At 43.7% G+C, this 70,890-nt stretch overlaps 1 protein-coding gene and 1 long non-coding RNA gene across 4 annotated transcripts; one reads left to right on the top strand and one right to left on the bottom strand.

Annotated features, from left to right (window-relative positions):
• Nucleotides 1–19,032: 19,032 nt before the first annotated feature.
• On the top strand, nt 19,033–29,821 carry LOC130109536 (uncharacterized). Of its 2 annotated transcripts, none has more exons than XR_008810010.1 (3): nt 19,033–19,341; nt 19,448–19,535; nt 29,711–29,821. It is a non-coding gene; the product is annotated as an uncharacterized LOC130109536 (long non-coding RNA). The 2 variants fall into 2 exon arrangements; XR_008810009.1 differs by lacking the exon at nt 29,711–29,821 and adding an exon at nt 20,752–21,362.
• Nucleotides 29,822–30,218: 397 nt separating this feature from the next.
• On the bottom strand, nt 30,219–52,958 carry tprg1 (tumor protein p63 regulated 1). 2 transcript variants are annotated; one of them, XM_056276473.1, is made up of 6 exons: nt 52,816–52,958; nt 52,259–52,484; nt 49,874–49,965; nt 45,664–45,840; nt 32,638–32,791; nt 30,219–31,442 (listed from the first exon to the last, which is right to left on the bottom strand). In XM_056276473.1, the coding sequence occupies exons 2-6, from the start codon at nt 52,457–52,459 to the stop codon at nt 31,248–31,250; spliced, it is 819 nt and encodes a 272-aa protein (XP_056132448.1). In that variant the 5' UTR covers nt 52,460–52,484; nt 52,816–52,958; the 3' UTR covers nt 30,219–31,247. The 2 variants fall into 2 exon arrangements, with proteins under 2 accessions (XP_056132448.1, XP_056132449.1); XM_056276474.1 differs by having other exon boundaries at nt 31,259–31,442; nt 32,606–32,791.
• Between the last annotated feature and the right edge of the window lie 17,932 nt (nt 52,959–70,890).

Genomic DNA, 70,890 nt, shown 5'->3' with positions numbered 1-70,890 from the left:
CACAAATCACTCCTGACACACTTCTCCACCCACTCCAACCTGCCTGTACTTTCTTTTTCACCTCTCTACTGCACTCCCCGTTACTTTGGACAGTTGACCCCAAGTATTTAAACTCAAATGCCTTTGTCACCTCCACTCCTTGCATCCTGACCATTCCACTGTCCTCTCTCTCATTCACGCATAGGTATTCTGTCTTGCTCCTACTGACTTTCATTCCTCTTCTCTCCAGTGCATACCTCCACCTCTCCAGGCTCTCCTCAACCTGTACCCTACTCTCACTACAGATCACAATGTCATCCGCGAACATCATCATCCATGGAGACTGCTGCCTGATCTTGTCCGTCAACCTGTCCATCACCATTGCAAACAAGAAAGGGCTCAGAGCCGATCCTTGATGTAATCCCACCTCCACCTTGAACCCATCTGTCATTCCAACCGCACACCTCACCACTGTCACACTGCCCTCATACGTATCCTGCACCACTCCTACATACTTCTCTGCAACTCCTGACTTCCTCATACAATACCACACCTCCTCTCTCGGCACTCTGTCATAAGCTTTCTCTAAATCTACAAAGACACAATGCAACTCTTTCTGGCCTTCTCTATACTTCTCAATCAACATTCTCAAAGCAAATATTGTATCTGTGGTGCTCTTTCGTGGCATGAACCCATACTGCTGCTCGCTGATCATCACCTCTCCTCTTAACCTAGCTTCTATTACTCTTTCCCAAATCTTCATGCTGTGGCTGATCAACTTTATACCTCTGTAGTTGTTACAGTTCTGCACATCGCCCTTGTTCTTGAAAATCGGTACCAGTATGCTTCTTCTCTACTCCTCAGGCATCCTCTCACTTTCCAGGATTGTGTTAAACAATCTAGTTAAAAACTCCACTGCCATCTCTCCTAAACACCTCCATGCCTCCACAGGTATGTCATCAGGACCAACTGCCTTTCCACTCTTCATCCTCTTCATAGCTGCCCTCACTTCCTCCTTGCTAATCCGCTGAACTTCCTGATTCACTATCCCTACATCATCCAACCTTCTCTCTCTCTCATTTTCTTCATTCATCAGCCCCTCAAAGTATTCCTTCCACCTTCTTAGCACACTCTCCTTGCTTGTCAGCACATTTGCATCTCTATCCTTGATTGCCCTAACTTGCTGCACATACTTTGCAGCTTGGTCCCTCTGTCTAGCCAATCGGTACAAGTCCTTTTCTCCTTCCTTAGTGTCTAATCTGTCATACAACTCACCACACGCCTTTTCCTTTGCCTTTGCCACCTCTCTCTTTGCTTTACGCTGCATCTCCTTGTACTCCTGTCTACTTTCTTCATCTCTCTTACTATCCCACTTCTTCTTTGCCAACCTTTTCCTCTGTATAATTTGCTGTACTTCCTCATTCCACCACCAAGTCTCCTTGTCTTCCTTCCTCTGTCCTGATGACATACCAAGTACCTTCCTAGCTGTCTCCCTCACTATTTCTGCAGTGGTTGGCCAGCCATCTGGCAACTCTTCACTACCACCCAGTGCCTGTCTTAACTCCTGCCTGAACTCCACACAACAGTCTTCCTTCTTCAACTTCCACCATTTGATCTTCGGCTGTGTCTTCACTTGCTTCCTCTTCTTGGTCTCCAAAGTCATCCTACAGACCACCATCCGATGCTGCCTAGCTACGTTCTCCCCTGTCACCACCTTGCAGTCTCCAATCCCTTTTAGATGGCGCCTTCTACATAAGATATAGTCCACCTGTGAGCACTTTCCTCCACTCTTGTATGTCACCCTGTGTTCCTCCCTCTTCTTGAAATATGTATTCACCACAGCCATTTCCATCCTTTTCGCAAAATCCACCACCATCTGTCCTTCCACATTTCTCTTCTTGACTCCATACCTTCCCATCACCTCCTCATCACCTCTGTTCCCTTCACCAACATGTCCATTGAAGTTGGCTCCAATCACCACTCTCTCCTCCTTGGGTACCCTCTCCACCATGTCGTCCAACTCACTCCAGAATTCTTCTTTTTCATCCATCTCACACCCAACTTGCGGGGCATATGCACTGATAACATTCAGCAATAAACCTTCAATTTCCAGCTTCATACTCATCACTCTGTCTGACACTCTCTTCACCTCCAACACGCTCTTGACATAACTCTTCCTTCAGAATTACCCCTACCCCATTACTCCTCCCATTCACACCATGGTAGAAGAGTTTGAAGCCACCTCCGATACTCCTGGCCTTACTCCCCTTCCACCTGGTCTCTTGCACAGACAGTATGCCTACCTTTCTTCTTTCCATCATGTCAGCCAGCTCTCTCCCTTTACCAGTCATAGTGCCAACATTCAAAGTTCCAACTCTCACCTCCACATGCCTACCCTTCCTCCTCTCTAGCTGCCTCTGGACATGCTTTCCCCCTCTCCTTCTCCTTCGCCCAACAGTAGCATAGTTTCCACCGACACCCTGCTGGTTAACAGTACCGGTCGTTGGTAACCCGGGCCTCGACCGATCCGGTATGTAAGTCTTATTTATGATCCGCATATTTGATTTGGCAAAGATTTTACGCCGGATGCCCTTCCTGACGCAACCCTCCCCATTTGTCCGGGCTTGGGACCGGCACTAAGTATGCACTGGCTTGTGCATCCTCAGTGGCTGGGTTCTCAGCCCACTGTAACTGAATTTCTTCAAGCCAGCTTCTCCCCAGCAAGCTAGGTCCAGCTCCATCAAACACTACAATAGGTAAGGTTTTCTTCTGATTGCAGTAAGTAACCCTCACATCAGCTACCCCTGTTACTGAAATGGGCTGTCCTGTGTATATTTTCAGTTTGATTTGCGCATGCTTCAGTTTAGGGCTTTTTGTCTTCCCATGTCTCCTTGAATTTCGTCTCATTCATTATTGTTACACTGCACCCAGTGTCTACCTCAAATTGTACTTGTTTTCCATTTATCTCTATGTCTGCTGTGAACGGTTTCACTTGAACCGTGCGTCTTTCACACAGCACAACGTGAACGCTTCCTCGGAGCTGTCAGTCACTGCGCTTCACTGTCTTTCACTTTGTTCATCTCTCTCCTATCATTTGTTTGTTTGTCATTCTTTCGGCATACGCGCGCGATATGGCCAACTTTCCCACACGCGTGACATTTTTGTTCTTTAAACATGCAATCTGCGGCGCTTTGCGTTGTGCGTTTACAGCGGTAACACTCTGTTTGCTGTTTTTGTTTTTATTTATACTGTAACGTACACGAATAAGTAGACACGTTAAACGGGTCGGATCCTTTACTCGACTGGTTAACGTTGTCGCCCGCGGTGCGAGGAAATCCGAGTTCGCGTCCCGGCTGTGGCGACGGTTCCCCGGCTGCCCCTTTAAGTTCGCTGTATTGGTGTCAGAAGTGGGATGATGAGACCGTGAGGTCATCTGAAGCGCATGCGCCCAGAGGCATGAGGGAGCTGATACACTGAAAAGAGAAAGAGGGGGGTAGTGTAACGTACACGAATAAGTAGACACGTTACGGGTCGGACCCATTAGTCGACTGGTTAACGATATCGCTCGCGGTGCGGGGGATACGGGTTCGCGTCCCGGCTGTGGCGACGGTTCCCGGGCTGCCCTCCTGAAGTCGCTGCAATACGTTTATGTAAAGCGCTTTGAGTGGCTGTTGCAGCTAGGAAAGCGCTATATAAAATGCAACTTGACTGATTTATATCTCCCTCTGACTGCAGGCGGGCGCGGCCCCGCTGCTGTGCCCATACACCTTGTTGCAACTCGTCACGCTTCCCCTGCAAATCCTGCTCGTCTCTCTGCTGCTTCTGCCTCGTGCTATGGACAGCGCGTCAGCGAATGTCGGGTTCTTTTTGGTAAGCAACCGTCTCTGTATTTGCTCGTCATTTATTCCACAGACTATCCTATCTCTTAACCGTTCCTCCAAATTGTCTCCATAGTTGCAATCTCCTGCTAGCCGTCTCAGTTCTACTACATATTCCGACACTGATTTGTTGAGCTTTCGTGTGCGGCAATCGAACTTGTATCGCCGCACGATTTCGCTCGGTTTGGGGTTGTAATGAGTCTTCAGCAACTCGACCAGTTCCTTACATGTTTTACTGCTTGGCTTAGCAGGACTGAATAGACTTTTCATTAGGTTGTACGTCTGGGCGCCTACAGTGCTTAACAGAATAGCTGTCTGTCTATCTACTTCAACGTGATTGGCCGCGAAAAACGGCTCCAATATCTCGCAGTAATCCTCCCAGTTTTTAATTTTCGGATCAAACGCTGCCAACGTGCCAATTGTTGCCATTACGTTGCTGTTTTTCTCTTCCCCCTGTTAGCGGAAAGTTCCTACCGTACTGGAATCGGGGACGTAGCAGGCTAGCGTGAGCAGGCTAGCCTGTTAGCCGGTAGCAGGTTACGCTACTCATTGAGCGCGTCTGCATTCGCCTACAATCGTCGTATTTTCTTTGCCTTTCGGATTGATCCTCGTCGCCAATAAATTTTATGTCTTCGGTAAGGATGCACACTCGGGACTGGTAAGTCTAGTTCACTGGTCTTTATCTTGCAGACCTCCATGTGTACACGGATACAACTCTCTGTCAAGGGAACAGCACTCTTCCTCGATGCAAGTATATATTCAAAGAATATATATAGAGCGCCCCCTTACTCCAACACGGGTAAGTGCCAAAGCTAAGATACTACCTCCCTCACGCCTCTGGGCGCGCAGGCTTCTGATGGCCTCACGGTCTCACCGTCCTACTTCTGACACCAATGCAACGAATTCAGGGGCAGCCGGGAAGCGAACCCGTGGCCTGCACCATGGGCGACTGCGCTAACGAGTCAACTAAAGGGTCCGACCCGTTAGCCGAGGGCTAGCGAGTCAAGTCATCCGTGGTCGTTACACTAAGCTAACCGCTAGCCCATACAGACCGGCAGTTTCGACAGTCATCTTGGCTCTTGGACAGTGGAGGGGGGGGGGGGTTGTGATGTTGGATATGTTTTTTTGTAGTTTTTTTATTTTTATTTTTGTAGTTTGCTTATATGTGTTCTTGTAGGTTTTGGATATGTGTTTTTGTCTTTGTGTTCACGTACGCAAGTACATGAAATGAAATGACAAATAAATGTTCCTGATTCCTGATTAAATGCCGTCCATGCTATTTTCTCTGGCCCACTACCAGATCGTCTACCTCCCTGTCATTGATGACCTGTCTGATTTGTGGACCAAAGAAAAGGCCTTCCTTAATCTTGACATCAGTTATTCTTGGAAACATCTGTCTCAAATTGCAAAATCCATCACCTTCTTTGTTCATTGCTTTCACAAAATTTTTCATCAATCCGAGTTTTATATCAAGAGGAGGCAGACATATCTTTTTTGGGTCGACAAGTGGGTTATGCGCTGCACTTTTCTGCCCTGGAATGGATAGAATAGAATAGACTAGAATACACCTTATTTGTCATTTGTACATAATAATAATAATTATCTTTATATAGCACTCTTCTAGACATCCAAAGCTACAGTGAAATTCCCTCTCTGTATTTAACCCTTCCTAGCTATGTAGCTGGGAGCAGTGGGCAGCTGCAACACCCGGGAACCAACTCCAGTGATTTCTTCCTGTTGCCTTGGTCAGGGACACAGACAGGAATATTAACCCTAACACACATGTCTTTTTGATGGTGGGAGGAAACTGGAGTGCCCAGAGAAAACCCACGCAGACATGGAAAAACATACAAACTGCACACAGAAAGGACCTGGGACAGCCTAGGGTTCGAACCTAGGACCCTTCTTGCTGTGAGGCAACAGTGCTAACCACTGGGCCACCGTTCCACCCAGACTGTAATGTGACTCTTAAGAATGGCTAGCCCATTCACAAAGGAAACAACAGTATTTTGTATATCCGAGCTACTACATTCCTAGTAGCAGTGCTCACCACAGATGTTCCAGTCGTAATTGTTGTACTGTATGTTTTTCAACAACAGTTCCATGTTATCGTAGGTTTCTTTCATGTGTACTGCATAGCCAATTGATACTGAAGGGTGGACATTGCCATTGTGTAACAGGACAGCTTTCAAGCTTAACTTTGACAAATCTATAAAAAGACACCATTGTTGTGGGTCATGCACACAACCCAAAGCCATGAACAATCCATCAATGTCAGTGCAGAAACAGAGGTTGTCAATCTGTGTAAAGAACTTTGTCAAATGTTCTTGATGATTCTGAAAGACGGAAATTTTTGTACCTGGTGGCAGCAAACCCCATCCTTGCAATCTTGAACCAAGTAGTCCTGCTTTAGCTTTTGACAAATCCAAGTCCCTAACAAGGTCTTTTAATTTGGCTGTGTTATCAGATGAGAATAACCAGGCATAAAGGGTTCAACATCTGGATCAGTGTTGTTTCCCACATCTGGTTCATGCGTTGTGGCATCTTCATCTGCCTCATAGGCTCCATGTCTTTGGTGGCTTTGGTACTGGCAAACTGTCATCATGTAGCACTGGTCTCATGGCTGAAGGCAGATTGGGGTATTCAATAGATTTCTTATTTTTAGTAGAGAGCCCTGTGATGGCCTGGTGGCCTGTCCAGGGCGTCGACCCGCCTGCCGCCCAGTGACTGCTGGGATAGGCTCCAGTATCCCCGCGACCCTGAAAGGATAAACGGTTCGGATAATGGATGGATGGAAGCCAGATACATTGGTCAGACAGAAGTAACAGTCCATCACGTGATCCTTCTGCTCTCGCCATATCATTGGGACTGCAAATGGCATTGACTTCTGAGTACCTCTGAGTCAAGTTCTCAGGTTGACTGCACATGTTGCACAACAAATGTGAGGAGCCCAGGGTTTCTCTTGGTCACCAATTTTACATCCGAAGTAGGGCTCATAGGCTGTCTTAATAAGGGCAGTCATGGTGCGTCTTTGAGCCTTAAGCGTATACTCGCGCAGATGCAACAGAATTTATCGCAGCTGTTGCAACATTGACGAGACATTTCTGCCGTATTAAATCTTCCTGAAGACAATAAATCCTATTGTTAAGTATACTCACTGTGCTATTGCCTGAAGAACATGTGCATCAACATGCGTCCAAACAGCATCTGTAAATGTGAGCAGCTTTTATAGCCTGTCTGCCAGCATCTAACCTGACTAAGCACTGCCAGGCATGCCTAAGACAAAATTTGCATAGCACTTACACTGAGTGCACACCCAGGCATGCACTGACCAAAACAGCTTGCTTTGTGGGCAATGTGCCAGTAAACTTAAAATATGGGAAATGACAAAAATATGTTATATCTACAAACAGTACTATGTGACAGGAAAAATGTAGGGTGATTTTTGTGATCAGCAGCCCAAAATCCAGAAAATACACCCAAAAGTGTTCAGGAAGTAAAATCTTCGTTGTCCAGTGTTATTTACCCAACAATTTATATTGTTGTTGAATCAGTTGTGTGTAAAGTTCCCCTATCTTGAGAAAGCTGCCACCTTGAAGTAATGGCTATTTCGTGATTTTGAGCGGGAGGGCTTGTTGATTTTGTCATGACACCGGAGATATTTTAATTCACCACGTGATTATTTTGTGACATTTAACCCGGATTATCAATCTGGCGTCGTTAAAATCTGGAGAAATGTGTTTTTAAGCGATTAGTGTTTGGTAATTAATAGATTCAATTTAACGAATCAAACCAATTTAAACCAATGTTGTTTTTTTTTTATCCAAAAATGTAAAGCGTTAACTCCAAACATCCATTATCACTAGACCTACAAGGATCCATCCATTATCCAAGCCGCTTATCCTGCTCTCAGGGTCGCGGGGATGCTGGAGCCTATCCCAGCAGTCATTGGGCGCCAGGCGGGGAGACACCCTGGACAGGCCGCCAGGCCATCTGGCCTTAAAACAATCATTTTGGTTTTAGTGTCACTATTTTAGCTCTGCAAATTCTCAGTGGGATAAAATTTCAAAATGGCACAATTAACTGCAGTTTATTAACACACACCTATTTTCTAGTTCACTTCACACCCACTGCATTTAAATCAGAGTTAATGCTCGGTGGACAAAAAGCTCCACAGAATATACCAGAGGAGTATAAATTGTTTTTCAGGCTTTCAAATCCAATATAGATGGGTAGCAGACAGCAGACCGGGGGGGGGGGGATAAGAGGTGGCCAAGTGTAGAAAACAAATAGGTAGATTGCAGGTACAACAGGTGTGGTTTTATTGCGTTTCATTGAAAAGGGAGGGGAAGGGTGTGCCATGTCCCCTGGCCTCCAGCTCAATTTAGCACCATTCTTTGTTTAAACAAAGAGTGAATTAGCTCAACTAGTCGAAATCTCTTTACCTGTAGGCAAATCCTAATACTTTTTTTATTATTATTATTCAAGCCAACTCTGCACACAAAGCGTACAAAACATTACAGATGCCCAATCTTTCCTTGAAATAGACCGGCAAGGGCAAATCCAGGTGAAAGCTGAGATCCCTAGTGGAGTTTTCGTGTTAAACCTACTGTGCTTAATGTAGAGTGCAGACAGGCTGAGGAAAGATTTTAATGATTTGAAATAGTTGACATGTCTTTATGCATGCTCAATAATCCAGGTAAGGAAGGAACTCACAGAAAATCGAATCGGCTCATCTGGACACAACGTTTATTGAGAGAAAGGTTTCACTTAGATGATCGAGGAAATATTTCTCCTGAGAAATGTTGTGTCCAGATGAGTTGACACATGGGTTGGTTATGCAAGGGAGATTGATTAAGAAAAAAAGCTCATGGAGGATGATGGTATGTGTCATCATGTGAACGGGTTTGAGTCTGTCGAGAACTGCAACAATCTTGGGCTCTTCAGTCTCAACAGAATACCATGTGTAACTAGTACGCCATTCAAAAGAACCTTCAGCTAAGATCAGGTTACTAACTACAATGGCTGAAATTAAAATGGCTCATCAAAGAAAGAGTTCAAAGGAGGCCCACACAATGGTTAATTTGTGAATTTCACATAATTTGTGAAATTGTGAGTAGTGCTGGGGGATATGGAAAATTCTATTATCAGGATAATCATAGGGAATTTTACATGATATCCAAATTTCATCCCAGTGCATATCATTTAAAGACAATAGACGATAAAATTCAATTTCTGCCCAGCCTATTTGTGAGTCTTGTACAACATTAGTTCCATAGGACCCGAAAAGGTCCAGCAAAGCAAATAAGCAGTGTCAGAGCACTCAGAGATATTGCTCATTGGAGAATTGGAAAAGCATTGCCTGGTCAGATGAATCCCAGTTTAGTTAGTCTGTGCTGATAGGACGAACAGGCTATGGAGGCAGCCACATGAGACCATATTTCCATGTAATGCACTGTGTCAGCACCGCGAGCCACTGGTGGTGGTGTATTTGTGTGGGCTGTGTTTTCATAGCACACAATAGGCCTATTAGATAAAGGTTGTGCAACATTTGCTGCAGGATATCTGAAGATCATTGCAGACCAGGTGCATTATTTCATGGTAGAAATGTATTCCCCTGAAAAAAAAATTTTTTTTCATCATGCCCATGCCACAAGGCTAAAATTGTCTAGGAATGAATCCAAAAACATGACACTGGCCTGTCCAGTCATAAGATTTCCAACTGAGCATGTGGGATGAGATGTAACGAGTTATTCGGAGTCAATATCCAAGACCGGTCAACTCAATGCAACTGTGGAAAGCGATGGAGTCAGCATGGGCCATTATTTCAGTGGAATGGTTTCAACACCATATTGACTCCCTGCCCTGACAAACTGGGGCTGTTCTGGGCTTAAAACACTGCAACGCAAAGTTAGGAAAGTGTCCTTGATGTTTTACCCACTCGTGTATATTTATATTATCAGCACAATATTATTATAGACCCTTATGCATCAATTGTAGGTAGCATAAAAAAACTGTGACATACACCTGATGATTAAGTGAACACAGTGACACCTAGAATACATTTGTGCTCGATGACAGAGAAAGATGAGCTGCTTTAAGTCCTCAGTAAGTACTGATTGAGTTTAGTCCCAGGTTACATGGTCCCTGTATTCTTGGGTTAGCAACATCGTCATCTGGAAATAAGTGACCTTAAACATTTATAACTCAGCAAATAAAATTACTGCACCAGAAGGACCTACATTTTTGCTGTGCCGGTAACTATAAGGCATGACCAAGTGGGCAAAGTGTGTGCTGGTAGCTGGTATCAGTCATTGGGAATTTACAATGGTAGATACCCATGCAGAGTTCTCTTCTCCCTCAAAACACAGATTTATGTTGTCTTTGCCCTGCCTGAAATCATATATTTTCTCTGTTTGATTGTCTCTCTCTCCCTAACCATCTCACTATATCTGCAGTAAAGATACACGCACACCCATGCACTGTACACAGACACTCACACACAAACACACATGAGCAGTGTGTGGCCATATACGCACATTACTACTGTATGGTATGGCACAAGGCCGATAAGTGCTCTAAGTACTTTCTGAGGATGTAGTAATTATATTACTTGACTGATTTAAACAAAACACAGTGAAAGAGACTTGTAGCCCATCTTTCACTTTCGTTTCAATATTCAGAGTCTGTTTTCAGGGCTGCTCTATCAGATATGTATTGGAAGGTTTGGTTGAAATTTCTACCATTCCTCCGTTACCTACAGTGCTTAAATACTTCATAATGTGTCTTTATGCACGCTCCCTGACTTCATAATGTGGGTAGTGGGTTCTACTGTTTTCATGTATCAACCATTTTTTTTTCATACAGGCTGTACTGCGTAGCTTGTAGGCGTTAACATTTGATATCCCAGCCAGCCAGTTCTCAGCCAACCCAAACTTTTTTTTACATATCAGTTAATAGTCAGCAAATATGCATAAGGGTAAGTCTGGGTGTAAAATCAACAAAAAAACAAAACAAAATAATAACTGAAATGTAGAGGTTTGAGTGAAGCGGACAATGCTGACTACATGGTATTTTTATGATAATATGTTAATCCAAAATATGAGTGAAACTCCACACTTTCACAGCCCATGTTATCATTTGATAAACTCATGGGAATTGATTCCATCCATATGTCTTGCAAACAAACTTCCCCAATGTTCTGAGTGCCTGCATTCGCCTCTGGAATTTTATTTTACAAAACACCAGTCGCATGAGTTTACCCCGGTCTTGGCTGTTGTAAGTCAGCTTTTGGGTGTCTTGTTACTCAGAGTTATTCAGTTAGCCCAAGGCAAAGGCTGCTCGGCATCCACTTAAAGACAACGCAAGCCCCTCCAGACGAGACTGGGGCAGAGGTCACCACTAAACAGGGATGGCCATTGTCTCTTGGCAGGTTGGGCACACCGACCGATGAAAATGCAATCAAAACAAACAGGCCAGCCGATCGGGGGCCCTCTCCAGTGTCTTTATTAATCACCTGTTCAAAGGCCTAAGCCCTGCTCCCTCTCGTCTGTCAGGCCACGCTCACACAGCGACATGACTCCTCCACAATAGACAGCCCCAACCTCTCATCTCCTGACGCTTTTGGAAGCGAAACGCTCGGAAGTCAATTCCTCCGGGGCAGAGGGAAACAGAAAAAGTTTTTGGGTTGGATCAAAAAGAAAACCAGATTGATGGAGAGACAGTTTAGACTGAACTCCTACCATTGTTATCAACTGTGTTACACGGCAACATTGAATAAACCCAGAAAAAGCTGCCCAAAGCGCAATTTAGTGCCTGGCAAAAAATATGATAATTAATTAGCAATTTGAAACTGGTCTTTTCATAGTTTGATGATGATGATGATGATTTATTTCAAACATGTAAATAAACAGGATATAACATACAGATAAACCATTGCCAATAATCTACAGTGATCAATAAATCCACTCATCAAACTCAGCGAACAAATCTCTGCATGCATCAGATTAATTTGTTCTGTGTTTGAAAAGGATGAGGAGTAGGAGAAAGTATACACTTATTTTTCCTGCCCCTTCTCGCCTACTCAAGTTAATTCTGCTACCACACATTTCAAACCCAAATCCCACTGTACTGTATAGTTCAAATTCAATGCAAGTTGTGGTGCACAATACAAACTCGATTACCGTGAACAAAAAGAGAAAGGAAAAAACCCACCAAAAACACATGAAAGGAAAAAAAGAAGAAAAACACATCCTAATGTCATGTATGTACCAATAATAAACAGATCTCAATGCTACGTTCAACCCAAATATCCACTTGGTGTCATAGAAAGAAAAATGAGAAAAAAAGTAATAAATGTTTAGAGATAAATAAAACTTAGTTAACACAACTCTCCGTCATCCCTATGTCTCTTGATAATCACTCCTTTGTACTTCTTCTTGAACTGCCTAATGGTGGAGGGTTTTAAGTAGGGACCACACAATAAATGGTCTTACGGTAGCTGACAGACACTGGGGCTGGGCGATACTGACAAAATCAACTATCTCAGTATTTTTGACTGAATACCTGGGTGTCAATAATGTGACAAAGTTTTGGGGATAACTACTAGTGATTTTAAAAGATATTTACAAAAAAATAAAAATGGTCTTTTGTGATGTGGATATGATAAACAAGCAGAGAACAGGGATTCATTATGTATTTCGCTCAGCTAAAACAGTCTAATAAGTTAAAAAAATATTACTCTACTATAACACAGCCTTTAAGGCCAGGGAACACAAGTTATATCACAAAAAGAGGATATCCCAGATGATATCTAGTCTCATATCATGATATCGATGTGATATCAACATGTTGCCCAACTCTTCCAGTGGGCCTTCAGTGTGAGCTGTGCAGGCTTTTTGTAAAAATAAACACTTCTCTAGCACACCTGAATACCACGCCTTTACACTTTTACATCACAACAAGTATTTCGGAAACTGACTGTTGTAATCAGTAGCAAGGTCTACTGCCTTCAGACCAACCTAAACAAGCTTATATGAGGCTGTGTCAGGATCTGAAGAAATATTACGAAAGGCTGATTGGCATCATGATAGATCACAGATCAATGTGCACAGAAAATGTTCCTCTTCAGTCAAAGCAGACAGCCTGATATGACTATCAATACAGTTCAACAGCCATTGACAGTTTAGTCAAAAGCAACAGTAAAGACGCAAGTATGACGTTACAATGATGAGCGGTAAGAGGCTTTTCACACTGTATAAAGAGCAGTATTTCTGCCAAGATTGCAAAACAACACAGCGCACTTGTGGTCACTACACGAATCGGAAATTCAAGGCTTACGGAGCTAGAAACACAGCAGAAACCAGGTAGGCATATTTATGTCAAGTTATCCCATCTGAGGAAAATCTGTCACTCTTAATCAGGAAATCCCAATGATAATAGTGGTAAGAGTTGACAATAGTACTCTAATGTAGTCATTTAAGCCAGAAAGCCAATGTGGGATGGTATCTCTCCAGGATTTTCCAGGTACACTGATTATCAGTATTTTAGAATAGCAGTAGTTTTGATCCATTACTTTTTTTTTTTAATGGCAGTTGTTCAACACATTGAGATTACATCAAGGCCATCATAGCATGTCGGCTGACCAAAAAATTGCACATAATAACACGATTTGGGCTCAGAGAACTAAAACATAAGCTTGCAAAACAAAAAACGAAAGAAAAAAAACCCCAAAAACAATCTTCAGTCAGAAAACTCCTGCAGTGGCTGATTGATATGCATTATCCAGTGTAATTAATATAATCAGGCTTTTTATTCTTCATATCATCATCATCATCTGACCTGCTGTAATCATGTCAAGAGTCTACAAATTCTGGAAAATTGTATTATTTCAGACATTATTGATGGGTTAGCTTATAATACCTTGTGTTTAAGTGATTTCCTATTTGTGAGTCCCGGTGTTTAATCAGGTAGTTTTCCTTGCCAGAGTGTTTCTGACTCTACAAATAATACATGCATGGTACTTGAGATTTCCCAAGATATTCAACAAAACGCTTCATAAGCGAGGTAAGTGATTCAATGAGTTTTTCTCTTAGCGAGTGCGGAGTAGGTTGCTGAGTTAATTGTTTCAGGTCCCAAATAGCCAGCATAATTTCGAGACGTCAGGTATCGCATGTTTGGATAAGAAATACACATTGGAGTGGCTGGATTGGTAATACATCCTGCAGGCCGGCTCAAATGCTGCAGATGCTATAATCCTCTCACCTGTAGAGTATATTCGCGGGATAAAATACACTGCTCGGCCTAATTGAACTACATCCGATCTAAAGGCATACAGGACAAAGCATACAACACTGTTAGGCCAATCGGACCCTATGGCTTTTCCCACTGAAACGGCCAAGGACCAACAGTAGGCTGGGCAAGAAGAGTGTCATGTATCTGTCTGCCACTTCAGCCCTCTCTACACATGCATTGTTGCCATAAGTATGCCACACTTATAAATATCAGGACCGACTGGCAGCTGAGGATCCAGGCAGAGAAAGCTGTTCTCAGGTCATCCTGGACCTCCAGACAGTCTCAGTCTTTAATAAGAATCCAGCACGAACAACAAGCGTGATGACACCTGTCAAATTCAACTTATCACACAAGAGCCTGTTTCACTTTCCCTCTGTTCAAAACTGGAGCGATACAGCGCAATTGTGAGTAAATGCAAAAGATAACGTTCGCTCAGCCCAGATTTACCACACGTGTGCCATGTGTTAAATTCATGCCACATGCCACAGTAATCTTTTGAGATTTTAACAAACACGGAATAAAAAAAAAAAGCCCAACTGGTCCCCGTCACTGATTGTAATGTAATTTGAAACTACGAAGATTTATCAAGCCTTGCAGTAAACTGTATACTCACCGATGTAAGGCAAACTCGGGGCAATACTGCACAGCTGTGAAAGGTGAATTCATGTTGTCAGGCCAAACGAGTTGAACTCTTCAAAACGACTGTATCAGCAGTTCACATAGGCACATGTGTCAATGACTATGAATATACTACATGAACAAAAATAACTGATGGAGAAAAAAAAGTTGTATAAATATAATAAATAAACAAACAGGTCTGGATTAAAGTGCTGGAGGCTGAAGTGCAGAGAGTGGAGAAGGTTTGAGGGATGTTTTGAATTTAGGTATTTTTTCTTAGGCTACCCTACAAATAGGAGGGGCTTGTGCCAGCTTTCTGACCAATCCCCAGCTACAGTTGTGCAAGATATCACTCACCCCGTGTTGCCAGGATATAGATATCAAGCAACACCCATTACCCATTGAATCCCCCATCCCCAACAAACACACAGACAACTAGCCCCTGTCCCGAGACGTTCAATGCTACGCCATTTGTTCCTATACCCTGTTCTGATATTCCCACCCTGATTCCCGTGTGGTTTTCCAGGTTGTGGGCATGTAAGTTGCATCACACTGCCCACGATGACCCCAGATTCTTCAGCACGGTTGAATGTTGTCACAAATAAATTCTGCATGCCTGCAATGGTTGATCCCCTGCAGATTCAGTGAAAGCCCAAAGACTCAATCGGTTAGTACTTGGAAATTTCCCATCAACGCCTCACTGACTACAGAAAAACACCTTAATCGATCAGAGGAAATGAAACCAGAGGTTCAAGAAGTCAGACACGCCATGTCAAGATGGTGGAGAATGACTGTAAAACCAGCCCTATAGCAGCCAGTGGCTTTGTTTTGCCGTTTGGTGTCCTCTGTTACGTTTGAACCCAGATAAAGAGAGCACAGACAAAGAAGGTGCAGACCAGAGACGCTTTCACGGTAGTCTACGTTAACAAGTCTTATTTAAGCACACACGGAAACCGCGCCACATCCGTCCACATACCTCCATTCAATATCTGACTCTCCCTCTCACCCAAATAGTATGACACTGTAAACTTAGAGGTGTTCTGTGGTTTTCAGAAATGAACGGCAGATGAATCAGCATGCTAAAATAAAAGGCAGGGTCACAGAGGGGGGAACGATAATAAATAGATGTGGTGTATCCAGGGAACACGAGCCTCTAAGCTGGACTCTTGTACTTCTAATAAAGACATGCAGCCTCTCTCACCTTCGACTACCCACAATGCATTGTTGAGAGATTACAGTGATGATGTCAGCAGGGTGTCAACCAACCTGGTGAGCTAAGGCTGCAGTCAGGCAAACACACAATCCCACTGGTTTATTAAAAAAAAAAAAACGAGTTAAAATACAGTTCAGCATGCCCTTGAGCAAGGCGCTAGACCTGTTACTGATACAGGGGAGATGCGCAGTCACAATTTGCCCAAGACTGAACGGAGAGGCATGTCCAGGTGTACCAATCTATTAGTAACGACTCCATCCGGCCGTGAGAGCGGGTTCTCAGTCATCTTGCTTTTATAAATATAGCAACGTAGTTAAGAGAAAAATCTTTTCAACTCCATGTTCTCACCATCCCTGACTGCCCACATGTACAATATGCCACTAATAAAATATATGGGTGATTATTTTGTTATGAGATTAACAACAAATCCTCTCTAATAAACCTTAAACACACACCACCATGTCCACCCCGTAACATAGCAAGGACAAACTGACCTCTAGATGTGATTAAATCTGATATTTACAATGACATGTGAGACCCTTACATCATTAATTGCCCTAAAGCTGAGGCATTGAGAACCGGTCACCAAAACCCCATTACTTCATTTGAGATGTATGCATGTGTTTATGGGTTGGCGGCTACGTCATTTACATCTCATCTCTGTTGCTGTCATCAGTGGGACTGCACATATCGCTAATGTGGTCATTATTCTCACAAGGCTCCGATTAAAGAACACAGCGCCTCTGCCACAGTGCTAAGCTCGCTTTAATCTGTAATTGTATCGACAGTTGACCCATACATGGCAAAATGGGGGGTCATGAGTACAGCCTGTGTAACTTTAAACCCCAACATCTCCTTAATTTGTCTTTGTGCATTCATTTTCCTGTGTGCATAATGGGGACTCATTCACACAGCTTGTCTTGAGTTTACTTATGGGATGCCACGGAGCAGTTGGTGGAGCAGCTGATGAAGTGGGCCCTGACATTGCCTGTGTTATAGAGAGATGTATTATCAGTGTCAGTCACATACACCACACACCAGCCAATCACTCTCAGACCTGATGGGCTGCGTGGGCATAGCTCTGTGTGTGTGTGTGTGTGTGTGTGTGTGTGTGTGTGTGTGTGTGTGTGTGTGTGTGTGTGTGTGTGTGTGTGTGTGTGTGTATTCCAGCTGGTGACTAATGTGGGGGAAATCCAGATGAGTCAAAACTACCAGTGTCCGGTGCAGTGTCTTCGAGGTGATAATTCATGGCCTATGCGCTAAACTGCCTGGCAACTTGGTATTGTTCATGACATCCTTGTAGTGATACCTCTTTTTTTTTAAACAGACAATAACATTATTTGAATTTTGGGGGATTATCAGTGATCCGATGAATGAAAAATTTGTTCAGATGCACTGGTAAAATTTAGAATTTAACTATCATATATGTTAATTTTTGATGTCTTATGTGATTAACAAAAGCCATAAAAATTCAAATAAAATTTTGTGAAATAAACCAGCTGCTGTTTTAAAAAAAATGTCCATTTAAAGTAAATTATTTTAGCTCTTGACACATAAAATATTTCTCAAATCATGCCTCCATAGACGCTTTAGAGGTTGATGGCAGTAAGCCAGGTTGGGCTCTCCAATATGACCAGCATAACCTGTCTTTCTTTACACTGTATTCTTATTATAAGTGGGATATGCCGCCTCTGAGACAATTATGGATTCTTTCCCACGCTGTGATTCAACCCTTTTTTCGTGCCTTTTACCACACTGACTTTTACACCTCAGATTGGTTGTGTCACCATGGGAAAATCTATGTTGCCAAAAAAAAAAAAGAAAAAAAAGGCAATGGGCCAGTAAGTGAATTAAACCATCCAGTATGACGAGCTCTTGGTGGTGGTTGATGGTTCTGTAGTGGGAACCTGATTTATTTATTACACTTCTCTTCTCATCGAATTATGAAGGCGGGGCCCAGTTTACTTTGTCGAGTTTATAAGCACTGAAAATTTCATATTGTTACCTTTAAATTTGGCCAAACAAATAAAAATAAAAACAAATAAATAAAATAAAATAAAAACCATAGATGCTAAACCCGTAAAAACGTTGTTTATCTTCGTTCATCGACATCGCTGTTCACGCATAACTTTATGTAGGCCTGCTGTGTATATATACAGATATAGATAGCCAGCAGGACCTGAGGGATTGTAGACTAAACAAAAACACATTAAAACTGTGTGGATTAAAAACCTGCTCTGGTTTAAACGAGTGCAACTGGATTTCTGTGTTTTTCTTCCCAAGGGCACAGAATCCCATCACGGACCCATGCTGAGAGCTTTTGGTAAACACAATCAAAGCTTTCCAGCAACCTGTTCCAGATCTGAGGAGCAGACATCCAGTGGACCGCAAACCATCAATCACAGCTAATCCACGCTGAACTTGTCTTTGCTGTCTTTTGATGTCAGTCAACACTGCTCTTGGCAATCGGTGTCAGCAAAACGTATATGGTTTCAAATTGACAAATGAAGCGACTAACTACAACGGTTGGGGAGAGTATCTTTGTTGCTGAGGTTGACCTTTAGATGTTGCATTATTATTCAAATATGCTTGACAGAAATGATAAAATATCCAACGCTGCTGAATACATTTGTACAGAGCCCTTTCTGGCGTCTCTAGCAAAACGCTTGTAAATTTGCATGTCCAAGGTGGTACTTGAATGAGAAATTGAAAAGGAAACACGGTGACCTAAAAGCAAAGCGTCCTGTTAACTTGAAAAGGCTCCCCGTCGATAAGCACGTATAAGCTCCAACTCCTCAGTAATCATACATAGCCTGATTATTTGTCAAGATGTTAATTGCAGCCCAGAGCTGCGCTACAACCTTGTCGACAAATGAGTAGGGCAAGAAAGAAAAGAAAAAAGGGAGGGGGGTAGAAAATGTGACGTAAATACGTGCGTGGGTGGGTAGCTTGTAATACTGAGATCCTGTGAGAAAAGTGTAACGCATGTTTAACCATTCATGAGAAAGCTGAGAGTGCTTTTGTGTCGCTGCGCTGAAGTCACGAGGAGACTCGATGCGACCTGCCGGATGGGTGATGCGTGCCGCCACATAGGCCCAGTACTCTTCAATACAGAAGGAGCGAAACGCCTGCAGAAGGAGGGCAGGACGTGACCCAGAAGGCAGCGAGTCCAACTTAGGCTAACAGTGGTCTTTAGCGTGCGCAACAAGTCTTGAAAAATTGTTGATGTAACTGCGCGCGGACCCCATCGCCTCGAGTCTCGCTCGCCACGTGCTGAGCCAACATGACGTCCCGTCCCATTGTCCATATTGATGAGGGAGTCCTGCCAAAAACCGACCTGTGGAGATGGATATCTCAGCTGTACGAGTTCTTTATTTTCAATCGTTCGCATGAATCATTCGTTTATACCAGAATCTATCTTCCAAAATGTGTTTTTACCACACCTTTCCTTTTCCTTTAAATGAAGAAATTGTCGCCCGGGAAGGAGCGAGGGTGATGATAAGCTGCACTGAGAGAGCAGGTGCTCCAGGGGTCTGCTTCAGCACTTCGGTAAGGTAATACAATCTTTCATATTCTAACTTTCAGAAATATAGTTCATGATGTAAAAGTTGTGGACTGGTGTTTAGCAACCACAGCCCCGGTATCCAGGCAACAGAGTGACAAGTGTGATTGGTCTGCCCCTCAACCTATTAAAAAGCATGTATGTGTAGCACATAATGATGCCTAGAGGCAGCTCAAAGACACATTATCCTCCATCCATGAGCTAACACCCGTCCACATGTAATCTAAGTGAGGGGTTGAAGTGTCTTTTGTCACTGGATATGATTTAAAAATAAAACATGCTGTTGATATACTGGGATGCTCGAATGAAAGCAGATATTTCAGAGGAATGTCTTGGGGTCTCAGATGAATAAACAGATATACATGAGACCATGATACGTGGCAGCAATCAGAACAATTACACATTAAGCGTGATGACTTAATAAAGGTCATCGTGCTGTACGTGTTGCCAGATGATCGGGGGGGGGGGGGGGGACAATGACAATGAAGTGATTGTGAAAAACGGAGATGTCAATCAGCAAAACAAGGTAAATGTTCAAAGGGAGTCAATTTCCAATTCAGGTATTCAGTTGTCAGTAGTTTATACAGTAGAGGTAAGTCATTAAACAGAAACAGTATTACATAATGCGTGTGTTCACGTATACTTAAAACCCCCATCTGCTAAAATGAGCTCAAGGGGGAACACATGGTATAGGATTAAGATTTGGAGAAAGCATGCTTTTGTTGGTGCTGATTTCACTGTGAATTCCTTACATGAGTCACACTCATAAAAAAATAGTTTTTTTACAAGCATCACGGAGTAAAAAGAAAAACCCCAACATTTTTTAAAAATCTGATTGGTAGGCTTTGAAAAATTTACTTTGCGATGACCGCACATGAAAGTTGATCCAGAAGGGTACGAGCCGGCGGTCCAGGGTTGTCGGCGGTGTCAGGTAAACCAGGTTCCAGGAGAATAACGTCACATGCCCATCACTCTGCTCAGCTGCTGGCCAGAGGGCTGTGAACGTACGTATGAATCTGTTTAGGTGTCGCTGGTTAGGTGTGTGAGCTTGTGTGAAACAGATGTGGCTGCATGGCAAAGGGCAGTTCAGCCCTTCTCTTTTTACACCGCGGTACAGCAACCCACAATGATCCATCTGTCTGGTGCCATCTCCGTGGCCTACATGTTTGGAGAGCCTTTACACAACTTATAGTACTTTCATTGCACAGGTGCTGATCAAGAAGGATGGGCCCGCCACTCTGAAACTTCCATATGGGGAGTATATTAATTGTGAGGGGCCACGTCAACCTCTGACTTCACATCACATCACATCAGATCACTGTAATGAAGTCTGAGTCACATGGCAAACTGTTAGACACATGGCTCAACAGACACACAAAGTTCAGTCAGCTTTTGTTACAGCGTAGGCACACCCCCCTCACCTTGCTCTGTAGTCCAAATATCACTATGAAATGAAAGACTTTGCATGCAAACCTAAAACAAAAATAGATATATCGTGCATGTTACGTCTCTTATCAAGTTTGGATTGTTTTTGCCAGCATTCACATTTATAACCATTCATAACCGATTATCATGTGTTGTGATGCATTTCTGTGAACAATGTAGAGGATGAAGAGAGAATTCTTCATCATGCATTATGCAAACAAATCTGCTCAGAGGATTTTTAATGTTCCAAAAATGGTGGAAACAGTATTTGGCTTTCATTTTCATGTCTCACTTCAGGATGTCTTTATTCTCGGGAACCAACTGTAAGCCACACATGTTTAAGAGCCTTTGCCAATCACTGATCAAGTGTGATAACATGACAATATCAGCCTCATTCCTGACTTGCAAAAATAAATGGATGCAAGAGGAATCGCAGTTTCGGTTGAATTCAGCGTTGACTCATTCATGTGGAATGGACATCCAAAAAAAAACCCCTACAATATTCAACTAAAAACTCGATAACATTATAGTTAAATGAATGCATTCATATAATGTGCAGTGCACTGAAATTCATTTTCCGTTCATGTAGGTGGGTAGGCTGAGAGAGGGGCAGAGCAGAGGGGACACGGGTGAGAAAGTTCTGGTGGGATTTGATCCAAGGATACAGTGTGCATACTGCTGCTGGAGCAGACACACATAATGGACTATCTCCCAACACAACAAAACAAAAAATGCAAAATGAAACACTTGGATGGGTAGACTGATTAAGCAAGGGGACCTAATGGGCTTGGTCGTTAGCTTGTATCTCTAGTGCATTTGAAAACATTATAGCATGTTTTCAGTTGATTGGTCTGATCAGTACCTTTAAATTAACCAACACTTCGTGAAACAAATTTTGAAGCAGAACTTAAACAAACAAACAAGAAACCCCACTAGACTAATTAATATGTGAAAAAGGTCACACATCAATTCTAGTGATGAATACATAACCTGTGTGAATGGTGGAAAAAAAAACAATGCGTAGGGTGTTCCTTACTGGCATTGTTTGGAAAAGGCAAAGCCAAAATCAATGTTGAACAAGCAGGAAAATAACAGGTCTGGAAAAACAAAACTGTTCCTCAGAGTTCTCCAGGCTGGGTGAGAAGGTTGCAGGACAGGTTTGCAGAGCCCCGAGGGGCTGTGGATCCTCCCAGGCTCCTGTTCAGTGTCTCTCCTTCCTCAACTCCTAAAGGGACTCTCAAGGCACAGAAACTATTTCAACTACTTGCAGTCCTGACAGACACTCATATGCAAGTACGGCTAGTAAGTGATCCCAAAGGATCTCACAACCGTGCCACTCCAGCCGCGACTTAGGCTGAGAAAATACTGAGAAAATAATTAATGGTAGCATCGACAACAAATCACTTCACACTTAATGTAAGCTCATATAATGACATATTGATGGAAAACCTGTGTTTATATATATATATATATATATGTGTGTGTGTGTGTGTGTGTGTGTGTGTGTGTGTGTGCGTGTGTGTGTGTGTGTGTGTTCAGCACTTTTTTGGCTTTGCAAAATTTGTATGATACATTTGTCAGCCTGGCTTTGAAACAAAAACACTTGGCATTGTAAAAGAACAAAAAGAAAAAAAAAGGTGAAAGAGTGGAAAACGTGATGAATGTGTCTGTAGTCAGCATTTCCATGTAATCCACAGACACCAAGAGCTCCTTTCTAGTCCCACCCCACCCTCCTAGCTCTAAAGACACCCAGCCAACATATTGCGCACGCACACACACACACACACACACACACACACACACACACACACACACTCACACACACGCACACAAGCTAGTTGCTCCAGCACCCTCAGGTGGACTGCACTGACAGCAGATGATAAGGGGAGGGGGGGAAAAACCCACTTTGAGTAAAACAAGCAAATATGAAAACTGAATGAAGGGGAGGATATTCGGTTCTAGTATTGCCGTTTGATTTATGCATCCAAAATGTTTGCCCGTGTTTAAGTTGGACAAGAGACGTATCTTGTTTAGCCCAGTATCTCCAGGTGTTTCAGCAAAGAGCAGAAGAATTGGTAGCATCATGAGAAGGCGATGAAAAACTTACAGGTGTAAATTGACCCTGTACCTTGCCTCCAAGTACACACACACGCACACGCACACGCACACACGCACACTCATGGATCACACCTCCTCAGTGTCACTATTAGTCACACAGAGTCACACAAGGAAAAATAACTCATCTATCACCATGTGAGGCATTTCAAAACAGTGCACTATCACACTTATCAAAACAGTCTTAAAAGGGTTCGAAGAGATTTCAGCAACGCCAAAAGAAGCACTGAACTGTAACTTAAGTCATATAGGGCTTGTCTTAAATCACACGGAAATGACTCCCAATTGTATCTCTGGAGGCTGCATGTGTCCAAAGCCGCACTCTGTGCCAGGGTCTGAACAGTGTGGCACAACAGGAAATGCCAAAGCCATGTCTGTGGCACCTCCAGCCTCATGTCAAGCTCCACAGTGCTGGAATGTAAACTCAGTCCCTGCACAGCCAGTGCACCTATCAGCACCCTCCGGTCAGCCTCTTGCCTCCCTGCTGTCCAACAGCCAGGCATCTACACGGCCACCAGCGGGCATGCAGATGTCCCAGAGGAAAGGAAAACATTGAGGAGCTTTTACTTTATAAAAGCAAAGATTAATGTGATTTCATAATGTTTGTATTGGAAGTATTGACAAAGAGCCAGGGTTTCCGTTGTAGTCATGCCTTATGCTAGCTTTCTGTCACGGCATCTCCAGATGTGCATCTCCTTGATTAAAACACAAGGTAGCATCTCAATGATACGCGGCTGAAAACCTCTCGAAATCATGCTTCTGAACGCACCAGCCGTGCGGGTCCCGATGACCGAGTCCTAGTTTTATCCGCATATGAGCTCCATGTTGAGAAAACATTGAATGTGCATGTAAAGTATGTCAAAGGGGCGTCGAACTCCCGTCCAGTGAAGGTTGGCAACGACGGACATCTGGTGCAATCGAAGCCCACAGCTGTTGCCAGCCTGACATCTTCTTGCTCTCAAATTTATCTCCTGCGACCAGGACATCTGCTTATGACATACCAGCCATATCAAGGACATACTTGCATGCTGCAAGGAGGTGGCTGGGACACGGTGGCCGATACAGAAGCCCTTCGGGGTGTTCGGCGGGGGGGACGGTGTGGTCAGATGGGTGGGAGAACCAGGGCACTCACTTAGCGTCAAGCCATCACATTCTTCCCCCCACTCCCGGAGGTCATGCTGGGGGACAGTAAAAAGAGGGCTCTCTTTAACTCTGACTCAGACTGACAACTTAACCTCTCTCATAAACTCCACTTGCGGAGGAACCAGGCCCTCGGGGCAGAGGTGGCCCCTGCTCGGGCCAGTGTGATTAAAATTCTTACAGAATAATACTAATGTTTTGACTTATGGGTCATAAGTCATTCTTGCCTTGATAGACTTTGGTTTGGCTTGATTTTCTATTTTGGGTTTGGTTTTTTTTTTTGTATTCATGATACTTTGTGAACACTGCCAGAACACTCCACTGGGTTTTATAAAGTATCCACCACTCCCCAAAGCCAACAAAAACAGCCATATCGGATGGAAATTCACCACTGACAAACCTTTTTTCTTTTCTTTTTTTTCCACGAAAAGTCATCCAAACTACACCTACAGATAGAAAAATACATCGTTATAAACGTAAGGTCTAGCAGCCAGGCTGTGAGAAGATTAATACTAGATAAATATATGACCACCAACGTCATTGCAAAAACAAACAAAACATTGTGAAATAAAAAATATAAAAAACTAAAAAAAAAACAAACAAACCGACCCTGGGTGAACAAGCGGAACAAGAAGGGGTCATGATAGAACGGCGTCTTCTACGCTCGTTTACGTTGGAAAATGTGTTCGTCTGAGGAGGTGTGGCGTTATCGCCCCCTATTGACCAAAGGCCGAATGTTACCTACCTTCACAAACAGGTTCACTTTGACTCAATACGTAATGGTATCTATCACACCTAGGGCAAGAAAGGAAAACAGCAACCCCAAAATGCTCCATGGCATTGCATTAAGATGTTGCACGGATACAGTTAGCAACTCCTAGAAATCATGAAATGAATATGTACACTGTGACGACTATCGTTGAGAGATGATTGGTGTGGTGTACCGTATACCATCCTCAGTCCTGACTATGGGTATCACATTTTAGAGCATCCCAGTGTCCATTTATCCAATATAATATTATTCTATTAGTCGAGCGTGGTGTTAAGAGTGTGTCTGTTTGTGTCGGCAACCATGTCCCTGTGTGTGTGTGTGTGTGTGTGTGTGTGTGTGTGTGTGTGTGTGTGTGTGTGTGTGTGTGTGCGTGTGTGTGTGTTTGGGCCTATGTATGAGCATATCTTTAATATGAGTCCAAGCGTTTGTGTGTGGTGGGGTATGCATTAATACCAGTCTGGGACTCAGTGCAGGTCTCTGTGTTGGCTTTGCTCATTCTATCTCCACTCAGGCCTTTCCAGCGGCCTGTCAACAGTGTTTAGTGCTACGACTGCTGAGCGACTGCCCAGTCCTCTAATGGGGGCAATCTAAAACAAGGGGCAAGATGATTGACATAACAACACAGATTCATGCCGATATGCACGGGGCAAATATCCCATTCCATAGAGGGCGGTCGTCACAGACCAAATGAATGGTGTTTCAGAAATGTAGAAGGCAATACACTATCCCCCCATCATGCCTGGATGACTTGTCAACCATCGGTTGCACAACCGGCAGTTACGATGTGTTTAGTCACTTTTTGCTTTGAATTACCAGCACAGTAAAATGTACACTAACTGTTATGTCTTAATCCAGGCCACGTCAGTTTCCTATGTTGAACAGACCCGCACAGCTGCACTCCAATTAAGACTTAATTTATAAAGCCATAAATCGTTGATTGTGCACGGACCTTGCGGAAGCATGCTCTTTTTTTTTTTGCGGACTGCAGTTGAACCTCATCATTCATTACATCAAAATGTTTACCACAAGAAATGTGTTTGGAGCTGCAAACTGAGTTATGAGCATGTCTGAGATGTTAAGGATCATCAGAAAGTTTTCTTAGCTATTTGGGATCCAGAGTGGATTGTGGGTTTATTGTTGTTGGGCCTCTCACCTGAATAGGTGAGTAAAAGGGACTGGATGGTTATAGGCCTCTGGGGGGCTCCTGTAATAATAAAATGAAGGTTATCTACCATGGGGCATGAAGAGGCTATGGTGCTAATTTTGATACAATTTGCAGCTCAGTCAATGGTTGTTATCGCTAACTTAGGCTACTGAGTAAACCACTGCATGCAAACTGTACTGAGTGGCATGCTGCTCAGGGCCACCACATCTGTGTTGATGGCAGTTCTGTCTTAACATAAAGAGTCAAGTCTCCCCATGCAAGTCCTGTCAAAAATACTGGGCATTTCTTTTAGGCGCGTGTGTGTGTATGCGCGTGTGTGTGTATGCGTGTGTGTGTGTGCACGCACGTGGTTGGGGGGGGGGTCAAAATCAAAAACATACCATGCAAAAAAAGTCCTAAAAAAGTCCTATGTACACTCATAAGCTACACTGTGTTGTGTCAGATCTACTTGTGTGCATAAATAAATAGCTGCACCACAATTGGTTGGTGTTTTACATGACACCCACTCAATGCATCGACACCTAAACAATTTATGCTACATAGAGAACATTTCATTGGGGAGTTATCACTCAGAGCTAAAAAGAAATTATTAAGAAAATATTATTATTATCATATTATCATAATTATCAATAATAATAATAATAATATCATTTTACATTTTGCACCATTACTGTACTTAAAGTCGGTTAGGTTGTTAAGTTACTTTTCCCCATAAGCCCCATCAAATATTTAATACATTTCAGTGTGACGGTAATAAGGCCGGTTTAAAATTGCATAATATTGTCAGACATGCATTTTCCACCACAGATTGAAACTTTTATGATCAAATAACTATACCTTTGACTTTGAAAGTCGACTTTGAAATTTCAACTGCAAAAGAAAAAAAAAGATACAGGTTGCAAATTCAGATAAACAGATCAAACATGTTTTGCATGTTCCTCATAGCTATTGTTGTCCTTAAACATAATCCTGGGTGTGTTCTGGGTTCTTACATTCTACATAGTTGGGAAGGTTAGTGGACTTGACAATGTTCCAAGTGTCCCATACCCCTTCAAGTTCAGCACAGGGCTCCAGACACAACAGTGACAGCTGTGGGAGGAACAGACAGGGGTTGGGGATAAATAAAAACACTATCTCTAACTCTGTTACATGAGAGAAATCCAGACATCAACCCAGTAGCCTGGCCGCATGTGTGTGTACACACGCACATATGTACACGCATGAACGCATGCATGCCAGTGCATAAACACACACGCACGCACAGCCACAATCACAACCCCACACTCGTCCGCACACATTCACTCCTTCACACCTACTGTGTGCACGGCTGCAAGGGAAAACAGATGGAAAAAGAAGGGAGGTGAGAAGAGGGAAAGTGTCAAAGAATATAATAAATGCTTCTGGACTTGGCCCGTTAGCAACCAGCATTCCACTGACAGGTGTAACATGTTTACCAAACAAACAAGCCACAGAGATGTCACAGAAATGAAAATGGTGACTTGGGGTTGTATGACCTGTGAGGAGAAGCTTGGTATCCATGCTGGCATATCGATGAGGGCTTTGAAGGTATTCCAGAGAGATGAGAAGACTGCGTGCCACACCAGGATTGCAAGTGTCTCACAGAATTTGTCTTATGTTACTTGCCCCAAGCATCCCAGGCAGCTCTGGGTGTTAGCCGGGGCCACGCAGGGTCATGAGCATTAATGGGGAGTTTTTAAGCCTCTCATTTTCCCAATCAAATTCCACTTTAGGCCAATGGGACTCTCATCCGACTTTTTAACAAAGAAAAACAGCTGACAAGAAAAGAGAGAAACGGACGTGTTGACACGTTGACTTCTAATGCAGTTTGACCTCTAAGAAAAAACCCTCAGTGTAAAGCCCAAGATGTTTACAGTCACTTTCATGTTTGCAGAATAGCCTAAGAATGCACTGCACCAGAGAGCCTGTACATGATTGCAGCCAACGGCTGAGAGAATCTGTTATGAAATTTGTTCTCCCGGCCCGCCTAACCTTGACAAAAAGTTGCACTTTGGCGAGTGCTCCCTGTGCGCTAACGCACGTCTTTGGCAGGCGAGAGATGTGCAGCAACCTGCGGCGACCAGTTTGATGTTAGACTTGTGGAAAATAATTGGACTGAAGCACAACCCATATTCTCTAGCCCCAGGTACCAGCTTACCTTTCCAGAATGGAACGCGCTCGTTAGAAAGCCTTGAAGGTGATCTTTTGAGTCTACGTCTTGCTCTTTGCCAATTCATTGATACACGCCTGACGCAAAAATATTGTTCAGTTACTTTGATTTGTAACTCAAATAGACCACAGTCATTCAAAACTGGTCTCGTAAACTGTACACTATTAAGGCAAGCTCCTCGGTATTTCATAACCAGTCCTTTTCGGCTCAAACATGGTTCATAATGTCTACTTAAGTGCATTTGCAGAAATTGCGAGCATCGCTGGCTGCCCTCCATTACAATGCATTTAATTCTTATTACTGTAAGAACATTTCTCCTGTACTTTCACGTAACTCTGTGCTGGTTGCTTCGTGAAAACAGGAGTGTCTTCTTTGTTACTGTAATAGGAGAATTGTAAACAGGTATATGGTCCTAAATTATTGTGCCATTATCCTGCTAATAGCTCTGCAACAGTAACGTGCAGTTGTCCACCTGTCCGACCTGCATGTGATAGCAACAACAAACCAAGACAAAGTCTATGTACTTGCTATAAACTTGGCAAATAACAGGGTTTTGAATTATACTGAAATACTTTAAGGGTTTTACAAAAGCAACGTCTGAACACAGAGCGATGGAAAACACTCAAAGACCTCCCTTCAACACACACACTTGACTGCACAGTCACCCACTTTTCCTCATCTCTCCATCATGAGTAAATCCCACGTTAGCTGGAAGTCCAACATCCCAGTTGATGGAAACCCTTTATATCTGTCGTGAAATAAAGTGGAGGGGAAACATGCAAATAAAATGAGATTGGACTCTTGACAAAAATAATCTAAGTTCAAATTTGGTATGACATGCAAACTGCATTGAGTGAACAATAACGAATTGATTGATCTGTTTTATGACATGGAGGTATGTACATGCAACATCGCTGTGCTCCATCAAACCAATCCGTCTGTATATATCTGCTTTGTCCCGATCTTGCCGGTGGCTACTAAAGCAATATCAGGTCAATAATACAATGGTTTTGAGGGATGACTCAAACTCACATGAATATTCAATCAAAACCAAATAGAAAGAATAATCCACTTTTAAATGATACGAGTCGTTTTCCCCTCTTCAACCACTGACTGGTTTTAGTGTACCATATGCAAAGTATCCCCTCTTCTTATGGAAAACTAACATGGATGCAGAGACCTACTGTGGGCAGCACATTTAATTTGAACATATTTCTTTAAATAAGCTCTTCTGTTTTATAGTCTATTAAGCAACACAAATAAAACTACCATTGGAATTGTCTCGAGGGCCTAATAACTGTATTTTGCTCATGTTCATTTATCTGGCAGTCAGTCCTGTTTTTTGGTTTTTTTTTGGTACAGCTTTTACAACTTTAAGAGGAGCGATATGGATGAGGTGCCTTGCTCCAGGGCAGAGCAGTGCTTGATCCAGGATCAGAGATGAGGCCTCATCCTGGGAGGAAACACGTTAACCCCTTCCAACCCTAGGGTTATGATACATGATCCTAAAGGTGCTGAACTTAAACATATACTTTACCTATTGGGACAGCTGCATGTTGTTTTTTTTTGGTTTTTTTTTTGTTCCCTGTGACTCGTGCTACTTGACCTTATTTCCTGACAAGAATAACTAGAAAAGGAATTCGTCACTGAGTCGGTTTTGTTATTTTGTCTTACACCTGTTAATCGGAAAAGGATGTAGTCCACATCGTGAGAGAAAGTTGTGGGCAAAACATAATTGTATGGGTGTAGGGTTTCACTTTTTCGACATGTTGTTAACATTGTAGAGCATAATACCACACATTTCCTGCAACAAGAGAAGGAAACTGCATGTAAGTGGTGGCATTGTTGGAGGTCAAAGGTCAGTGCTAAGGTTCAAACACGAAACGCTTCACCAAATAGCTCAATTAGGAATTAATTTTCCTTTAAAATGGCAGTCAAATGCAAGGCAAAGACAATTTGTTACAACAAACAAATAGAGTGCAATAATGAAATTTAAGAGTCAAAAGAAAAAACAGTAATTGCTATTGCATATGGTCAAACTTTTCTTTCAAAGACTGACATGCCCAGCATGCTGACATTTTATTTGGACCCAGCTTAAAAGAACTAAAAAGAACGGGGTCAAAACTGGCCATCTTTAATGATAGATTAATGAAAAAGTTGTGATTTTCGTTACATGGCTATAAATATAAACTGCATAACACGGATTTAGAATAAAAGAAGAGAATGATACAGGTGATTACATTTGCTGGTCCGTGCCACAAAAACAAGGCAAACGGAGCCAAACAAGGCAGATAGGAACACGACAGACCTAAAAATCTGGAGGGGGGGCGGGGGATCCAGCACCTTGCGCACTGTAATAATACACTATGAATGATAAAACTAAACTGACAAATGTGTCCCCATGCTCTAGTGAATCTCCAAGGGGTTGAGTGGCACCGGGATGAGCTTTTAGCAGAGGAACTGGGGGAGGAACAAAGGGCTCCCATTGCGAAAGAGTTGAATTACCATATCACTGAGGTAACACAGAGCTCCTTGAGAGCAGCAGGGAATCCATCATCCACTCAAGAGCTGTGGTGAAATGGGCATATTTCAGAGTCTACATTCGCCATGCACTGGTAATAAGCAGCAGATGAGATCATGAAGAGACATATCATATTACACATTTTAAAATGTTGAGATGTTATTGTGTTTTAACTGCATTTTTTTCCCCCCACTAATTGAACTGAACACAAAAAGAAAACCCCACGGTCAATCCATGATGAACCCATGATGTACGATTTCAAAGAATCTGACTCATTTGTAAATGGAAAGTAATAAAAAATAAGTGTGGAATAAATAAAACAAATCACAAAATGTGAGAAGATAAAGAATGGATAAATACAATCTTGAAGGAAATACTTTAAAACCCAATGTTCCCTCGAGCCAAGCAGTAGCCCAGCTTGTTCTGGTTCCCAATGAAAGACATGAGGCCCACATAAGCCTCAATGTGGATGGGCTGATTTAGGATCAGGACACCATTGGCCTTCCCAGGAAATGGCTTCACAGCGTGGGCTTTCTCGGCGGCATCTTTGAGCTGCTCACGGAAGTTCTGGATCTGTAGACACAAAGACAAGACACTGTAATTTACAAATCAAACATGTTTGCTTTTTTACCTTTTACATACATAGAATCAGCTGCCAGGCATTGTCAGGATGTGATATGAATGGGATGGTCTAACGTCTTTAAAATTAGAAAACCGTTGGTCCCTTCCGGTTACATGATCTGAGAGGTCCCCTGAACGAGCGGTTAGGGGCTGATCCCTACCTGGAGGGAGGTGAGCTGAGGTAGCAGGAAAGATGGTGAGAATGTGGAAGAAGGAAGGAGGTATAGGTCAAGAGTCAAAGTCTCTGCCAAATCAGCCGTCTTAACAGACAGCTAAGCTGTCTGCACCCTGGGTGTACTTTAAGGGGCCCTGCGAGGCACACTTGTTGTTCTCAAGTGAAAGAGGACTGAGACCCTCATTGTGTTGCATTCTTAGCGGATTTGTTTCCAGTTCTTTGCACACCGGTGATCTGTGAGGCTATGATTTGGCATAACCTTTGGGTGTCAGTTGGGTGTCAACATTTGTGTGCAGTAATCTAAATGAATATTTACATTTCCAGTTCAAGCAGTGATCATCCTACTCCGAATGACATGTAGCAGGTTATCCACTTTTAATAAAGATCAACAGCTATTCTTAGGTGACAAAGCTTCACCCTGGCACTAGTGAAAAGGTAACGCACAGTGCAGGATCCTGCAATTCTTCTCACTTGCCCTCCTTTCTACCCATTAGACTTTGTGTCGTGGTACATGATAATCAAATACATATCAAGCATGTTTAAACGTTCACTGCTAATGAAATCCATGCTGCCGTAGTTATTTCGTTCAAGAAAGATTCGATATTTTATAAGGGGTGAAGAAACGTGCAGAATCAGAAGTTGGATCCTTATAACTTATTGTCCCATTTGTGTAACAGTCAGAGTTCACAGGATAATGGGGATGATTCCAAACTATCTCTCTGGGAATCTTATGACTCATTCATCATACCATGCTGGCAGCTCATGCAAGTCTCTGTGTTTCTTCACTCTATCGTAAACAATACCCGCCGCTCTGCAGAAACGGTATTTTGCAGCATTTGGTAAATGTGACAAACATCAATAAGACTGTGAAGAACATGTATTGCTATGTTGGAAGAAAAGTTTCACAAAATAGGCGCTGACAAACGAAATAGGGACATACTCCAATCCGCGATGGTCCAAACACTGACTCACTTCACACAGGGCAGCAAATTTGTCATTGGTGTTCCTCACGGGGTGGTAGGTGAAGGTGATGAAAGGGTAGTCAGTGGCAAACGGGTTCCACCTCGAGGTAAACGAGGGCTCTCTCAGCCTGTCCCAGAAGATTCGCAACCCCTCACCCTCTCTCCTGAAAATACCAATACAAAAGGACAAAATACATCAGATCTTCAGCCCAAACAACACACTCCACTGTTTGTGTAAGTGAACCATTTAGCTCAGCTGTATCTCAAATTACACATTTTCATCGGCTCAAATGGATAAAGTATTGCTTATGAACAATATCTGGGTATGCTCTTCATTACAGACAATTGTGTGAAACCAAGATTATGGGGTTTGTTAATGTACATTACTGTTACAGATGAGTGTTTTCCTTGCCTGAAGTGTCAGGGTGCTCATGTCTGATACTTGTGCTATTGACAGAAGTGACAGAAGCTATTCAGGGGCCATGATGTCAAATAATTGCTGTGGTCCACTCACAATGAACCTACTCACAAAAAATAAAAATAAATGTAATGCATGAAGGTCAAAGTTGGCCGAATAAAAGGATTGCTGACAGGGCAAATGCCATTAATGAGCATAAAGGAAAATGCAAAGCTACATTCTGATATGAATAACTACACATCGATGGAACATGTCTCATTTTATTCTTTTTTGGAAACCCACTGCTCTTTGTAAGCATTATTTCTGCTCTGTGATTCAAACAGCCTAAATAACAAATATACTCACTTGACCTTAAGATCCGCAGGCCCCTGCAGTAAAACATGCTTATTAATAGTGAGAAAAAAAATGACACTAATTTATCTTGAGAGCTCATGCTTGATGTGAAGGCAATCTCATGTTTAGCAGGCTTACAGGCAGTCTCACAGTACATTCATCATTTCTCTCTTCTACCATTCTCTCTTTTGCAGTTTTAAAGTAAACAGGTTTTAATGAAAAAGGCCCCGGGACATATCTTTTTTTTCAGCCTGATGAAACCTCAGAAGATTCCCATTTCACTGGGAGCAAATAGAGCTCTCAAACACTGCACATTTTCTCTTTGAAATAATGCAACCATTATGCTATGTGTTCTGTGAGGTTCCATACAATACTCTTTTTACGGTCAGTCCATCAATCATGAGCCAGGGATCTTAACTCTCAGGACTACAGCATCTTCATCAACCCTCAAAATGTACAGGGTCTGAAAAAGTTTGGCCTTTGAGCGCCAAATACTGTTCTCATACGTCTGTTTTTATGGTTACCTTACCCTAATGTAATGTATTTACATAAACCTAAATCTAAAATGCATTAGATATGGTGGATGGCAGGAGAGTAATAGAAAATCATTGAAGAATATATTACACTGGGGCATCTTGGTAGCATAGTGTATTCGGTTGCCTACCAACACAGGGATCACCAGTTCAAATCCACGTGTTACCTCTGGCTTGGTCGGGCGTCCCTATAGATACAATTGGCTGTCTGTGTGTGGGAAGCTGGATGTGGGTATGTGTCCAAGTCACTGCACTAGTGCCTCCTCTGGTCAGTTGGGGCGTGTGTTCGGGGGGGAGGGGTAACTGGGGGGAATAGTGTGATCCTCCCATGTGCTGTGTCCCCCTGGCGATACTCCTCACAGTCAGGTGAAAAGAAGCGGCTGGTGACTCCACATGTATCAGAGGAGACATGTGGTTGTCTGCAGCCCTCCCTGGATCGGCAGAGGGGGTGGCTCAGCAACTGGGATGGCTCAGGAAAGTAGCGTAATTGGCTGAACACAACTGGGGAGAAAAGGTAGGAAAAATATAAATGAAATAAAATAAAAAGAAGGTATTACATTGTTCTTGAGCCACCCGTTGAGTCACGTTAAGACTAAACTGTATCCCAAACTAGGAAAATATACTTATTTCTTTTTAAAGAGGGATAGATGCTTTTTGTGATTTTTGCCATTAAGCATATCAGTGACAATATCATTTTACTCTCTGGCTTCATTTTGGAAATTTTGGACACAGGACGACCGCTAAACACAGCTTTACAACAGCGTCTTGTGGGGCAACTGGACACAAGCCTTAAACCTGTCATTTCAACAACAATACGACAAAAATAAAAACCCTACTGCCTCAGCTTGACTACTAGACTAGTGCCTCAGGTTACTACTACTATTACTACTACTACTACTACTACTTTCGGGTGCTCCCGTTAGGGGTTGCTACAGTGGATCATCAGATTCCATCTCTTCCTGTCCTCTGCATCTTCCTCTGTCCCACCAGCCACCTGCATGTCCTCTCTCACCACATCCATAAACCTCCTCTTTGGCCTTCCTCTTTCCCTCTTCCCTGGCAGCTCCATATTCAGCATCCTTCTCCCAATATACCCAGCATCTCTCCTCCACACATGTCCAAGCCATCTCAATCTTGCCTCTCTTGCTTTGTTTCCAAACCGTCCAACCTGAGCTGTCCCTCTAATATACTCGTTCCTAATCCTGTCCTTCTTCATCACTCCCAATGGAAATCTTAGCATCTTCAACTCTGCCCCCTCCAGCTCCACCTCCTGTCTTTTCGTCAGTGCCACTGTCTCCAAACCATATAACATAGCTGGTCTCACTACAATCTTGTAAACCTTCCCTTTAACTCTTGCTGGTACCCTTCTGTCACAAATCACTCCTGACACTCTCCTCCACCCACTCCACCCTGCCTGCACTCAGGTTACTACTATGCATGGTAAATACAGGTTTGGTTATTCCTGCAAGTTGAACCAGGAAGTGGCTCAGAAATGCGACAGACCATTGCTGATAATACTGAACATTTCAAGTGATCACCTTTAACTTGCACTTTCATTTTCACTTCCACATATGTGGTTTGGATAATTGGGTTGAATTGTACTTGCTGAAACATATCTGATGCTCATGTTCAGTTGCCTCGTAAAATGCCATTGTAAAGCTGTGTCCAGCAGTGGTCCCATATCCAACATCTCTACAGTGAGTAAAATGATATCATAAGCGATATGCGCCATCGCTCATATTGTTCACTATGAAAAAGCTTGAGGTGTCTCATATCTTTCAACCAAGTTTTATCCCCTGGAGCATAAAAGTGAAATACTTGCTACATACAATGCAAGTATTTCACTTTTATTCTCTGAAAGGACCATTAGGAGCGGTATTGTCTCCATTAAAAGCAATGTTTTATTCAAGCACGTCATTAAAAAGGCGCGACTTGGATTTCCTGAAAACTTCTTGAAGGTAAGCTGTTTGGAGTTCTAACCTTTTTTGAAGTATCAACTTGTGCGCTGCAAAAAGATCCTTAGGGATGCTCAGAGAAACGATGCGTTTCTCTTTCTGCAAGTTTGGCCCATCATTTTTCTATTAAGAGTCTGGAAAGCTGGAATGATTTGCTGGAAAACATGTAGGCTTTGGCAATTTAGTGCTCTCTTTCAGAAAACTTAAAACGTGGGGATTTGTTAATGACAAGCTCAGTTCAGACATTTTAAGCCTTGTTCTCTTCCCACACCCCTTTTAACCAGCTGATGAGCTTTTCTTTTAATGAAGTTATGTCAAACAACTACCAACTTAACCTCAATTCAAATCAGTAGCTTGACAAACCTGTACTGACAGGTTGGAGAACTGTATTGAACACAATGACATGTTGAGGTGTGCTACCACAGGCAACAATGTTACAGCGGTTCAAACATTGCATCTTCATCAGAAGGTCCCAACAGAAACTGAGGAAACCAGACTGACTTCAACTACCGTTCACGTTTTTTTGGCAAAACGAATAACAGTTTGAGTTGATTTTGATCTAACTTAAACTGTGGGTTTCCAGCTTCTATGGAGAGAAAATTCACTTTTGATATTCAGAGTCATTGAATCCATTTCTAGTAGTATGTTCTTTGTAAATAACACAAGCGCACACACACACACACACACACACATGCACATGCACACACAAATGTTAGCGTCAATATCAATATTCCTCATTCTTCAAAAATCAAATCAGCTGCAACTTTTTCGTGTTTCTCCCCCCCCACCCCCCCAAAAAAAAACTTGTAACAATCTCCCCAATTGTACCTGGCCAATTACCCCACTCTTCTGAGACATTCCAGTTGCTGCTCCACCCCCTCTGCCGATCCAGGGAGGGCTGCACACTACCACGTGCCTCCTCCTATACATGTGGAGTCGCCAGCCGCCTCTTTTCGCCTGACAGTGAGTTTCGCCAGGGGGATGTAATGTGTGGGAGGATCACGTTATTCCCCCCCCGAGCAGGCGCCCCAACCGACCAGAGGAGGCGCAAGTGCAGTGAACAGGACACATACCCACATCCGGCTTCCCAATCTCCACCCACAAGACACAGCCAAATGTGTCTGTAGGGACGCCCGACCAAGCTAGAGGTAACATGGGGATTCGAACCAGCGATCCTCTTGCTGGTAGGCAATGGAATAGACCACCACACCACCCTAACTTTTTCATGTTTAACCTCCTCTCTGTCAGTAAGAGGTTGGTATTTAGTATGTTGAGGTTAAACATCCCCAAAATCCATTCGCCATTTCCCATGTCATCCCAATTAACTACACGCATAGCTACAAACCTTTCGATCGACGTCTGTGTGACTCATCTATAAAAAAAATTATTTAATTTACCTGCACACTTACACGTATGCAAACAAAGAAAACCAACTCGGTAAACACACAATGATGCAGACTATTTCCCAACAGATGATCCCAACTGATGATCCGTCACGGCGATGTCCTCGTTTTACCACATCTAGAAGAGCTCTTGAGCAAGAGCACTTCCTGTCAAGCAGAATCAAACACCCGAGGCTAAACAATCACGGTGTAGTTGTTGATATGTCACAGTCACAGGGAGGGGCCGCGTTATAACGCAATCATCTTGCCCTGTTTACACAAGCACTTTCAATCTGACAATGCTGCCCCTGAACTCTGTGTGCTTCTTTTAAAGCAAATGTTGTGCTGGGAGATAATGGAGGGGGGGGGGGGGGCTCCAGAGCTGGTACAAAGGCAAAACCCAGGTTAAAAGACTGAATATTTTGGCAATGGTAAGTGGGTGGGGGCTAGGTTTGTATACATTTCCCTTTGTGAGGAGCACCGAGCTATTGCTCCGGTATAAATGAGGATATAAAAAAAGCTTTGGCAAATTCCACAGGTAAGCTATCACAAGGAGAGGACCAGCCCAGACAGGCAGAACAGGGCTGGGCTTTCCAGCCAGAGGCCTTGGATGTCTTCACGGTGTTTATATGGCAGAGCTAGGGGTTTGGACTTTCACTTCGCCTTGTGTCTTTGAAACAGTCACCTGAATTAGGAACTGGGAAAAGGAAACTTAAATATTGTCATTCATACATGTGCTCCTCGGGGTGACACCATTTACATCACGGAAATATCCGCACAACCGCCGGATCTGTTCAAAGTAGCGGGGTCAAGTTGAGAAAGTCCAGCTTTTACTGTCACGCTCAATAGTCGGGTGGGTAATACACACATGAAAAGTCTCCCATATGGAGAGACTGTACTAGAGCTGAGTTTTAGGGTAAGCGCCTAAAAATGCCTTCGACGAGCATTAGAGGCTTTGGACTCATAAGTCAACACACAAGATAAATATCAGGCCCAGCTTCAGTTGTTATGGCAAGTGTCCCACATTGTCTCTGAGCCAACAAACAAATCCTCTTATTGCTCAATAGAGCCTGCAAGACTCTCTGCCATCCATCCATGTATCCTTCAAATCAGCCGATCTACACTTCCATTCAATAAGACTGGTGAAAAAGAGTTTAAAAGAGCAAAGAAGCATGTTTACCTTTCACAGCACCATATCCCAATAAACGCCTTGTCTGATAGCCATGTTTTGGCAAAGGAAGATTTGATTTGACTCCAAAAAAATTGTTGGCTCAAAGCATGTTCACTTTGCTACTAATAAAACTGCACATCTCGAAAGCACACCCAAATCCTAAAAAATAATCCTGAAATTAATTTGGAAAAAGAAGACATACTATGCATGGCAATGAATTTCATCAGTTTAAAAAATAAACGTTTCACTGATGGCATCTTACTTTAATGTGCTGACAAAATAAAAGATTGTGTATGATTCCTTGCACCTCATCCAAAGTTCAAAACATCCATCTTTACACTTGATGTCTCAGTTGTTAGGAGGGTGTATTCAACATCAATTCCCCGTTTCAGATGGCCTGCTGATCACCCCAATACCCTGTTTGTTGTGGAATTGGAGCATTTAGCACTGCGGCACAGTGCTAGTTTGTGACTCTCTTGTGCTTACAAGTTTGTCAAATTTGGCAATATGCTTTGATATAATGGTGAAATGAAGACATGCAGAGCGCAGCTTCAGATCTCAAAAGCTAATTTAAGAAGAAGTGCAGGTGAGCGCCTCCTCCCCAAGCACACACCCTCCTCTATTGGCAAGCAGCAGCCTCCTTGGTGAGCCACTCAAAATGCTTCTTCAACACATCTATTCAGACACTACGCCTGCAGGATATGAAAATCACATGTCCAAAATCAAATCTGACCTTCAATGTAGCCTCATTCTTAGATTATCTTGCTGCTTTTCATGACTGGTTAATGAGTGTCTGTGGAGCTAATAAACACATTTGGTCATGTAATCCCATCAGCGCTGATAATATTTTCAAAAGGTTACTGTGCACAGACTGCCCTCTGTTGTTTGAATGCCAAATGATGTTGGTCAAGTCAAACAGAATGAAAGAAATATATCTTATTTCACCCCGGTCTGATGTTAGTGAAGAAGTCATACAAAAATATATGACACTGACAAGCCACCTATCTGTAAGCTGTATGATAATAATAATCATAATAATAATCATAATAATGATAATAATAATGGATTACATTTATATAGGACTTTATCTTGATACCCAAAGTGCTTCACAGTGAACGGGAGGAAACTCACCTCAACCACGACCAATGTGTATCACCCACCGGGGTGATGCACAGCAGCCATTTTGCACCAGAACGCTCAGGAATCATTGAGCGAATTACACGGGGGGGGGGGGGGATGATTAGGTGGCCAGATGGAGAGAGCCAGGTTGGGAACTTTGCCTAGACACCGGGGAACCCCTGACTCTTTGCAATAAGTGCCATGGCATCTTTAATGCCCACAGTGAGTCAGGACCTCAGTTTAATGTCTCATCTGAAGGACGGCATCTCCTACAGCACAGTGTCCCCATCACTGCACTGGGGCATTGAGATTTTTTTTTTTTTAAAGAAAGCCACTTTATTTGACATTGTATTTTTACAATGACTTTGTTCACAGCATTTAACCCATCCTATTGTATAGGAGCAGTGGGCAGCTGCAGCTGCAGCACCCGGGGACCAACTCCAGTTCTTCTTTCCATTGCCTTGGTCAGGGGCACAGACAGGAGTATTAACCCTAACATGCATGTCTTTTTGATGGTGGGAGGAAACCACAGCACCCGGGGGAAACCCACGCAGACACAGGGAGAACATGCAAACTCCACACAGAAAGGACCTGGGACGACCTGGGGTTCGAACCCAGGACCTTCTTGCTGTGAGGCAACAGTGCTAACCACTGGGCCACCGTGCTGCCTTTCTTTTTTTTCTTTTTTAATAATAATAATAATAGCAATAACAACGCGAGATTGGCAAAGTTAAAAATAACTGGAAGAAAGATAAGTTGTGATAGGTCAACATTTGACTGCATGGGGAAAAGCATTATCAGGTTGGTAAAATTCAGTGAATTCTGCTTGGTGGTTGCAGCTAAATAAATACATCATCCGTGATCCAAGGCTTTACCCCACCAAACTATGTCTTTTCAGATGGGAAACACTAATATATATATATATATATATATATATATATATACACATACACTACCGTTCAAAAGTTTGGGATCACCCAAACAATTTCGTGTTTTCCATGAAAAGTCACACTTATTCACCACCATATGTTGTGAAATGAATAGAAAATAGAGTCAAGACATTGACAAGGTTAGAAATAATGATTTGTATTTGAAATAAGATTTTTTTTACATCAAACTTTGCTTTCGTCAAAGAATCCTCCATTTGCAGCAATTACAGCATTGCAGACCTTTGGCATTCTAGCTGTTAATTTGTTGAGGTAATCTGGAGAAATTGCACCCCACGCTTCCAGAAGCAGCTCCCACAAGTTGGATTGGTTGGATGGGCACTTCTTTGAGCAGATTGAGTTTCTGGAGCATCACATTTGTGGGGTCAATTAAACGCTCAAAATGGCCAGAAAAAGAGAACTTTCATCTGAAACTCGACAGTCTATTCTTGTTCTTAGAAATGAAGGCTATTCCATGCGAGAAATTGCTAAGAAATTGAAGATTTCCTACACCGGTGTGTACTACTCCCTTCAGAGGACAGCACAAACAGGCTCTAACAGGTACTATTTAATGAAGATGCCAGTTGGGGACCTGTGAGGCGTCTGTTTCTCAAACTAGAGACTCTAATGTACTTATCTTCTTGCTCAGTTGTGCAACGCGGCCTCCCACTTCTTTTTCTACTCTGGTTAGAGCCTGTTTGTGCTGTCCTCTGAAGGGAGTAGTACACACCGGTGTAGGAAATCTTCAATTTCTTAGCAATTTCTCGCATGGAATAGCCTTCATTCTAAGAACAAGAATAGACTGTCGAGTTTCAGATGAAAGTTCTCTTTTTCTGGCCATTTTGAGCGTTTAATTGACCCCACAAATGTGATGCTCCAGAAACTCAATCTGCTCAAAGAAGTGCCCATCCAACCAATCCAACTTGTGGGAGCTGCTTCTGGAAGCGTGGGGTGCAATTTCTCCAGATTACCTCAACAAATTAACAGCTAGAATGCCAAAGGTCTGCAATGCTGTAATTGCTGCAAATGGAGGATTCTTTGACGAAAGCAAAGTTTGATGTAAAAAAAATCTTATTTCAAATACAAATCATTATTTCTAACCTTGTCAATGTCTTGACTCTATTTTCTATTCATTTCACAACATATGGTGGTGAATAAGTGTGACTTTTCATGGAAAACACGAAATTGTTTGGGTGATCCCAAACTTTTGAACGGTAGTGTATATATAAAAGAGAGAGAGAGAGAGAGAGAGAGAGAGAGAGAGAGAGAGAGAGAGAGAGAGAGAGAGAGAGAGAGAGAGGAAACTCCTAGCGTTGTTTCTTTTAAATCTCTACATCCAACTCTTTCAGACAGGAGCGAAAAAAGGACTGGGGATTTGGATGATGTGCTTGATAGTGCAGTAATTAGTCTGTCTAGACAGTTTGGAAAGAAGGCACTTAAAGCACATCTTTCTTTTCACAGATGCAGAAAATAATGTACCTCACTTCTCTCAGGTGCACCTCGTGAATGTGGGATGAAAATACAATTGTCGTGACTAAAAATACAACCGCTCCCACAGCAGTTACTGCCATTGTTATCAAGATCTTTGTGGGTGTGGTGGACCACAAATATAACGCCGAGGAAGATATTCCATACACAGTACTTAATATTCACTACTCTGAAATTGATGGCCAGGGAAGATTAAGGTCTAAAATATTCAAGAACAAGGATACATGACGGGCATTTCTCAGTACTTTAATTCGATGACATATTACAGGATGAAAACATATACAGTTTGATACAACTGTATCTGCAAAATCTGAGAAAGGACTTTAAAAACATATGGTGCGGTAACAGGAGGGTCATGATGATACGCAACCATGAAGATACTGACGTCAATCAAGTTCCCATTGTGAAGGACTGAGTTTTTAAGCAATAGTCTGGAGGCAGTTTGAAAAAGAAAAAAAATCATTAGATAACCCTTTTAGATGCCAAGTACACACATGTGATGAACTTGAAAAGTCGTTGGGAACTGTGATGCAGAAGGGTTTGCCCGCAGCGATTATTTACTAGTTTTTGAGGTGGGATCTTAACATGCATATTGTTGAAAGGGAAAAACACTGCGTAAGCTCTGTCATTACAAAACCAAACGACTGAAAATGAACGAGAGAGGCGGACTCTTCTTCGGCGTCCATACGTGTGTCTCTGTAAAGGGCGCACACTGACCTCAAGTGGCCAAATGAAGACGGTGACGCAGCACAGGTCATGGACGTCCTTTATCGTCGCTCCACATTCCCCATATGACACAACATGTTTTCCCTGCTTGTCAGCATCGACAGGGAGGGAAAGATGGGCCTCTTACTGCAGATCCAGTTTACTTTCACTTCACATCCAAGGAATGAATATGGGGCAAAGGCTACAGGCTTCCAGTTTTATATTTGAGGTATTTTTGAAGTCCATTTTAACAGAAAAGTGTCATTTGTTGAGGTTTCTCATCACTGTGGTTAGACCTCAGTATACAGATGAGCATAAGAACGGTATTCCCTCCAAGTAAACTGAAGCTGTGTACTGTATGTAACAGCTGATGTGACATTAACTGATGTGAATTGAGGACTTGTGAGGTATTCTCAAGTCTCAGTAGGGTTTCGATGGTTCAGATTCAAAATATTGTAAAATACACCGTACAATAAATAATTCATGTACTATCCTACCAGTCCTCTTAACATGATGCCTCAAATCTAAACGAATCACTGCAAAATTCTAATTTCAGTTGGTAGATTTTACAACAAAATTCTCTATCAACAACAAATTGGGTTTTGATATATGAGGCCAACAGTGACAGATTTTTTTTGTAGTTTGCATTTCTAATAAGGAAATTAATGTTGTTTTTTTTTGTTCTTTCATTAAAAAATTACAACACGATAGTTCAGGGTATAGTGTGAGCGAGTGGACCCCACTATGAGGGACAATTGATTGTGTATTTTGATGCTGATGTAATGAAATATTGATGAATTTAAAATCCTCTGCTATGTCACAGATTGATTTCTAATATGTATTAGGCCCACGACTGCAATAATGTTGTCATTACTAACAGTCACAAATGACTCAGAAATGAAAGTGAAACGGTACACGTTCCTGACACTTATTTTTGAGGAGAAAAAGCAACAGGAAAACAGCAGAGAGGGACAGATCCCTTGTCCCTGAAGAGCATTTGACTCTGTTTAGCTTTGCTCTGCAGGAACAATGGAGTGAGGTCTCTGTCATATACCCATGTAGACATCACCCTCTATGTAAATTTAATGGGAAAGTGAGGCAACAAGGAAAGTTTGTGTGTGTGTGTGTGTGAGAGAGAGAGAGAGAGAGAGAGAGAGAGAGAGAGAGAGAGAGAGAGAGAGAGAGAGAGAGAGAGAGAGAGAGAGAGAGAGAGAGAGAGAGAGAGAGAGAGAGAGAGAGAGAGAGAGAGAGAGACCAGTGAAGTGAGTCTTTCTAACTTGAAAACTCTCTTGTCACTGTTGGCCTCCCGGGTGGTTTTCCCTTGCATTTTATTTATAATTTAGCGTAATGTGCAGAGATAAAGCCTCCAATAAGAGCTGCGCTCTCTAAGCACTTCACAGCACATTACATTTTATTCATCAAATTAGTTTTACTTGGTTTGGTGTCCCCGAGCCATCTTTAAAAGGTTTGGAAGAAAGGACTACATTAATTTTGCCACTAATCAGTTAAGTGACAGCTCAAAGTGACAGCTATGCACTCCCTGCCCCCAACAAGGCTCTTCACACACTCGTTCCTTTGCCATGCGTACCCCAGCTTAACTTTTCTGTGTGTATCCTTTGCTCGACCCATTTCACATCGTACTGGCCCATTTCTGTACATCCCGTTCGAAACTGCTTTCAACTGAGTCCCTCATCCTCAGCTTATTCTCGTTTACTCTCTGATACACGCTCCGTCTCGGTCCTGTCACCGACCCCTCAAGCCTCTTGCAATACTTTCGTAAAATGATGTATCCTTTAGCATCTTTTTAGATCTGTTCAATTTTCCAGCGCTATAAAAAAAAGGTGGACTGCGTCCAGATAGCGTTGTGGTCTATTCCGTTGCCTACCAACACGGGGATTGTCAGTTCGAATCCCCGTGTTACCTCCGGCTTGGTTGGGCATCCACAACTGGCGGTGTGCGGGTGGGAAGCTGGATGTAGGTATGTGTCTGCCCTGGTCGCTGCACTAGTGCCTCCTCTGGTCAGTCGGGGCGCCTGTTCAGGGGGAAGGAGGAACTGGGGGGAATAGCGTGATCCTCCCACGCGCTGCATCCCCCTGGCAAACCTCCTCACTGTCAGGTGAAAAGAAGCGGCTGGCCACATGTATCGGAGGAGGCATGTGGTAGTCTGCAGCCCTCCCCGGGTCGGCAGAGGGGGTGGAGCAGCGACCAGGACGACTGGGAAGAGTGGGGTAATATGCCAAGTACAATTGGGGAGAAAAATTGGGAACTAAATAAATAAATCTCAAAATTTCTCATCGGCACAGTTTACATGGAGGATTATTTTTTAAAAAAAAGTTTAAGTTTTTTTTTTTTTTTTAAGATTCCAGCACTACCAAAAGAAAAAGAAAAGCGGACTGTGTTCATTATGAACCCTAGCCGCATTTCGAGGCGTTACTTACTGGCCTTCCATCTTGGCAGATGTAAACGTCTCTGGGAATTGTGGCGCATAACGGAGCGTGCAGATTTCCTGCAATTTTCTGAGAAAACCGACTCGGTTTACCAACGGTGGGCAAGACATACCGTATGTTATTGCTACGACTACAAATGACGATCACTAAATGGTCAAGTCAGGGCACGGGAAAGACATAACCCTGACAACGCTTTCTGTAGGACACAGCACACTAAATAGCACTGGGTATGTTGCTCTCAGACTGCAGCGTGATATTCCTTCCGCTTCCCAGAACAGAGCCTGTCTCTGTCTCTACAGGGTATACTATAACCCACAAAGAGGAAACAGATTTGATTTAGAAAAAAAAAGAAAGAAAGAAGCGGGAAGTGCTTTTACTGACGATACGCAAAGCTGAGGGTAAGGCTGAAAGAAATTTCCCTACACAAATTCAAAACAAAGCACGTCTCTTTAAGGAAAACCTGCCTTCATGCTGATATTAATGGATTGCAATGAATTAGAGATTTTATTTATTGATTGTCGATTATTGTCAAGGGAGCAGAGGGGGCAGATGAACTCACATGAGCAGGGAGCCTTTCGGGAAGGTAAAGCTTCCGTGGGAGATGCGGTCTACAAAGTTGAGTGGGATCCTGCTGATTTGCTCACAGTTCAGCATCATGAAGTCGTACTTGCAGATGAGAAGAGAGTTGTTTGTGATGACCACAACGCGCTCTTTCTCATTGTTCCAGTGATCCACCCTGGATGAGGAACACGCAGAGAGAGTGAATGTGAAAATCAGATGCATTTCGCTCCACCCAACAGCTGCACCCCACACAATATAATAATGTTTTCATTGAATAAAGACTCTCAAACAAAGATTTAATATTTTTCCAGTAAAGCTTCAGTGTTCAACCAAAGCACTTATCTACACTTTTGCAAATGTCAGAAACCATGACACCGGCTTGTAATAAAATGTGTTAAGATGGACTGGTGGTTCGGGTAATTGCCCAGTGACTAGGTTTGTTTGTCCTGGCGGCAATATTCCTGGAGAAGATACTATAAATACCTGACCCTGAATTCTGACTCACTTGTGATATATATGTATATGTATGCATATTATATGTACATATGTATTAATGTATATAAAAACATATAAAAACATGCCTGCCTAAGGAGAATAAGCAAAAGGAACAAATTCTTGAAGTGTAGTCATTTCATCAGGTTTGTCATTGAATATGAAAAAAAAAAGATGAAAAATTAATTACAGCAGATACGTATATGTACTGTACCTTGTGTGAGGTAAATGTTCAAAGTTTTGATTATGATGCTATTTTGAAGAGAGCTAAGGTTTGCAGCTGTATTATAGATTCATGGTGTGTGGGTTTTATGTGTGCATCCAGTGCGCATATGCTCTAATGTTTGTGTGTCTGTAGGTGTGTATGTAGGTAAGTATTCTGGAAGAGGTTATTTTAGGTTGATACAAAAAAAAACATGTATAGCCAAGTTGGTCAATTATGTACCATAAAAGCTTCACAATTTGATGAGATTTCATGAGATGCCCTGGGCAAAAATCATGCAATATGAATGCAAGAATTTCTAGGTCCCTAACATTTTACCAATTAAAAAAAAAAAAAAAAAAACAACTCAAAACCCACAAACCAAAGCAGGCCCAAATTTTCTCTCTACAGCCCATCCCCCCAAAAGCATGTGAAAAAAAGTGCTGTCTTATTATTTGAAGCCAAACAGACATCTTTTAAGACATGTGCTGTGTCCATCTATCATCTGTCCCTCACCGCTGTGTTGAATTTATGGTAGCATGGACTCTCAGGTAGTAACTCTCTTTCTTACGGCCTGGTGAGCTGTGTGCACGTGGCCAAATCTGAGACACTCTGATTGCTGTTGGCAGCCTCGGGGCAAGAAGCTAGTTCACTGAACAGTCAAGGCAACATACGAAAGGTGTGGGTGCAGAGAGGAATTACCTTTGACTGTAATAATGCAATGAGTTAACCTTGACTGGGCACAAGGGGGGACAGGGAAGGAGGTGTCACAGGGCTTCAGGTATAGATCCTGGGCAGAGTAACGTTCCAGTGGAGCTTAAATATATTGAGAATTGGTGGGGCTCATCTAGAAGACACTGTGATATCTGGTCTTTGGAATAACCTGCCTGCTGCCTTCAGACAATCACAGTCTGTTGAGTGCTTTAAATCCAAACTTAAAACTCATGTTTTTGCCATAGCCTACAATTAGTTGCCTTTAAGTTGAGTGCCTCGCAACCAGTACTGCATGGAGGGTCGGTTTCTGTCTCAATGACTTTACCAAGTATTGCTTTGCCGACGAGATTATAACGTATAGATTATTGACTACTGCAAACTGTTCTCATCTCTCACATGTCTTTTTTCTCTCTCTGAATGATGTCTTCTCTTATCTCTTTTTCTGTGTGTGAATGGTGTGATGTGCGTCCCCCTTGTGTACACGTGCAGTCTGTCCTCCTCCCTGGTCTCCATGGTGACAGTAGTCGCCACCTGGACACTGCTCGGCATCCCCTTCATCACATTTTCTTTTCGTATATCTTATAAATCCATATAAATTTGTTATCATGTTTTAATGTTATATCCTTCTCTCACTAAGATGTGACTTTTTTTTTTACATGGTGATGCTGGTTGTGTGGCTCAGGTCCTGGGCTGTTCTGGTGGCGTTTGGACACTGCTTGACATCCTCCTCATCATATTCTTCATATATTTTATATTTCCATTATAATTCTGTTATCCGCTTTCAACTGTTGCATTGTGTAAATTGTGTAAACACAACATCCATTGCACGTTGTCCGTCTTGGGAGAGAGACCCCTCCTCTTGCTCTCCCTGAGGTTTCTTCCTATTTTTTCTCCCTGTTAAAGGGTTGTTGTTCCTTATCTGATGAGAGGGTCTAAGGACAGGATGTTGTGATGCTGTAAAGCCCCTTGATGCAAATTTGTAATTTGTGATATTAGTCTATACAAATAAAATTGACTTGACTTAAATATATTGAGAAATGGTGGGACTCGTTTAAAAAGACACTGTGATCTCTGGTCTGAAAGGCCTGCTTCAACTCAACTGCTTCTACCTGTGAGTTTAACCTGTCAGTAGTCAAACCAAGAAGACCTTGGAGAGGATTTCAGTGTCACTTTTCATTGTTTCACCTTTAATTTTGGGATAATGGATTGCTAGGAAACATGGGCACTGAAGGAAATTGCTCAAAATAAAAGCTATGTGGAATTTCTTAACTAGTAACCTTCGACGACATTTTTCACTTGTCTCCTGAGGGGGAAATTTACTGGTGTCACAGAATCTCTCCTTAAGTCAACGCCTTCAGTTACAAAAACCCTCTGTAGCTGCAGTAACTACAGTAATTGTAGGACTGTAGTAGGACAAACGTTGGCTTGTGTTCGCCAGAACTAAATAAATGGGATGTATTATTCATTGCCGCATGGCCAGCCTTTTAAATGTTTCCTGAAAGCTAGTGCAAGAGTGATACAACCTGACATCTGCAAATGCACTCTGGAAACATCCTCCGGTCACGTTATTTTGCTCTGTGTTCATTTCGGTTACATTTACTGAACATTAGGCCCGGACTGACACGGGAGTAGAGCGTTTTGTTGGAGGGTGAGTATAAAACGTGGGCTTGTTTTTGAAGAATAATCCTATTTGGCTCTCAAAGAAAATGTGTGATGAGTAACTACAATTCAGAAATTGCAAGGGCTATAGATTAGTTCGGTTATGCTATCTCACCAAAATGTTAACATGATGAAGGACATGTGATGAAGAGCTACATATAAGCAGTACATTGGCTCTCTTTTGCTGGTATCCAGCCCTTGCCTAATTATTTTTGCTACAGGCTGTATGGATAGTACGTATCTTCAGATAAGAAGAAAAAAAAACTTCAGTAAAAAAGAGGAAAGTGCTATAACCTATGACTATAGCGCAGTCACATCCACAATGTACTTCTTTATTATACACAGTTCTGCTTTCTGCATTTGTTCAAAACCAACCACTTAGGTTATGAAATTCTTTATGTATTGTTGTTAACATCTCGTCTCACCTGTATATCTTACCAATCATGGCATATATGTCTATGATTGTGAATAGTACAAAACTTAAATGTGTAGTAGAGACTCTGAATCTCTGATGTCCTGAAATGCTCAGAAAGTCCCCCCCCCCCCTGCCTTTTTCTCCCCAATTGTACTTGGCTGATTACCCCAGTCTTCCAAGCCATCTCAGTCGCTACTCCCGGTCTGCCGATCCGGGGAGGCTGCAGACTACCATATGCCTCCTCCGATACATGTGGAGTCGCCAGCCGGTTCTTTTCACCTGACAGTGAGGAGTTTCGCCAGGGGGACGTAGCGCATGGGACGATCATGCTATTCCCCCCAGTTCCCCCTTCCCCCCTGAACAGGCACCCCAACCAACCGGAGGAGGCGCTAGTGCAGCGACCAGGACACATACCCTCATCCAACTTCCCACCTGCAGACATGGCCAATTGTGTCTGTAGGGATGCCCGACCAAGCTAGAGGTAACATGGGGATTCGAACCGGTGATCTCCATGTTGGTAGGCAATGGAATAGACCGCCACGCCACCCGGATGCCCTAGAAAGTCTTTTCTAAAAAATAAATCTTGGATTTTTCGTCTTCCTAATTGAAAGTCAAGTGAAATTCCTCTTATGTAGGAACTTACTTGAACAGTGAAACTTTGCAGCGATACATTACATGCTGATTAACTGGGGGTTGGAAGGATGTGATATAATGTCATGAACTTACTCTGCCATCAGCCAAACACTGAGCACACTGCCATCTACTTCTTTATCCACCATAGCCTGTATGTCTTCAATGGCTTGATTCAGTGTGCCAGGCTGTTTAAAAAGAGACATGGCTGTTACTTTCAAATCTTCCATTTACATAGATTGCATTCAAATGAACACAAGGTGTTAAAGCTTAATGGGTAAACTTTAAAGTAAACACACAAATGCATTCTTTTTTCCAGCCAAAACCATAAAGCAATTGATAATAAAGAAAGACAACAAAAAGACCAAACAACATAAAATATAAACGATAGTGAAAAACAAATGAATAAAGTTGTGCAGTACATAAACCTTCCTTTGATGTGTTCATTACTAACTCCAGAACTTAAGGAACATAAGCAAGTTCAGTATATTATGCTTCAAATATCATAAATTAAAGCAGTCCTTATTTTTAAATGATGTCTGCATAATAAACCTCTGCAGTCTTTTTATCAAGATATTATATAAGATATTTTGTTATAAATGTATACTATTTCTGCAAAAAAATCCTACTAAGTAAAAAATAAATAAATAAAATAAAGGGGGTAAGGAGATGGCTCTACATCCAGCACAACAAAAGAGTATTCATATGAACCTTCAGTTGTCCAGGATGTTTGACCAAATTCCCATCACTAATCTTAATCTTAATTTACTCTGACTGTGAATGTCACATTAAAATCTAGTGAGGTAAGACCTTCATATTACCCGATAGCATGAGCAGTGACACCTGCAGAACATTTTGGATGGGGTGGCCACAGAGAGGTCAGCGGTTTTGAGGAGGTGGCACTCAAATTGTTCTATAATGTGGTGTATTTATCCTTTAAATATAACTGCATCTGATATAGTCGTGCAGTGGAGTAGGATAATAATCATTTGGTAAATCAATGCAAAGGACAATTTGGATATAACAGAATAATTAGTCGGTTTGAAGTCTTAGGGAATTGAACATATTGTGCTACAAGCATCTTTACGGTGTCCCTGGTTACTGTATAGTATTTAAGGTATTTGCAGTCAACTCAATAGTGGGGGTGGGAGGGGAATCCATTCAATGCAAATTCTTGATGCTAAACTCTGACGATTTTAATATCGCAGCACAACCCCTTGATTGTAATGTTGAAGCACCATTAACACATGCTGCAAAGAGGCTTGTTGTAAACATTTCTATATCACTTGACTGTTTGAATTTGAATTGTTTGACTGTTTACTCAGGGTAGCATACTCATGTTTTAAGCTTTTGCAATACAAGGATTTTAAATAAATGCATTTTATTGTACATCTTTGGATTATTAAAGTGTTCACATTTTATTGAAGAGGGGACGGAGCCTTGAAATATTGCAACGTTTAGGCCTATATTATCTTGATATTGAAAGTAGCGATGTCACTAAATCTCACAAGATACTCAAATAACTGTTTGTTAACGTACTTATACGTATCTTTTACCGAGCAAGGTGACACAACGACTCCGCCATAGGCCATTGATGAAAGTCCTTGCATTTTGAAGTAATACAGACACTTATAAGCATGTGTCTGTGGCAGCATTCCTGCCAAAATTGGCAAGCGTTGCAAAAGTAGTGACTTATTTTATGCCACCCAGCAGCAGTTGGTCCACTGGAAAGGACAGGTGGACCAAACGCTGTGTTCCAGTGTCATGTTGTGGCGGATGACTCCTGGGAAGTGGATGCCGAAAAAGAACACAATCGGAATCTTCAATCAAGCAATCAATCAATCAAGTTGCATTTTATATGGTTCTTGTCTCAAGAATGCCACTTTAAAATTTGCAACCTGTATCGGAACAGCACTGAACTAGTATGTGGAGTAATGAAATATATGTGGAGTGATAGAATATGTGTGGGGTAATGGAATAAGTGGGGTGATAGAATATGTGGGGTAATGGCATATGTGTGGGGTAATGGAATATGTGGGGTAATAGAATATGTGGGGTAATGGCATATGTGTGGGATAATGGAATATTTGGAGTAATGGAATACGTGTGGAGTAACTGAATATGTGAGGTAATGGAATATGTGGAGTAATGGAATATGTGTGGAGTAATGGAATATGTGGAGTAATGGAATATGTGGGATAATGACATATGTGTAGGGTAATGAAATATGTGGGGTAATGACATCTTGAATCAGGCAGGGCCCTTTAGTTAAAATCTGTTGATAAATTAGCCAGGTGTCTCTGCCCGCAAGGAAGCAAACCTCAGAAGAGACAATCACGTTAGGAATGCTGATCTGAGACCCGATCAGTTTAGACTCAAATTCTCATTGTCATGTGACCGGAACGCACGAGTTCAGCGATTTTTTTTTTCAAAATCATCACGAAAGCAGAGAGACATGTGAGAGAGTGTTGACGTCTTTACCCTCAAGACAAAAAATCGCCTTATCTTGAACTGGTCCAGGGCGGCCGGCCGGCTATTTTCACTGGTCCCGCAGTCCGAAGGAGCAGCTTCCTCCTTCTGACCCTCGGACGGATTTAGGCGCATGTGGTTTTCTGGCCCTGTCGACTCCTCTCGCTGCCCAATTGCCACCGTTTGAAATTCCTGCTCTTCGATCTCGCTCATTATGCCTGAGAATACCCAGTAAACCCTGTAAGAGAGGGGACAGCGCAGCTGCATTTCCCATCAAGGCGAATAATCTGCATGTCGTACATCACAACCGCCTGTTTTTAAACCAGCGTCACGTTCAGAGTTCCGAGGCTTCAAACTTTTCTTTTTTTACAAGTTCTTTCCAAATAAACCGCAGATTTACCACCAACCCGCCCAGCCAACCTGTCAGTATAACAACCGCTGCTCGTGTTTGCTTTAGAAATAGCCAAAGATGCAACCAAAGGAAAAAATAACCGATAATTTGACGAAACAAAACTGTAAAATACATTCCTCTGGTTAAACATAACATGTGCGTTTACTTGTACACTTACCAGGAGGCTGTTTATGGAGGGTGCGGTACATATAGCGCAATACAATACAATAAAGTAGACGAATAGACGACGCCAACAGGTTTAGAACTTCCTTGTTGCGTAGTTTGAGTTTTTTTTTTTTTTTACTAGGCGTTGACAACGTGTTCAGATGGGAATGCTGCAGGCCTGTCATCAGAAACGAAACCTAACGGGGCTTATCATTGCTTTGCAATCATACAGAACAATTAATAAACATCGGGGTTGCATGCATGTGACACTTCTTTGCTCCAGCAGATGCTTTTGTATTGAATACGTTTAACTTAAACCGTCTTGAATGCCTGGTAGACTTCATGGAAATTTTCTCTGAAAAAAATTAAGAAATTAATATTTGAACATGCTTTTTCCAAGCCCAAAAATTATAACTTGCATTCATCACAGCTGATATCACGCAGACTCTCTCCAAGGTAAATAACGTTACTTCAAATGATTATTTCCTGAATCTGTTTTATTAGTGCTTGATTTCCCTGTGATGCTCAGTCTCCTGAAGTCAAAATGAATAATAAAATGCCTTCAGATAAGATGAATTCATAAATGATGAAAGTAAGCAAGAAGAGATTTGAAGTCTCTGATCCTGACTTCAGACCCACGTTTCCCCAACAAATAGTCATATAACCAAACAGTCAAATCAAACATTGCTTTAGCCTGGTAACCTCTGCGTCGTGCATCAGGATTCACTGAGTTTTTTTTTTTTTTTTTTTTTACCATTCTGTCAGCATTTGTAAACAGTTGTTGTGTTCTATGCATACGCCAATAGGTGGCACCAATGTTATGAATGCCCTGTTGCGTACGCAAGTCAGAAGAAAAGAGAAGAAGAAACGATTGCTCATTACTACAGTGCTCCATGCTTTACTTACTTACACATACACTGCCTTCACAACACAAATCCAAACATAACACATTGGCGACGAGTTCTGGTCCACTCTACTGAAGACGGCTGCAGTTACACCTTTTCCTATTTGCCGTGTCCTGGTGAGCCTCCGCTGCCATTCACGTGGTTGAAAATGTTCCGCCACTATCTGCAAGTGGTTGCAACGAACATAGACTGGCCGGATACTCGGAAACGAGCATTACTTCTACACTGCCTGGTGACTGAGGGCCAGAGCCTCTCCTACACACTGCCGCCGGACCAAGGAAGGTGCTTTAAAAGCTTTAGAAGCACATTTTACTCTACGTCGGAACATAGTAGATGAGCGTCATGTCTTCAGAAAGCGCGCTCAAGCTCCTAATGAATATGCTACTACGGTACGTTGCAGCATTACGAGACTTAGCATCTACGTGCGAACAGAGGCGTGCGCTCATTGTGGCGAGGGGGGGCGGTCGTCCCCAATGATTGGCAGCAATCATGGAAAAAAAACGTTAAACGTATAAAACGTATAAAAATATTTTTATACGCGATCTGCTGCATTATCATAACTGTAATGATCTGTGCCCTCTGGCTATGTTAACTTATAACATTAATGAAGCAAGGACGACTTCTCTCGTGCTGGGTGTTTATTGACCGACCGGATTCCGACTGACGTTGTTACGTACATCACGTGACTTTGTTGTGGCGCTACGGAAAGCCGTAAGGGACATTAGCAAATCAAATATTACTAGCAAATATTACAATAACCATATCATAACACAAAATAGGCCTAACTCACGCAACGTTCCCAACTTGTTTGCAGTCACGTGATTCTGATGACGCGCGAGATTCAGATGGAGGGCAGGAAGTAAAAAGCAGAATGGACGAGATGGCGCTAGTTTAGCCGGAACTGTGCTAGTTTAGACGATATTATGAGAGAAAGGTATAAACAGAAAGTAAGATATGTTGGACATGATCCTTATGTTATGAAGAGTGATTTTTTTTTTGACGAAGTGGTCACTGCACACACGCGCGTGATCCGACTCCGCTCCTCCTGACCGCAGACGACGTTTCGCAAGCCATTTTTTTCGGCGTTTTCGGTCAATTTCTTGCATTTTTTCCCCCTCATGAACAAAAACTTTTGGTACTCAATGAAAACTCCTTGTGGTTTCTCAGTTAATGATGCCAAACATAGGCATTTCGAAAGTTTGTGATAGTGCTTCATATGTAGAAAATCACTTCTGCCCTCCATCTGTAGTTCGTGACGTCATATGCAAACAACCATAGACAGATTATAGGCAGTTCTCTATCTAACCCACCCAGCAGATGGCGATAGTATACAAATTCTATTAATAATGCTATAATATACCCGTGTACTACAATGCCTTTCGTTTAAAATGTGAGTACTTACTAAACAAACGTTAAATATGCCATGGTTTAACATAGTTTGTTTGCCCCCCCCATGAGAGGTTTATTTCCAGTTCCTGCGCACGCCCCTGCGTGTGAGTTCGTAAACTCGGATGAAATGCTACGAGATCAGTTGGTGGAAAACGTTTTAAACCATCGCGTACGAGAGAGACTGCTCCTAGAACCAGACTTAACGTTGCAAAGAGCCATTACAATTGCAACACAGATGGAAACCGTTGCTGAGCAAGCCAAGCTCATTGGTGAGCGCTCAACGCCCGTGCAAGCGGTGTCTGCACATACAGTGCTGCACGCTGCCATCGCAAACCACCGAAGCCTCCGTCTGCATTGTGGCGTTCCCAAAACAGAATATTAACCAGTGTGGGTTGGTTGGTTTTGAATGTGCACATTCAAATGTGATTGGTGCTGAATGAGGTGGAGGTCAGCTATTGGTTGTTCCTGAAGAGTATATAACGCAGAATCGCCACCAGGGCGTTCTCTTGGTACTCCGCTCTACTCGGGATAGCTAGGTTGTTACAGCTTAGAATAAATATACTACGTTACTGTCATAAGTCTGCCGTGTGCACTTTCCAGTTATCTACTTAAACAGTTTAGAACAGTATTAGTGTTTCATACACCACAGTTTGGCGACGAGGATGGGATGTTTAAGTTGGAAGTCACAGAGTTAACATGTCAAGCAGCTCCAGCGAGGCAGAAGTAAACGACGAACAACCAGGGAGACGTTCGGTGAGTGAAAGGACCGTCGAACAGAAGATGGCATTCGGTAAACCAGAATATTTCCATTTCGAGGAAAGTGAGGAAAGTTTTGATAGTTATCGCCAGCGGTTAGAGCAGTACTTCGCAGCAAATGGATTGGACACTTGAGATGAGAAAACCAAAGCGGTATTTCTTACGGTGGTAGGAAAAAGGGCACATAGCTGGCTGATGGATATGTGTGCACCAGATAAGCCATCGGGTAAAACATATGAAGTACTGGTGGGAATGCCAGAAAAGCACTACATCCCGAAAACCAACTTTATTGCCGAGAGATGCAAGTTTCATGGAAGAAACCAAAAGGAAAACGAAACAATAAGTGAGTACATTGCAAGTTTGAGAAAGTTAGCAGCCACATGCAAATTTTGAACTTTTTTAGATGAAGCACTGCGTGATAGGTTTGTCTGTGGAGTTAAGAGCAGTGAGATAAGAGATCGGTTACTCAATGCTCCTCACACAAACGACTTAACGTTACAGCTCGCAGTTGAAATGGCGCTTTCTTTTTAGGTAACAAAAGGCAACAGTGCGCAACAGTTTGCACAGAAAGGCTATAAAGCCAATGTGGTAGAAAAGAAGGCTAACCTAAAGCACAGAGAGGCTACGGTAAAGTCTACAGCTAATGGAAAGCCCTGCTATCGCTGCAATGGAAAAGGCCACAGACCGGATGAATGCAGGTTCAAGGACGCAGAGTGTCACCAGTGCAAGAAAAAGGGACACATCGCAAAAGCATGCCGTTCACCTAAAGAAGGAAGCTATGGCAAGGCATCGAAAGGGACCAGGCATTTGGAATGTTGCCACGCTCTCAAGCACGTGGACCAGAGCAACGCTCACAGTCTTCGGGCAGATGGAGATCCTATCCAGCCTTAGCTCTGCAGTGCCAGAGACGACTGCTGTGTGCCGACAAGGTGCATGGTGGATGCTGTACAGAACATTGACACTGGTCAGACATTGGACAGTGGAGGGGCCGAACTTTTTGCAATGGACACGGGTAAAGGAGACCTTGTGAAACCCTACTATGTGTATGTCAGTGTAAATGGTACAAGGGTGAAAATGGAGGTAGACACTGGCGCAGCTGTGTCAGTGATATCTGAAACTCTACTTAAACGCAGGTTTAAAGATGTGAAACTTAGTCCTGCAAATTGTGTGCTGAAAACCTACAGTGAGGAACCATTGCCGTTGATAGGAAAATTCGCAGCAAAGGTGAAATGCAAGGAACGCTCAGAAAAGCTAGAACTACTAGTCGTGAAAGGAAGAGGTCCTGCATTAATGGGCAGAGACTGGATAAGTCAATTAAAGGTAGACTGGTCAAGAGTCAACAGAGTGGCTCCTGATACAGTGGATGATGTGTGTGCCAGACATGCATCAGTGTTCAAACCTGAGCTAGGCAAGTTAAAAGGTATTGAAGCCAGACTACATGTAGTTCCAGATGCAGTGCCCAAGTTCTGTAAGCCTAGAAACGTGCCTTATGCATTAAGAGAAGCCGTAGAGAGAGAACTGGCAAAATCGGAAGCTGAAGGTGTCATCTCACCCATTAATTACAGTGAGTGGGCAGCTCCAATAGTTTGTGTGCCTAAAAAGGATGACAGTGTGAGAATATGTGGAGACTACAAGGTCACCATCAATCCATGGTTGAATGTGGAACAGTATCCACTACCCAAAACCCAAGATTTATTTGCTAAACTAGCAGGAGGTCAGCAGTTTACCAAATTAGACTTGTTGCAGGCTTATCAGCAAGTTCTGTTAGAGGACAATTCAAGACATTACCTAACTATCAACACACACAGAGGGTTGTATCACTACAATAGGTTACCCTACGGTGTTGCTAGCGCCCCTGCTATTTTTCAAAAGATTATGGATCAGGTTCTTCAGGGCATGGAAGGGGTCATCTGTTATTTAGATGACATCTTAATTACTGGAAAAGATACAGAAAGGCACCTGACTAACTTGAAAAAGGTGCTTAGTAGACTTGAAACTTACAATCTCAGGGTTAAAAGAGAGAAGTGTGCATTCATGCAGAACAGCGTTTCATACTTAGGGCATGTCATTGATGCCAGGGGCATACATCCAATGAAGGAAAAGACAGATGCTATTCAGAGGGCTCCAGTTCCGACAAATGTAACTGAACTCAGGTCATTCTTAGCTCTGTTAAACTACTATGGGAAGTTTATCCCTAATCTATCTACTCTGATTCATCCAATGACAGCATTGCTGCATAAAGATGCAATCTGGGAATGGTCAGAGAAATGTCAAAGTGCATTTGATAGTGCAAAGAAGTCTCTTCAGTCAGATAAATTGTTAGTACATTTTGATGCAGAGTTACATATCATACTAGCATGTGATGCTTCTCCTTATGGAGTTGGTGCTGTAATCAGCCACAAAATGAAAGATGGAAGTGAGAGACCTATCGCATTTGCATCCAGAATATTAACTAAAACAGAACAGAATTACTCTCAACTGGAAAAAGAGGCACTGGGTCTTGTTTTTGGAGTTATGAAATTCCATGAGTATCTTTATGAAAGGAAATTCTTGTTATTGACAGACCACAAGCCACTGTTGAAAATTCCGGGGCCTAAAACAGGTGTGCCAACACTGGCCGCCGCTAGATTACAAAGGTGGGCTCTAATTTTGGCAGTGTATACATACGAAATCCAGTACAAGAAGTCAGAGCAGCATAGCAATGCTGATGCTTTATCAAGATTACCTGTGAAGCCTGATGTAGATGTGGTGTCAAACCCAATTTACAGAGTGTCTTACCTGGAAGACTTACCTCTTACTGCTAGAGAAATAGCCAAAGAAACAGACAGAGATCCTGTGTTAAGAGTGGTTAAACAGTTGGTGTTAACTGGATGGCCTAAACATGTACAGGATGAGTCACTGAAGCCTTATTTTCAGAGAAAATTAGAGCTTAGCATTGAGGATGATTGTTTATTATGGGGTTACCGTGTGGTAGTGTCTGATAAACTAAGAGACAGGCTATTGTCGGAATTACATGAGCACCACTGGGGAATGGTTAAAATGAAGTCCCTCGCCGGAAGTTTATTCTGGTGGCCTACATTAGATGACAGTATTGAACGTGAAGTGAATCAGTGTACTATTTGTCAGCAACAGCGTAATATGCCTGCTACCGCACCGATACATACATGGAAATGGTCTTCGAGTCAATGGGAAAGAGTACATCTTGATTTTGCTGAGGACCACAAGCAGATGTTTTTAGTAGTGATGGATGCCTATGCTAGATGGCCAGAGATAGTTCCCATGACCACTACTACTTCATCTAAGACAATTGAAGCAATGAGAAATTTATTTGCAGCTTATGGGTTGCCTAAAGAGGTTGTAACTGATAACGGGCCTCAGTTCGTATCGCAAGAGTTTGAGTCATTTTTGACTAAAAATGGAGTAAAACACATCAAGTCACCTGCATACCATCCTGCAAGTAATGGTTTAGCTGAAAGATTGGTCCAAAATCTTAAGAAATCCCTTGCAAAGAATAGAGCCATTGGTGGTATGACGCTTGAGCACTGTGTAGTAAATTTTCTGATTGGGTACAGAAACACACCCCATACTAAGACAGGAAAGACCCCAGCTGAGCTATTTCTGAGAAGACAGGTGCGAACCAGGTTGTGTCTTATCAAACCAAAGTTCTCTCAGAGAATGCAGACCGAGTCTGAACCAAATCTTCCCCGTGTTAGGTCTTTTAAGGTTGGTCAACACGTGTTGGTAAAAAATTACAGGGGAGGGGAGAAATGGTTGAATGGAGTGATAAATGAATGTTGGGTCCTGTCACATACAGTGTTGAAGTAAATGGAAATTGCGTGAAAAGACATGTGAACCAGATGCTGGGTGTCAAGGGAAATCCAGATCAGACTCAAATGGACTCTTGTGATAGAGCTTCTTGGGAGATTGATGATTTCAATGCAGACACTGATGTGTCAGAACATCCTGAACCACAGGTTGTGGAAGAATGACCTGTAGAACCACCACCGCCAGTTGTGGAAAGGAACACTTGTCCTGTGAGAGACAGACGTCCTCCTGATAGACTGAACTTGTGACTGACATGCAGATGGGTTATTGAAAAAAAAAGAGAAAAGAAATCTGTAATGTAATGTATGGTTACTGTTGAAGAAATACTGTACATGGTTATGAGCTTAAGAGCAAAAAGGATATGTTAGAATCCTAGGAAAAAAAAAGAAGTTTGAATTTATAGGGGAGGAGCTGTGGTGTTCCCAAAACAGAATATTAACCAGTGTGGGTTGGTTGGTTTTGAATGTGCACATTCAAATGTGATTGGTGCTGAATGAGGTGGAGGTCAGCTATTGGTTGTTCCTGAAGAGTATATAAGGCAGAATCGCCACCAGGGCGTTCTCTTGGTACTCCGCTCTACTCGGGATAGCTAGGTTGTTACAGCGTAATAATAAATATACTACGTTACTGTCATAAGTCTGCCGTGTGCACTTTCCAGTTATCTACTTAAACGGTTTAGAACAGTATTAGTGTTTCATACACCACATGCATCACTGGCTGCTCCTTCTCGTCCTGCTCCTTCTCGTCCTGCTGCTGCTGTTTCTTCACGTCCTACATCCAACTGGACCTGCTACCGTTTTGGATCTGATCTACCTCTTGCAAACGATCCATCCTGCCCCGCTGCCTCCGCTCAATGTAAGCATTGCAACAAGACTGGACATTTTGCGCGAGTGTGTCGGTCTTCGCGAACACGCTCTGTGCACGAAATTGACTTGCCTGAAGTTCAAATTCTCTACTTGCATGAAATACAGCATCTGACAAAATCCGTTGCACGGTTAACATTAAGACTACGACTGCTATGGTGCCTGTGGAACTGACTCGGGCTCCTCTGTCTCTATTCTGCCGAAACATCTTTACGAAAAATACTTCAAAGGAGAACACCTGCAGCCTCCTACAGTAAAGTTAGTTACCTACTCCCGTGCTCCTATATCCCTGTGCTTGGATGTCTACCTGCGACTGTGTCTTGGACTGGCTGTACATGTTCATCGTTGAATCCGGTACTGCTCTGCTCGGTATGGATCTCATCAATGGCCTGAGCCTGTGCTTTAAAGGTTCCGCTGTGCTACCAGCTCCCCCGATGGACTCTGCACCTGTGATGTCCACTGCTCCTGTGACTCCGATTGCGCTGGGTTGCGCAAAGGGATTTGTGCATAAGGAGACGATCTCAGAGACTGTTCCGCCTGTATGTCAGAAGTTACGTCGCTTGCCTCTGTCCGTTCGAAGTGCGGTGAGCGCAGGGATTCAACGTCTTCTTGAAGCAGGTGTGATTGAAAGAGTTGATGCTTCGCCTTGGGTCTCCCCGGTCGTAGTTGTGCAAAGAGGTCAGGTAACATCCGGATGTGTGTAGACCTACGTGAACCCAATAAGGCTGTGATTACAGATAGTTTTCCGCTTCTACATATTGATGAAATGCTTTCTTTGCTGCGAGGAGCGATAATTTTCTCCCCACTATCGCCTTAGAAAGTGCCTACTTCCAGCTGCCTCTTCACGAGGAAAGTCGTGATCTGACTGCTGCCTTCATCACTCACGGAGGACTGTTTAGATTTTGCCGTGTGCCGTGTGGCCTTGCTTCTGCCCCGTCCACCTTCCAGATGCTGGCCACGATTCTGAAAGGTCTGCCGAATGTAGCAAATTACCTGGACGACGTCATCATCTGGGGTCGCACTCAAGCTGACCATGATAACAATAACACACTGAAAGCCGTTCTACGACACTTACAAGATGCAGGGCTACAGCTGACTACATCGAAATGTCACTTCAACATACATACAGTGGACATACAGTGACAGCTGATGGAATTCAACCAGACGAGGACCACATCGCTGCCGTTCTACATGCTCCAGCTCCTACTGATGCCGGCAAGCTGAGATCTTTCTTGGGACCTTTTTCGTGGTATAACAAATTCATCCCCAACTTTGCTACTGTGGTGGAGCCGCTACGGGCTTGAATTCGCCAAGACAATGAGTTCACTTGGTCAGAAGAAGTGCGGCGCAGTTTCCATGCTGTGAAAAAACTGTTAGTGGACAGTCCAGCTCTCGCTTTGTTCGACCCTGAACTTCCTACTGTGGTGTCGACCGATGCTTCTGATTACGGTCTAGGCGGTGTGCTTTCTCAGATTCAGCCTGACCGCACTGAGCGCATTGTTCCGTCCGCATCCAGAACTCTCACCTCCGCTGAACGCAAATACTCGACTGTGGAGTAAGAAGCCATGTAGAGAAATGGAGAACGTACTTGTGGGGCCAAAGATTCACACTGCGCACAGACCACCAAGCACTGACCACTCTACTGACTACTAAAGGATCCGATCGCGCAGGCATGTGTATTGCGCACTGGGGAGCGGGATTGCTCTGCTTTGATTACGATGTCGCTTACTTGCCTGGGTCAGAAAACAACACCACTGACTGTCTCTCCCGCCTGCCTCTGCCTACTGCCACTGACGAGTGTGTGGACCAAAGTTTGTAGCTTTGCTTTCTGCTGCTGGCCTGTCTGCCGTCTCTCCGGATGAGTTCGCTGCTGCCTCTGTTTCCTGCCCTGAACTGACAGCTTTACGCCCACAAATCACGGATGGTTGGCCTCCTTCCTCTGCTGCTGTAAGTACAGTCCTACGTCCATACTTTCATCTGCGTGATGAACTGACTGTGCAGGACGATTACATTTTCCGAGGATTAAAACTCATCGTTCCTGTCTCACTGCATCACACCTTGGTTGGGCTGGCTCACGAAGGCCACCAAGGCATTGCGAGAACTAAACAATGCCTCCGCGAAGTCTACTGGTGGCCAGGTATGGATGACCCGGTGAAAACACAGATTAAGTGTTACCTCTTGTGCCAGTCTTCAGACAAGACTGCTGCTCCCTCTGCTGTGCCGTTACAAACTGTACAGTTTCCATCAGAGCCATGGGAAAAGCTAGGCATTGATGTGGTTGGTCCTTTCGAGGCTGCTGCTTGGGACTGCCGCTTTGCACTCTCACTGACTGACTATCACAGTAAGTGGCCTGAAGTAGCGTTCACGGCCTCTGCTACTACTGCAAACATCATTGCTTTTCTTACATCAGTCTTTAGTAGATTACATAATCCACGTACCATCGTGTCTGATAATGGATCTCAGTTGTTGTCCGCAGAGTTCGCTGCATTCTTAAAAGACGGCGACATACTGCACGTCCGCACGTCAGTGTACCATCCAGTTGCAAATGGAGCAATTGAACGCTTTCACCGTGTACTCAAGTCATGCATCCAGTCCGCTATCCTGCAAGAGAAGCCGTGGAAGATTACAATCACAGACTTCCTACAAGTGTACCGTGCTACGCCACATGGCACCACCGGGGTGTCTCAGTTCGAGCTACTACATGGCAGGAAAACGCACACACGCCTCAACGTTCTCGCCCCAACACTGACGAACACCGACTCCGATGCGCTTCGTCCCTTTCGTAAGGGAAGAATGAAAGCCTACGCTGACTCCAGACGTGGAGCACGATTGTTTGTTTTCAAAGAGGGGGACAGAGTTCGCATAAAAAAGCCTACACATGTTCCTAAGGCGCATCCACAATACATTCAGCCGTTGCAGATTAGAAAGAAAATTGGCCCATGTACTTATCTATTGGTTGACGGTAAGAAATGGCATGTATCCAATCTAGCTAAAGGTCATGCACTTGCTTTGCCCGACATGCACAGCTCATCGCGGGACCTACCAAGTCACTACTCCCCGTTCCTGAACAGGATAACATTGAAGCCATGAACATTCTCACGACCCCTGCTCATGTCAGACGACCGCCTACTTGGATTCAAGACTATGTGACTTAAGCACACACTCAGTTACGTTACATTTCACGTACTCCAAAATGGCTGAGAGGGTTATTGCATTGTGACATCATCCACAATAGCTCGGTGGAAAAAAGAAAAACGATGGAGGTGCATTCCCCGTGCCAATCCCGGACAATATGACCCCCTGTGGTCATATGTCCTCCCACCGACCCCGTATTGGCACGCCCACCGGAAGCGCTATTCCTCTTTCCATCTCCAACTAAATGAGATCGGTCGATGGCTGTTTCTCTCTCGCTGGGACTAAGAGGAAAACTGCAAATACGCAAGTAATCTAGTGATATACTGGTATATTAGATACTAACTTATAGTTAGCTTACCTTTTATCGCCAAGATGTTCGTTAATCCGGTCGATGTGGCCGGATTCTACGCTTGGTGCGGGTGTGTTAAACCGGCAACGCTCCAATGGGACCCCCATCCGGACTGTGTCTCCCATATCCCGCATGTTCACTACACGGGCTACTTGAGGGATGTAGACCGTAATAAGATCGACTGCAATTTCTGTAAAACCATCAGAGGATCGGGGCGCCAAAGGTGGGCTGCCCTGTACCGTCAAAGATGGGGACTTGCAGATCCCTTCGCACCTGCTAACGAGGCGGCTAGCATGGTGCTACCTAGCTATAGCCATGGGGCGGAGGCTAGCAACATCCCTCCGATGCTTCCTAGCTACAGTCACGGGACGGCGGCTAGCATTAGCATCCCTCCGGAGCCAGAGGCTATCCCACCATCCGGGATAGTTAGAGAGGACTGGATCAATGAGATCCTATCTCTCCCTGGTGAATCCGTGGCATGTTATTCGGTGGGTGCGGAACCCGAGGATTCACTGCCTGAGGAAGTAGACGATCAGGGCGTGGAAGACGACCAGCCAAGTTCGTCTCAACCAAACAAAGATGGCGACGCCATGCAACGTGGGTCCGAAACATTCCTCGCCAGTTTCCGCGATCTGTTCGCGCGAGCGGTCAGTCTGCCGACATCGTTACCGAGCCGGGAAATCCTCAAGATCCGGTGGTAGCCGATTTTCCACGAATGGCAGAGAGGGTCAGGGACTCCACTCTACCACCTTATCCTCACATCGAACGAGCGTTTAAGCGGGCGGAGGCGGATCCGCTACTTAAATCGTCCTCAAGTTCAGTCAGAAGGGGATTGACGTCTTAGCAGTCGAGGTTAGGAACCTCAACTACAAAGACTGGAAAATTCCGCAACCAGAGAGGGACGTTTTATCGTTCAACCCTAACACCAAGGTGGGGTCTCGCGATACTCCCAAACACCCTTCGCAGTGGGGCCAACAGATGGATCGTTACGCGTGTGATGCATGGCACGCCAGTACACGCGCAGCTGGACTCGTCTCAACGGCTGGGATGATAACGGCGTACATGCGCAAGCTCTGCCGCCTATCAAACGTCGAGCAAAGCAAAGCCGCCATCGCTACAGCAGGTATCGACGGGGCCGAGTTTGGTGACGTAGTGGCCAGCGAAGCAGGTTGTGAGTACATCTTGGAAATGAAACGCATAGCTGACTCCCTGGGATCGCTGCTGTATTCCATCGCTCTAGAGTGCGGTTCTAGCGCAGCTGCCTCCACCCTTTCGCGCAGACGTCTCTGGCTAGAGACAGCCGGGGTAAAAGAGGAATTCTGCAAGGAGTGGATGGCCCACTCCTGCGCAGGGAACCAGGGCCTGTTTGGAACGACCCCGGACATTATCAGCAAATACAAGGCCGCCCAGGCCAAGCGCGAAACCTTGCACAAGGAGCTTCTCCCAATGATGAAGAACCCGCCTACCCCTAAGCCCGCGGTGGGCAAAGGGCAGGGGGACAAGCCTGCGCGCAAGCAGAAATGGAGAGAGACTTATCCAAAAAGAGGAGGTAAAGTGGGGCGCGGGTGTGGACAGGGCTCACGTCCAAACTCCCAGTCTTCCACAGATCCAGCGGCCAAGGCGGCCAAGCCGGACAGCACAGACACTTCCAAGAAGGGAGCTGCCAAGTGACGTGTTTCGGCAGGATGTTGCGACCCACACCAACAGACTGATTCCAGAGCCGTCTCCGGCGATATAGACGCTTGTTCAGGGGACACAGCGTGCGCAGGGCTAAACACTGCGCCTTTTATTTTGGTTTCTGATGCACAGTCTACTTGTTCTATTCCAAAGGTTGTGAATGTGAATACAAGTTTTTATGTTGGTGATGATGGTGATTGCGTTTTAAAAGGTTTGAAACGCAAGTCTGATTGTCTGTCTGAATCTTTAGGTAAAGATGATGATAACAATGTAATAACATCCCTGCTGGAAATATTGGATAATAATGACATGAGCGCAAATGAGCCCCTGGGAGGGGACTATGATGCGACAATGTTTAGTCTCTCTGATGGGTCAAATGGTAATTTGGAAAGGTTCAAAACGCCAATTCCCCCATCTGGGTCTCCTTTACAAGGACGAAGCCCCCCCCCCCCCCATGGATGCAGGGCATGGCGGGCGGGGCTTCCCCAGACCCTTTACGCGCAACTTACGCGCGCTACCTGAACAGCAAGGTACAGGAGGCAACGAGACCTCTGTCACGCATGTTACACAAGTGGAAGGAATTGGTCCCGTCGGCTTCTGTTTTGGATCAGATAGCCCACGGACACCAAATCCTTTTCGAGAACGGTATTGTACCCCCGTACTTGAGAATAGTGCATACGGAACCGGGGTCGGTGGCCGAAGCACAAATCCTAGACAACGAACTCACAGAGTTACTCTCGAAAGGGGCAATCACGGTGGTTCCTCCCCTAGAAAGAGAAGACGGGTTTTACAGCCGTTACTTTCTGGTCCCGAAGAAGGATGGGGGCATGCGCCCAATCCTAGATTTGAAACCCTTCAACAAGTATGTAGAGAAGGTCAGTTTCAAAATGCTACGCACACCGGTTCTGCTGTCAATGGTGACACAGTCCGATTGGCTAACTTCGGTCGACCTAAAAGATGCTTTCTATCATTGTCCGATTGCGGAAAGACACAGAAAGTATCTTGGGTTCTGTTACCGGGGTCAGTGTTACCAGTACACATGCCTCCCGTTCGGATATCGCCTCTCTCCTCTGACATTCACAAGGTGTGTGAAAGCAGCGCTCGGAGTGTTGATGCGCAAAGGTATGCGCTTGGCATGGTTCCTAGACGACCTGTTGGTGTTGGCCCGGTCGCCGGAACAAGCAATACTCCATACTCAGGAGTTGATGGAATTCATGGAGTACATGGGTTTCACTATCAACATAAAGAAGAGCGCGCCATGGCCTTCGTGCCAGGCAACGTATCTGGGTCTGAGTTTGGATACGGTATCTATGCGCGCAACCCTTACGCAAGAGAGATGGCATTCCACCAGGACCACGTTAGCACATTTCGTCCCGGGGACATATGTCACTTATCGGATGATCAGGAGGCTGCTGGGCCTTCTGGCATCGGCTCACCAAGTTGTTCCTTTAGGTCTGTTGTTCATGAGGAGACTGCAATTGTGGTTCGCAGTTCACTTCTTGAAATACGGCAACGAACGCCGGTACAACAACCATCTTATCCTGGTCCCGCGCGTGGTAGCGCAGGACCTAGACCACTGGAACAGAGCCTGCGTGGACATGTCTGGGGTCCCTATGGGCCCCAGGGGACCCGAGGTAACGATTTATACGGATGCGTCCCTCTCGGGTTGGGGGGCCATCCTTGGCTACAAAACAGCGCGAGGAGTGTGGCCGTCTGGGGAGAAGGTCCACATCAACGTGCGCGAGACGGAGACGATTTGGCTGGCTATCCAGCATTTCGCTCAGGATCTCGTAGGCCGTCACATACTGATAATGACAGACAGCATGACGGCCAAGGCCTACATCAACCGCCAAGGCGGTATGAAGTCCAAGCGTTGCAGAGAGTTGGCCATGCAAATTTGGATTTGGGTCAACAGCAACGCGCTATCAATCAGGGCGCTTCATGTTCCTGGGAAGGACAACGAAGCAGCGGACATCCTCTCGAGAGGCGGCCCGCATGCGGACAATTGGAGCCTCAAGCCAGCCATAGTGGCTATGATCTGGGAGAGGTTCGGGGTAGCTCAAGTGGATCTGTTCGCATCGAAACTCAATTACAAGTGCCCTCGTTGGTACTCGATGCTCCCGTCCGACCTAGCGCCGTTGGGGGTCAACGCGCTTGGACTAGATCCATGGCCCGAGGAGATGCTTTACGCATTGCCCCCGCGCAGGTGCCTCCTAGACCTGGTGGTCAAGTTCGAGCGCACAGGGGGTCGGTTAGTTCTCGTGGCCCCGTATGAACCGAGCACCCCGTGGTTTCCGCGAATAGTGCCCTGGATAGTAGGCGAGCGGTTCGACGTCCCAGAGTGGGCGGACGCACTCACGCAAGCAGGAGGGCTGCTACGGGAGGGCCCCTGGATAGGAGGCTCCCGATTAGCGGCGTGGATGCTTACAAAGCCAGGCTCTTAGCTATGGGACTTAGTGCGCAAGTGATTCGTGTCATCTTAGCGGCGCGTAAAGACTCCACGTATTCCAGGTACCAGGGGTACTGGAATCGATTTGACCAATTTTGCGCTGAACGCGACATGGACCCTTTGTCAGTAGGGATTGGCCCTATACTGACTTTTGTGGAGGTCTGTAGGAGTGATAGACTATGGTCTTTCTCCTCGGTCAAAGTCTGTGTATCGGCTCTCACGTTCTTCCGGGGGGAAGATCGAGGGTAGCACGGTTTTCACGCACCCGCTCATGACGCAGTACCTGTTGGGTGCTAAGAAGCTCTCAGCTAAGGAGCTTACGAGAGCTGAAACTTGGGATGCTTCCCTTGTTCTGCGCGCACTAGAGAAAGATCCCTTTGAACCCATGTCTACTGCAGACATGCGTTATGTCTCGGCTAAGCTGGCTGTGCTCTTGGCACTTACCACCGCAGCGAGGGGTTGTGAGCTCACTGCACTCACCATCAAGGGGATGGTGTTTTCTGGTGATCTGATGGTCACGCTCTTTACAGACCCCAGCTTCGTGCCCAAAACTGTGTCTGTCCTGACGAGTAGGGCCCCGGTGGTGATACACGCGTTTCATCCGTCACCGGTGACTAGGGATGAGAAACGCTTGCACCTCTCGTGTCCTGTACGGGCTTTACGCTTTTACATGCGGCGCACAGCAGATATTCGTAGGTCTGACAGGCTGCTGTTGACCTACAGAGTGAGCAAACCAGGTTATGCCCTTTCCACCCAGAGGCTAGCACACTGGCTGGTGGATGGTATTACGGAGGCGTATACCAAAGCGGGTAAAACAGCTCCTAAGCTGAAGGCGCATTCTACCCGAGGGACTGCTACGTCGATAGCTGTGTTGTCAGGTATCGACTGGGAGGTCATCCGCCAGGCGGCGGTTTGGAGTGGTGAGACCACTTTCTTACGGCATTATTACCTGCACGTTAAGGTGCGGTCGGTTGCCGACGCTGTTCTGGAGCAGGCCTCTTAGGATGCTCTCATCAGAACGCGTACCCCTTCCCACCAGGGGTTTGAAGGATTCATTGGACGGCTAGGGAACTGAGGCACGAATCCTGTCGTTGTTCAATGCAATAACCCTCTCAGCCATTTTGGAGTACGTGAAATGTAACTTTGGGTTCGCTTCGCGAACCCTAGTTATATGAACAACGACAAAATGGCTGAGAATAGAACCATTCTCCTCCTACCCGGGCCACAGGTGTGGTGCTCATTTAGTTGGAGATGGTTCGACTTACAAAGAGGAATAGCGCTTCCGGTGGGCGTGCCAATACGGGGTCGGTGGGAGGACATATGACCACAGGGGGTCATATTGTCCGGGATTGGCACGGGGAATGCACCTCCATCGTTTTTCTTTTTTCCACCGAGCTATTGTGGATGATGTCACAATGCAATAACCCTCTCAGCCATTTTGTCGTTGTTCATATAACTAGGGTTCGCTTCGCGAACCCAAAGTTACGCTTACACTAGTCTACACACACCACTCATATGCACGTTCATATACATTTATACATTCTCATAATTTTTATACATACTTTTATACATACTTTTTACATAACTTTTTTACAACCATATTCGTGTTGCTTAATATAACCTTTTAAAAATTTCCATTGTTGCTTGGACATTGAGAGTGAATCATTCCATAAATTTCTATTGATGCTTAGAGTTTTAAACGATATGATGCTCCATTTTTTATTATTGTATTCCTAACAGTTACCAATGATATTTTAGAATGTTAACAGTATGCTTCTTTATATTACTGTTCTCATTCCTAGCGATAACACTTTATGGTATTGAATGCTGATGATACTTTCGAGTGCTTACTGTTATGCACTTATTCTTAATTATTAATTCTATCGCTATCTATGCTAGGTTCTGTTAATGGCATAGTATTATCTTTACGTAAAGGGGGGATATGTTGTGTTCTATGCATACGCCAGTGGGTGGCACCAATGTTATTGTTGTGGTTTATACCGATGAGGAGACTGGCGGGTAGTCCTTTTTATGAACTTTATTCAGGAACAAAGAACAACAACCGTGCATGCGTATCCTAACCGACTTCAGTTCTGCTTACTTACATCTGCCTGAGAGCACGCCTACTGGCCTCTCGTCGTATTATCTATAGTACAGGCTCACCACCGTATTACTCTGTGTATATGTTCAAACCCATATACTACATCCCCCTTTTTCCACAGAACAAAAAACAAAACAATCACATTATAGACTTGTTTGTTTCACTATCTATCAGTTTGGAGATATATCAAAATGGAGATATAACACTGTCTACAAGACCACTATGAACTGTTTAAAGGTCTGGCTTTGAATGTTTACTATATCTATTCTTGACATCAGTACAGTGTTACATTCTCCATACATTCATTGTTCATACTAGAAATCCATTACATTTACTTTTTTTTCCCTTAAGAACTCTGTACACTCCTTGTACCCAGTCTTTGTACACTGTCACCGGGGTCAGAGGTTTCTAGCAGACGACCCGCCGTAGCAGCATAACTTTTACTGTTAGCACATTTGAAAATCACTGAATTTGGTAGGCTGCTTTACCAGCCTGCCACTTCTAGTGTGTTGGACCTGTGTGTCTGAACAGTTGACTGGTTGTTCTACATTTCTTGTCGCGTCATGTACATGTGGTTCTGCAGGCTTGCTTGGAGGTGGCTGCTCAGTGACACTGACATTACTTTCCTTTATTTCAGTA

Source organism: Lampris incognitus, chromosome 3 (assembly GCF_029633865.1).
Source record: "Lampris incognitus isolate fLamInc1 chromosome 3, fLamInc1.hap2, whole genome shotgun sequence".
In the NCBI taxonomy this organism is placed as follows: domain Eukaryota; kingdom Metazoa; phylum Chordata; class Actinopteri; order Lampriformes; family Lampridae; genus Lampris; species Lampris incognitus.
Note: the sequence above shows the minus strand (reverse complement) of the source record. Positions and strands in the feature narration are given on the sequence as shown.

Excerpts from the sequence above, each read along its gene's own strand:
- tprg1 (XM_056276473.1), bottom strand. The coding sequence starts at position 52,459 with ATGAGCGAGATCGAAGAGCAGGAATTTCAAACGGTGGCAATTGGGCAG. Across the intron at positions 49,966-52,258 it reads GGCGATTTTTTGTCTTGAGG|CCTGGCACACTGAATCAAGC; the intron begins GTAAAGACGTCA and ends CTTTTTAAACAG. Across the intron at positions 32,792-45,663 it reads CCGAAAGGCTCCCTGCTCAT|GAGAGAGGGTGAGGGGTTGC; the intron begins GTGAGTTCATCT and ends TGGTATTTTCAG.